Genomic DNA, 72,089 nt, shown 5'->3' with positions numbered 1-72,089 from the left:
CCCTCCTTAGCCTTCTCTTTGCCTCTTTCGCCCTCAGCCCTGTGTCGGACGAATCCTTTTTGGAGGGATAAATAGCACTGCTGCGCTTTGATAGCCCCAGTCCCAAACAGCAGCTACCGATAAATAAAAGGAACTTTCTCCATTTATCTCTGTGAGAAAGAAGTTCCTATTAGGGTCCCCATAGCCACGGGGCCTTTCCCTCCTTCACTGCACAGCTTTGTAGATTGCCTGCTTGGTTTAAGGTGCTATTGAGTGCTCACCAGGACAATTACATGCCAGGACCCCCCTCCGGAAATGTCCCTCCCCTCCACTTCCCTCAACCCGTCCTGTACCTCTGTGCCATTGCTGCATGAGATGCTAACCACGATAGGGCCTAGATGGGAATAGTGTGTGTGCGGCGCGTCGTGTAATTGCGTGTGCGTGTGTGTGTGTGTGTGTGTGTGTGTGTGTGTGTGTGTGTGTGATCTCCCTGCTGGAAGAGGGGACAGTGGGGGGAGAGTGATAATGGCCCTCTGAATGGTATGGAATAAAGTATCATTGCCTTAGTGCCTGGAGTCAGACAGTGATGCTAATGCAAATGGTTCCCCCCCCCCACCTTTCTGTCTGGTATAATGATAGCCCCACAAACAGTATGTATGAAGAAACAGAGCGAAGGAGGTGTATAAATAAAAATAGCGCACACCTCGGTGAAAATGACTTTTTGTTGCCTACAGGGGAACTTAAGACACACCTTTACACTTTCCCTTCCGGGCGTCCTCTATTCCCTACTTCTCTTGATATTTTTTTGTATCATTTGATAACATATAAAGTAGAGATTTCAGTGAGGAGCAATATATCGGTGAAAAAAAAGAGAATTGTGCTGGATTTTTTGAAAGACTTGGCCCTTGAAACCGAGCATGTCAATCTCATTTCTAACAGCCTCACAAAATCAAGGTGTTTTCGGCACATCAAGTGAAATGTGTGTGTGTGTCGGCTATGGGGTTCAAGGCTCTCACCTTGAGAAGATACTGATATTTTCTAGTATACTGTCAAACTGTATAAACAGCCAGAACGATGACACTGGTGTGATTTTCAAACACACAGTGCAGAAGAAAACAGGAAGAGTCTGAAGCTATTGTTTGTGTCTCAGCCAGAGTCTCTGAGGAAGGTATCGCCGCAATCACTAGTGTAGGCAGTGTGAGCCAGAGCATATGCAGAAGAAGAGAGAGAGATGGGGGGATGATGCCATAAATCTTCCACCACAGAGAATAGAGCAGGAAGGCTGATCCAGGATCGAGCTGAGGATCTTAGATTCTAGAGTGCCACAAAAGGCGTCTATCAGAGCAAGGACAGTGTCTGCGCTGAACTCTACAGATGCATAGTTGGGATGCGAAAAGCACCGGCATGTCGGCCATTGCAAAGCTTCCTAGCCCCCAGAACCACCAATGGAGGAGTCCGCGGCGGACACAGAGGGGGTGCGGGAGGGGGGGACCTGCTGCTGCTGCCGAGAGCTTTCTGAAGACAGGCAGTCTGTGAACTGATAGAGAGGGCAGTGCTAATCAAGGAGCCTGCAGGCCCCTCGTGTTCACGCTCAGGCCCTCGTTCTTATATCCCCCACTTCCTCTATCTCCTCCGTTTACTCAGTTTCATTCTCGGAGCCTAAGCTCCTTTTATTTCATGGTGTCAGTTTTTCAAAGGCTTGTCTTTTGTCTTGTGAAAAGCTGAGCGACTTAGCCGTCCATTTGTGGAGTGGACTTATTGTTGAATTGTTGAAATTGTCTCTTGTACAGAAACACTGGCTGAATCTTAAATTAAACAAAACACTATAATGATATAATTCATTGTTAGAATTTTCTGTGCGTATATTCATTATTAGCACAATGAAAAAAAAAACATTACAGTATGTGTTAAGTTAGGCTAAAGGATAAAAAGTGCCCACCTTTTGAATTCTGTTAAAGGCCAAAATAGTAACTCTTCTGACGGCTGGGGTAGCCCTATATAAATACTATAAATGGTCACCCCCGTTTACACAATGCCTTTGTAATATATAATTTGGCTTCACAGTGCCCTAATATCTGGGTAAAGTTTCATAAGGGTGCCTTTTGGCGGCCTGAGCTAAGTGGTCTTAGCTGCCTGTGATAGGCCTGTGTGCTGTGCAGGTTCTGGAGATAGCGGCTCTCTGGTGGCATGGCTTCTCTCCTAGGTCCCTCTCTGGCAGAAAGCAAAAGAAAGGGAATAAAGAGGGGCTGGGAGAGAAAAGGAAGGAGGCAGGAGGGAATTGACACAGAGCTTGGCGAGGAGCCAGAGCCGGCCTCCTCGCCGTCTAATGTACGAACGGGGATTTATTTAAACAGTGAGAAGAGAGGACAGCTTCACAGTGCCAGATTAATTCCGCTTTTTATTCAGAAAATAAAAGAGACTTTGAATTATTAAGAGATAGCAGGATTAGAGGCCTCTCTTTCCAACCCCAATCTACGCTCCCTTTAATTTCCACTTTATTAGAATTCTTTTTGAAGTATTTTCATGTGGACAAAGGGGAGAAGAAGAGAGAGAAAGCAGAAAATATTAAATATCAGTTTAACTGCATTAAACATAAGCCCAAGCCTCAGTTTTTTCTCTTTTTCACAGTCATATTGATCCCACTCTTTCACTTCTCAATTATCAACTTTTATTGTAGGTTCAGCCAAGTGCATAGGGCCGATTTTGAAATGAAACGGCTTCTATCTTCTATTCATCCTCGGGCCGTGGGGCTGCGGTGGGGTTTCTAGCTCCCTCACACTCTCTCTTCACTTCACTTCCTTAAACCCCACTCAAAATGTGTCAGCCAGGGCCATTGTGTAGTGCTCAGAGGAGGAGGTTGCTGGTTCACACGTCTCCTCGGCTCGGGTCAGCACAGAGGGATCAACAGGAGAGGACAGGCACAGGTCCTGGTGAAGTGCACTCCTGTGGACGGCAACAGCCCTCTGCCTTTGACCAAAAAATATATAGAAAAGTCAAAAAGCCCTTCCCTTGCTGCCATTCTCAGCTACAATGCAATTTTTTTTTAGCATAGGCGTATATTGTTTTGTTATGGTGGGGAATAAGTCCTCCTAAATATTTAGAAGAGGTTCATTTATCCCCCCCAAAAAATATGAAAGACAACCCTCTTCTCCCCAAAAGAGGTAAAAATAACAGACACATTTATATGATGTATTTGTATTTCCATTTTACCTGTAACTATATATTTCCCAACAATTTCAAACAATCCTAAAGTGGGCCATACCATCTTAACCTTGCCGACCTCTCACCATGGTCTCATTCTCTAATAGATTTTTTTGGGTTGTACATGATTCCATTGTATTTTCCTTTACAGAAATTAAGACATTTCAACCATTAAATTCATGAAAAAAATTAGTGCATACAAATTCACTAGATCCCTTGGATCCCCCACTTAATGCCCCCCCCCCCCATTTTGAAACTAAACTTACGCCGTGTTTTTTGAGCCACCCCCTGTGAACACGCACTTCATACTTTATTTGCTTCTTAGCTTTCCATCTGGGTAAGAGCTTGCCCTCACATTATTGGCGAGCCGAGCACTACATTATTGTGCCCTGTACAAATCTCAGAAGCCATAGGAATTTGATTGTGCCGGAGGATTCTCTCTGTCAGACAACCGGTCCATAATCTCTGGCAATTCTTTGTGCAGGAGGATTACCACTGAAAGTGTTACCACATATTTACAACTACTCCACTAACTCTCAACAGGCTCTCCTGCATCCAGCCCCAGCCAAAGCTATAAGCCACGGTTAACATAGGAAATCAAGCTGAGATTTAGGACATCTCCCTGTAAATCTTAGTGTGTGCTCTATCTGTACAAATAAAGCAGCGCGGTGGTCTTTTTTTTCCGCTGTGGAGTTTAGCAAAGATTTAACCTTGAGGATTACCTGTGTTAAAAAAAAGTAAAATAAAAGACACACATCTGTCTATGTGTAAAGCACTTGACATGGTCTTCCCCAGGGATAGATCAGTCGCCCCACGGTAAACACAGAGCCATTCATGTGAAAATCATGGCTTTGTAATTAACAATGCAGGTTTACACAAGAGTAAATTGGTAGAGAGGGTGCTGCCATCTTCTCCCTTCCATGATATTAAAACTAATATCCTAAATAGATCAATATGTAACAAAATAAATTACACCAAAAAATACCTCAAAAATAACAAATGCAAAATAAGTCCAGTTCAAACCCTAAAACTGTATGCTACATGACCAGTTTGATTTGCTCTACTCGATAATGAGGCAAAGCGTGGGTCAAGGGCCGTTCTGGCAGTCCTCCTTTTTAGCATCTGTGTCTTATCGCTCCATCAGAGCCCAAGTGTTTCATTCAAAGTCTGACTAGATAGGCCTTGTGTCTGGCTGTTGTTATTGAAATAAACTGGGCCTGTGCTGCCACCCCGGCCTACCCCCCTCTTGCCCCCGTCTATTCTGAACAAGTGTATCTTCAGAAACACGCCAGCTTGTTATGGTAATGACCTGAATGCCCCCTCCCATTCCTTGTGTGTGTGTGTGTGTGTGTGTGTGTGTGTGTGTGTGTGTGTGTGTGAGGTGGGAGTGAAGCTTTGCTTTTTGGGGGTTTAAAGGGGGCAAACCCAACAGCACGTACCAGGGCTTTTCGTGAAAACAAAACAAGGCTTAAATTATCCAAAGAACCATATCCAATCAATATAATGTACAGGCAATTATATATTTTTAGATATTGTTTGGAGATACTGGACATTAAATACAATGGTAAAAGTAGTAGAGTTAACAACATAAATAATACAACTGACTCCTAATACCTTTTTGTTGTAGTTGAAACCACCACCATCTCTGTGAAACACACACACACAACACACACACGCGCGCTTGCGTGCACACAAACCAAACTATTATGTCAGCCAGACTCATGGCATATGTAAGATCTTATTTCCATCATTACAAAAATGCTGGTCCCAGACTGACAAGCATAACCTGAGCACTAAATGGAAATCATGCAATATCTGATGCTAACAACAGCCAACAGTAGCGGGAATATAGTGTCGCCTCTTTGACAAGAGAAATCCCTGGCACATAATCCGCTGGCATGTTGACTTGATGGGGTTTAGGAGGAAGAACTACAGTTGCGGCCGGTGCAGGAAAAAAATATTTGTTACGCAGTCGCTCTTGCTGTACTGAGCGGCTATAATTAAAATAGCTACGAATTCAACCTCCGGACAGGAGCCTCTCTAAAAGCCAATTGTGGGGCTAGATAGCATGAAGAAAAAAAAGAATTGTGTGCGAGGAAAAATAAACAGAGAACAATGTCAAAACTCTGTGTTGAAAGAATAGCGGATAAGGATCATCTATTTAAACAAACCTAATGCTTGACTGCTTGTTGGGAGCTACATTTCATACATAAAATATGTTCTGTCACTGATATTGGCCCTTATCTAAAGGGAGAGAGGCAGACGAAAATTTGCAGCCTGTGTGCAAGCAATGGGGCTGTTTGTGGAGAGTGATAGAGGCCCCAGAGCTGGAGATGCACGGCAGATAGCATCTGTCTGTCTGTCAGGCGTGCAGGCGGGCTGGAGCGCTGGGAAAACACGGGGAGACAGAGACAGAGGAGGGGGAGGGGGGGCAGTGTGGACCAAAACACCAAAAGGCCCTGCCTCCTGAGGAAAATAGGTGACTCCCAACACACAGCACCGAACCCCCCCCCCCCCCTCCCTCCTCCTCCCACATCATCATACAAGCCCTGTCAAATGCCAGTTCACTTGTAGGATATTCCCCTGTGGACCATGACAACAAAGAGAGCAGAGTAAACAATGCACAAGCTGCCAGTGCTCCAGTGGGCGGTACATTGGACGTGTTGGGGGTAACATAACCATGGGTCATGTTAAGTGCAGTCGCAGAGGTTGCAGAGGTAAATGTGAAACTGTAAGGGTGGTCATCTTTAGGACCTTTGCCTTGATCCAATCAGAGCTTTTGCCTTTATCACGCTGACCCCCGTCATTATGAAAGCGACCTTGGTGTTTGAGGAGCGCTCGTGATGAATTAGCCCCGGTGAACTGAGAATAGACCAGAGCAGCAAAGTCAAGGCTGCAGCAGCCCAGAGGCAGTTGTTGTTAGTCGAGAACGGCATTTCACATAAAGGAAGCGATGGTCAGGTGACCGCTGATGAAAAAAACTAAAACACATTCCTTGCTGTTTATCCTGCTGTGGCCTGGGAAATAGTCACAAGCCACAAGTATGTTCTTTTGTTTGATGTATGGCTTTTGCTATATACGTATGTATGTGACAGGGAGAGGATGCATAAGTATGCATCGACGGTATAGTAGAAGCATTTGCAGCCATTTCTGATCTTTCCCCCACCTGGGCTGGTTAAACCGGGCCGGATATTTATACAGGATTATCTGTTGGAATAAGGTCTGATGCAAGATGCTACCGTGCTGAAAAATTCCATTTGTCAGATCACTGGCTTTCATGAATACTTAAGAATGGTGTGGGGTAAAAATCAACTGCAGAGTATTCCAGACTAATTACACTTGTAAAACACAGTGAGGCATATGAAAAATAAATATATGCACTTAATTTAAAGAAAGAGAAGCCCCTTAAAGTCAAATATGGCAGACATTGGGAGGACCATAGCTTACTCTTGCTAACCACAGAGGTGAATGGCAGAGCAGGAGGGATTACCAGGAGATGTCCCGTTTCAGATGATTGACCTAGAGATGAACACTGCTCCACTTCCTTCTACCTATTTGCACATAACTATTAGCAGCTGAGGAATGAGCCTGATAGCGTATCACAATTTGATTTATGAAAACATGGAGTGGAAAAACTTACTGGTTATCAATATGCAAACTATTGTGTGATATCTTTTCTGGCTACTATTGCATCAGTGTTGTCCAGTTCAATTGAAGCGGCTGGGGAAAAATGCACTATTGTTTATCCAGCACATTGGCTGAACTGATCAATATTCACTTGCTCTCTTGTATAAACTCATTTTTTCCCAACCTAGATTGTCCTTAGTCCAACCATGGAAACACAGCCATGCACATGAAAGTCACTTATTCTGGTGCCCCAATACATCAGTACACATTGATTAGACCTTGCAATGACATTCATACATTTTACACAACGTGGCTGAGGACCTTAAAACTTCAAGAAAAAAAAAATCCCCTTTAAGATTATTAAGATCAGATATGACAGTAATGCAAACAACTGCCTTAAAAATCAATGGCATACCTAAGCTCCAGTGCGTAATTATTTCTGTGATTAGTATTGATCAGCGCCGCAGCTCTGTCAAGTTTCCATTTTATGGGTAGAACAGTGGCGAGACACCTGACACAGAGACGTGTGTGCGCGTGTGTCTCTACACGTGAAGTTCAATCACGTGTGAAGCATTTGTGTAGAAGCTATTTCCTATGATTGTTTTCTCGTTTTGTATGTTTTACAAAAATGTTTCCTTGTTACGTTGATAAAAAATTTTTAATTCAGGTGGCATCATGTTTTCTATTGAAACAAATTTGCTCTTGTAAATTAGTTATATACAAGTTTTTTTTGGCAAACCAGAAATGTATATAAAAATTCTGTCTTTCTGAATTGTTATGTTCTATTACTATACTTTTCCACTCTTAGCGTATACTTTTATACTATTAGTCACACAATCACACATTTTCCTCTGTGGTATACGCTGCAGGGAGTAGAGGCCGAGATCAGTAAGACAAGTGGGTGATCTATAGTTTTTCCTGAGACAGATTGTCTGGAAGGTTGCAGAGATTAGTCACATCTGGGGCTTTTAAGAATGCTGCAAATTGTGCCCTTTCTTTAACGCGGCCGATAAGGCATTAAATGAAGGGAGCTGCCTTATCAGCCCGCTGCTACCCATAAATCACAATTGCCTGCTCCCCTCCTGTACCCCTGGTGGTTTCTATCTGCATCCATGGGGCTGGCAAGATCCCACCATCACCGCCACTACCACCCCACAATAATCACACTATTTGCTTCCTAATTCACCCTCTGCAGACATTCTTCCATTATGCTTCCCACTCATCTGTTCTCCCTCAGTCTTTCTCTTCTTCTCTGCCTTGCACTGTCTGTCTTTCCTTGTGTGTATTCACAAGTCTTCAAACGGGGGGAATCATTCTTCCTGCGAGTGCTATCAGACTTTAATCCACAGAAAAACACTGACACTTCACTACCAATTCCAATGAATAGACTGTGGAAGCAGCCTTTAATATGATATTGTTCTCCCTTTGTCTCATTCAAACCAAAAGGAAAATAGAGAGGATAGCACAAGCTTTAATGAGCTTGTGTAAGTGACTCACATTTAATTATTTCTTTCTTTCTTCCTCAATAATTACATGGCACTGACGGTGATTTTGTTTTGCTTGCCTGACAGTTCAAATTGCCTGAGCCCAGGACTGAGTGAAATAGAAATGCTGACAATTTTAAACCAATACATTCTTTGACATATTTGGTTCATAATGAGGGGCAGGAACCAAATTAAGGAACCAAAAAAGACTAACATACAATAAGTAGGCAGCTTTTAAACACGTTTAAAAAAATGACAACTAACCTTCTGGCACAAGTTTATAGGAATAATTCAACATTTGGGACAATTTGATTATTTGCTTTCTTGCCAAGAGGGAGATATATAGGAAATAGCATAGCTTAGCATATAGACTTAAAACAGGAGAAATAGGCTAGCTCGGCTCCGTCAAATGTTAAAAATAAATCTAAATCTCACTAATTAACATGTTGTATCTTGTTGGTTTAATCTTTACAAAACAGTGTGTCGTTTTAGGGGTAGTAAGTAACACACCAGAAAAGTTTCTTGTTAATTTGTCAAATGGCAAAGTGAACTTTTCTACTGTCAGAAGTTGGGAAGGGTACCAAAATAGGCGACCCGGCCATACCAATTTTTGTCACTCATTGTTGGGGTACCAAGCCCTCCAAAAGGATTCAAAAAGGGTGGAGCTATACACTGCAGTCTGTTGATTGGACTACATAATCATCATTTCCGTATGAGAGATAAACCACCATGTGTAATCACCTAAGCAAGAGTGAAGAGTTCTGTGTTTAGAGCAAAATGTCAGCACGCAGCTATTTCTTCATTGTTTGACGTTTTTCCTCTTCATTGAATTAATGAGCGGGCTACACTGTCCAGCTGCTATGATTTCACCATTGTTATGTAGCTGCCAAGGCTAGTGCCATTCAGGTTCAACTGCTCTGACCCATAGACTGTATATACTCTGACCCAGTGACGTGCAGTCAGGGGAGGCAGGTCATCATGAAAAGAAAAAACAAATGATGATAAAAAATAATTTAAAAAAATATATATATTGATATGTATCTACTGATCTGTGCTCCAAATGTAATTTATGTACGATTCCAATCATTTAAAGGTCCCATATTATGCAAAATGCACTTTTTCAATGTTTTTGAACATAAATATAGGTCCACGGTGTGCCTAGAGACTGCCAAAGTATATAAAAAAAGAAAACTCTCTCCTTTTCTCACTCTCCCCCTTTCTGAAAACCTCCACCCCTCCCCCCCAATGTACTCCGTTCAGAATTCTTCTCGCTATGTCGTCATAGCGAGTGAAGCCACCTCCCCCCACATTAGTAACCAGAAACTTCCACCGTGCAATAGTCTATGATAACCCCACCCCCCTATTTCTTATTGGTCCACGGCCCCGAGATCCTCTGGAAAAATATTCCTTCACAGCCATGTTGTTTTCCCCGCTAAGCGACAAGATGCCTGTAGCATGGGCGTAAAATTGCGTATGGAGGGTGTGGACGTGTCCATACCAATATTCAAATGTGCTGAGATTGTCCACACCAATATGAGAAGGATATGACAACGACGAGAAAGGGTTAATGCGTTGCCTCTTTATAGTCCCGCCTTATGTATTTTGTGATTGGCTTTGCCTCCTGTTGGTTGTCGTGGGTTGTGTTTTGGTTAGCGGTGATTGGTTGCTTAATTTGAGAGCGGTAAAACAGCTTCTGCTGTCATTTCGGAATCTATCAGCTCAGCTGCTGCGCTATGAATGCGGCTGAAGTTTGACGTCAACTGAGGAAGAATGTCGGGGGAAAAAAGGAAAGGAGAAGGGCAATAGGTGGCGGTAATGTGTCACGTCACGTCAAACGCCATAGAAGAAGAGTGATCAAAACTAAAGAGGAAATGGCAAAATAAAAAACCAAAGCAGATGTATACGTTTGCGCTGTGCAAATTGCGCACCATATATGGCTATTGATTCTGCTCTGCTATGTGCTGTAGTAAAGATAGGTTGCCTTGGAAACAATTAAGCCCCTGTAGACCACGAGCATCTCGTCTTTTTTACTCGCGCGAATCACCATTCTCTGCAGCCGTCACCGGCTCTGTGTTGTTTCTCTCTCAACGGCTTGCCGAGGCTCGGGCACGCTCGCGCTTCAGCTGCCCTCCAACTCCCCGGTTCACTCGTAAACTGAAATTCCGAGTCGGGGACAGCCCTACTATGAAACATAAGCAGCCAAGGATGTATGAATATAATAAGTTTTTTAGTGCAAAACGATTGATAGCCGCTCAACTCTTGACTAAACTGTATAGATACATGATAAAACTGGTTTGGTTAATAAACTAGTGAGCGGTTGGATGCTGGGTCTGGGGCGAGGGCGTTTCGCCAAATTGTGTGACGTTTCGCCAAAATGTGTCCCCACCAATATGAACATCAAAGTTACGCCACTGGCCTGTAGTACAGCAAAGCATGCTGAATGTTGCATAAACCAACACAGAAGCCAATTGCTCATAACCCACTAATTTATCTTAACCACAGCAATCAAATGCCTTTTTTTTTAATAACACAACGGATAGGAAGCTACTAGTGAATTTTTTCAAATGGTGATGCTAGAATAAATGTTTTTATTGGTATTTTTGCCTGACTGGTGTACAGCTATTAGCTTCGGGACAAGCAGGCAGATTTTGCTCATAATAACCTATTTATATTCCCCACAGCAGTCTTGCAATGCCTTGTTTTTAGCAAGACAAAGGATTAGAAGCCAATAGTGTAGAAGTCAAACTTTGAAACTAATGTTTTCTGTTATGTTAAACAGTACTGGACCCAAGAGCAGGCAGAGACAGTTATTGGATTTGATGAAAAAAGGTTTAATTAAATGAGAAGGGGAAGCATATAGTGAGTGGGGAAGCCGGGGATGTAGTGAGGCAGGTAGGCAGGCTGGAGGTAGTGGTCCGGGTAACTGCAGGCAGAGGAAAACAACGTTAGGATGGATCACAAAAAACTACACGAGAAACGAGAAAGAGAGCGAGGTACTAGTATAAACTGGAGCCAGGCGTGTATAGTTACCACTGTAGTGCATGGTACGATCTGGCAATCGCTGCAGGGGAACCAGGAGTAGAAGTAGGTGGGTTGATTGGTGATGCAGACCAGGTGTGAGACAGACAGGGGGAGTGGGAGTGGCAGTTTTTAGCAAGACAAAGGATTGGAAGCTAATAGTGTAGAAGTCAAACTTTGAAACCAATGTTTTCACTGATTTAAGTGTTATTTTTAGCCGTTTGCCCCGAGTAGCTTTGCAGTAGCCTCCATCTTTTGCTGCATTTTGATTCTGAACATGCCGTTTCCATTAGCTTGTGGCTGTCAGTGCATCTGTACGAACATAGTCTTTCATGTAGATAAGGATCGGTCATGTCAAACTGTTCAAAGTGCGGCTGAGCTCCTGCGTTACTAGACATGGTTCTTCTCACGGGTAAAACTAACCGTGGTAACAGGCACGGCAAAGACGGTGGGAAGGGCTATGGATGCTATGGACCCATTGACAGAGGGCGAGGCCAATGGCTTCGCTTCCGGACAGGGGTGAGGGGAGCTCATAGATGGTATATAAAACGAGGGGAGCTGCAGCTCGTTTTCAAAATAGGCCATGCTGAGATTAGCTGAAAATCAGGGTATAGAGGCATACTACAATAAATGATCTGAACGTTTTTTTCAGCAAACAACTAAAGAAAAATGTATTAGGGAATATAATATTGACAGAAAAGTGTATAATATGAGACATTTAAATAATTTTTATTATCAAAATCGCTGAATTTGCATTTTTCCTGTTCCCAGGGGAGAGATACGTGAATAGAGGCAGCGAGCAGTGGTGCCTCACTTAAGATTGTGCAATCCCTCACAAACTGGGTTGAGAGCATGCGCTCAAGCAGGTTTGCATGCCTTTTCCTTTTTACCGTTTGTCACCAATGTAACGTTTGTTGACACTTTTATTATATGTCCGCACTTTACTTAAAATAGTTAATGTATTTCTTGTATGTTTATAACATATTTAGTCTTGCAGCATGACTTAATATGCGGATCTGACATAAATATGCGCTGAAAAAGCATGTAATGAGACAGCCAGTACCTCTGCCTAACTGAAGGGGGCGTATGCGTGAGCCAACAGGGTTTACAGGATACTTCCGTTACCTTCACAACCTGTACTTCATTTGAGCTGGCTTTATTTATCCATTCTTCCGTTTGGCTATTTTTCGTATTTATTTGTGTAGGGTAATGAAAGGCAGATTTTTCAACTGAAATGTGGATTAGCCTACAGGAATAAAATACGATCAGCTGGTTTTCAGTAGATAACTGTCAGTCCGGCCGCGGCGCAATGAATGAATAAAGAGCGTCAACATTTAGGAAGAATAAAAACATTTATTTTGACAGATGTGCCCGAAGTTACTACTTTACAACCTCGTTGATGACCAACATTTAGAAAAACATGTACTTTTAATTCAGCCTTGGCCGAATGGGGTGAAATCGAAGAGTGTATACTTCCGCCTGCATTGGATGCATGCACGCTCCTGTGGACGGGGGATATAATTCTTATTATGTACTATATAACAATTGTGTATATTTGTAAATCTGACTCTGAAAAAGTCAGTGCCTCACCAGCCACAAACCTCACCGCACGTCTCTGCTCTGACCGCGGCTATCGCCATCTGGAATAAACCCTGACTACCAAGTAAGGGTACTGTCTGCAGTGAAAACACAAGCCAGATCTAGGGTACCATGCCCTACCGAACCGAACCGAATGGTGCTGCTCAGTGGAAACTATTTGTAAAGAGAGGCAAACAATATGTTTTGATGGATAACTCAACCATAGAACATTGTATGGGATAGTGTGAGGTTTAGAATTGATAAAAAATTGATAGCTGGGAAAACTACTGCCATCTATTTGTGTGCAAATCATATTTTTACATGAGGAAGGCGGTATCTTATAATCAATTCCTTTATCAATTAATCTAATGGTTACCTTTTTTCAGTAATTGATCATTAATTGGTCTATAAAATGTAAAAAAAAGAGTCCGACATGCTCATCCCTATTTCCTAAAGCCCAGAGTAAATATATTATTTTCTCAATTGAGATTTTATCAATTTTCAAGCAGTCAAAATAAAATTAAAAGATATTCACAATGAACCAATAGACAAAATCTTTACTACTGAGAAGTCAACTAATATGAATGCCACTCATTGAACAATGTATAACAGTGGTCAACATTTCCAACGATAAAAGCTATTTCGGAATAGTAATATCACTCCAAAATGTCTGTCCAGCACTAATGAAATAATGGACATGCACAAAAGCTGTACAATTTCATCTTAATTATGAGGAGACCTTTCCATGGCGGCATGTGCTTATCACTGCACCTGTGTGGCAGGTGATAGAGGTGAGAGCAGAGGCAGCAGCAGGGCTGATGGAGCAGCTAAGCCTGAGGAGGAGTTAAAGGCGTGGGCCTGGCCTGTGCTGTGTTGCTGGAGACCTAACTGGAGACAGATTAAGGACTGTGCATTTATCTTTGCTTGTAAATGAGTGACTGGCCAGTGTTGTTACTGCCAGGCCAGGGTATTGGAACAAGAGGCTTAAGATGTTATCAGAGAATGCTGTGCCTGCAGGCACTCTGAAGATTATAAGGCATGGAAAAAGACAGTGGGAAAAGTGTTGACAAACAACCAGGGGTTATTTAACATTAATTATATGCTAAGCTAACTCTCTCCCTGACCCATCAACACAAAGCTTATGAGACCGTAGGGGTTCAGCGTCCCTTTATCAAGGTCAAAAGTCATCAGTTAATTTTGATTGGGTCTGAGCTTGGTGAGTTAAATAGACAATGAGTATCATGATGGAGTTAAACAACAGAGATATAAGACAGTTTGATTCTGCTGTCTACCAGGTTTTAAACAAAGTAGAAAAGGGACTGCTCTGGGTCTCACTCCTGATTGGCTGATTAGTTTGTCAAAACAACATCTAAAACATATACGCTGCACCTAGAAGTAGAAATTTCCCGTAGATAACTGTAAATTCTGATTTGGGGGAAAATGGCGACATATTCTGTAATATTAGTTTAGTTTGTTGAGAAAGATTATAAAGCAGTTCATTTTCCAATGAATTTCCTTCAAGAATAGTTGCTGACCTAAATAAACGGTCTAAATGTTATATGAGGCAAGTTATATTAGAGAAATATATTGATGACATTATTGGTAAGTTATTATGTTTTGAGGGGCTAGACATAATTTTTACTCAAAATGTTACATTTAATCAGATTTGTAACTTAAACTTTGACTCATGACTCCCTTTAGCTCTACAACAGCTGTGACTTCTGACAATCTCCCTTTGCCTGTCGGATAAATAAAATTCAGTTTTTCTTGGATTTCACATCCACTCTAAACCAAAACCACCACCAGCCATTGAGCGTGTGAAATCTCCCGTATCCCTTCTAGACACAACCCAGCTGTAAATGCACTTACAAATTGTTATTTGGAAGACATGCTCCTGCAGATAATTAGCTTTACTTTCAAGGATTACACTGAGTAAAAAAACAAGAACTGCAATTTGGGGGTTGCAGATTGGAGAGAGAAATGCTACAAGTTCAAACCTTGTGCCATTTGAGATTCTACAAAGAAAGGATAGACTGAAGGGCTGGTTAGGGAAGCTGTGTTACTTAAAGTAACTGTTTTTAGCTGAACTTGGACAAGACATACTACAAAATGAATGGGCAGTGCACACAGCATACCTCATAGTTGAGCTATATAAAATGTTTAATTTAATTGTAACAATTATATGCAAACACTGTACAACATAGACACAAATACATATGCACTCATACAATTCACACACTGGTTTAATGAATAAAAACAACACAAACGCGCTTTTTTGAACATTTGGTTACTCTTTTGTTATGTGACCTTGAAATACAAGATGTAGATGTTACCATTTAGGCCATGTTAACGTTTCCCACGATAAAAGGAGTATCATTTGAGGTTCATTCATTCTCATTTGAGTCAATGACTCCACTGAGAATGACTTATTAGGAAAGAATTCAAGTGCTCGTGACCCACACTGTCAATTTGCACTCAACGGTTGCAAATGGAACTATAATGTTGGCTTTTACCTCTGTACATCAGTAGTTATGATGTTCGTTTATTAGCCCGCTATAAAATAAACAGCAGATAACTCCCCAGGAGTGACTGAGTCTGCATAATAGTGTAAACGGAATTAAAGTATTTTTCTGATCACGTGACGTGATGGAAACAACGAAAACATTGATTGAAACTCTCTTTGGGTCTGGACTTTTTCAAATTCTTTGCTCTTTTTATCTTAAAATACAAAATGAGGTCTAAAATGATGAATGTTCATCTCATGTTTATATAAAAAGTCTACAAAGAGAATTAACCTGTTTTAACTCATATCTCCACTAAAGAAAGAACACTTTTTGAGACATGTTGAATAGTGGTAACAGGGAACGCTGTGTGTAGACTTTGTTTGTGTTTTGGCACTATGCTTCTGTCATGACACCATTTGAACTCATGCAGTAGGAAAATGCTCAGAGAATACAAGGGATGAAAGAAGCAACAGATGTAAAACCCAGGCTTTTGGGCCTTCCAAACAAGATTGTGTCTGCCCTTCTACCTGTGCTCTCTTTACTGCACTGTACATCAAATAATGATGTGGATCTTGTGCTACTTGTTAACTTTACTTCCACTGCTGCTTAAAAAAGGGTCACAGCTGGTTGTGAATAACCTGTCAGATTTTGAAATCTTAATTACAGGTCATAGGAAAGCAGGAGGACATCAGTGTTAAATGTTTTGGTGTGGGCTCATCAGAGCAAAATAGCAAGGACTTCTTCATACAGTGAGGAATCTAATGTAGAAGTATGCCACGTTGATTCCTGCAACGTACCTTCAATAGACCATTCTGAAATGCAGCTGGTGTAGACATTTTGCACATACTGTATATCCATGGTGCCCAGAGGTGGAACAACCTCTGGGCACCATCAAAAGACCTTGATGATCCTCTGACTTTTTACCTTGACATCCACTGGATAGATTTGCCTCAGATGATCTCCTAAATATTTCTCTAGCCCTACCATTAGGTTAGCCTGGAAATCCAGTCCCACATCTAGAACGATGTAGGTTCTAGCCACGAGCAATAGACCTTCCCAACTCAAGGGGCGGCACCAACGCATGTAACATCTCGGCTTCTAAACCAGCTAGAAAATGGATTTTAACTGCCAATTCTGTACTTCTAGGGTCAATTTATCCAATGGTTTTAAAGGGGACATATTATGCTAAATCTCGGTTTTAAAGGTGTATTTCCAAGGTCTACTAGAAAAGGTTTTCATGGTTTATTGTTCAAAAAACCCATTAGTTTTCTACCATTGCCCATTTCTTCACCGCCTTTTCTGCTCTCTATCTCAAAAGGTTGGTTTTGACATCTACCCCCCTTCGCTAAAATCCTAGTCTGCTCTGACTGGTCAGATCTACATGGGCGTGCATGCACCGCCCTGCTCATTTACTCTATACCTACCTACATGGGCATGGCACACGCCCAGCTGTCAGTTTTGTTTACTTTTGGCCAATGCAGCATGGAGACCAATGCAAACATGTTTAGCTTCATTTCTACCACAAATATCGGCACACTAACCAGTTCTAAACTAAAATATGTACAACTGAACCTGTTCAGACAGGAGTCCGAGCTGAAAACTGTGAAAATGGCATCAAGATTTCTGATTTCCCTGACATTATCCTCAGGCAAATACAGTTTAATTATGTCACAGTCAATAACAGAATTTGAGCTAAGTATTTATGCATAAATTCTCTAAACTGGTAACATACACCCTGTTTTACGTGTGTCTTTACAGGTCTGTGGAATGATCTACAGCCCAGTGGAGTGAAAAAGCTTTAGTTGTGAACCGATTCTGAGTTGACATGTAAAAATGTACAGTAACCATAATGGAAAAGAATGTATCCTGAGTCATGTCAAGATTCAATGGAAAGGCATTATCTTTTGTAAAATGTATGGTTGAGATAATTATGCTTTAGGTTTGTCAGAGCTGCAAATTATCTGACAACATTTCAATATCTAGTAGATAATGTATCATTTGTATTGTGATCACTCATTCATAATAAAGTTTAACTGTTAAAAAATGTATTGTGTCGCTTACTGTCATTGTTTGCTACCTGTAGTAAAGGATTACTTGAAACTCACATTTTCATCTCACTGAAGATTTTCTCTGATAAAACAGTATCATTACATTTTAAAAAGACCAAACACATCCTTAAAAATAAAGCAGTTAATTCATAGCCAGTGGAATGAAAATATGAAGTGTACATATCAAACAGAAGCAAAGCCATAACTTTTATGTAACTGTCCAGTTGTTGTTGGGCCCCGAAGAAGACCACCTGTCCCACCCAGTGAACACATCCTCCTCTGAAGGAACGGATAGTGTGACGGTCTTGGTGGCTCCGTCCGGCTCCATCGGGTCACTCAGACACCTGTCACATGGCACATTCAATGTTACATCATGTATCCTAGCTGACATGTATAGGCCTACATCATACATCTGTTATGGCAAAGCTACAAACTGATGAAAGTATATTTTTTCTTCCATTATAAAATAAGATAGGCTACTAATAAATTCAGTATAGCCCTTGCTCAAGAAGCAACAAGTTCTGAGTGATACGGTGTGCTGTTTGAAATATATCGGACAGGAAACAAACACCAGCAGAGGCAACTTACAGTATTCCTGTCTATGTGTACATTACACTGGAGATCATGTAATAGGCCTACTGCTGCTTGTACCGCACCTGCTTATAACTACACACTGTCCGTAGACTTATTGCGGTGTGTACTTGAGCTATACAATCAGACAGGTAGCAGGATGAAGCTATTAAAAAAATACTCTTCAGTTTCCAACACACCATACAGTTTCACCGTCTGTGAGCTCACAAAAGAGCAAAATAACAGTCACTGCGAAAGACTCACAGCTCTAACTGTTAGCATAAAGCTAACGGTAAAGCTAGCGGACGCTAATGCTAACGACTAAACCCCGCGGCATTCTCTCATTTCAGTCGGTGTTGGTTATTATAGGAGGGATAAAATAAAGCACATTACAGACATTGAACTAACAAACGGCCAAGAATAATTTTCAAAATAGGACTACTTACATTTCAGACGGATGGTGTCTCAGTCTTCCTGGAACAGTCTCCTCCACCGTCCAGTAAAAAGGCTTTGATCACACTAACAGATTGCAAACCTTTGCTGGAGATAGCCTAACAAAAAATTAAGTAAATCCATTCAGCCCTAGTGTGCTTCGAGGCTGGGGTGTGATGGTAGCTTGAGGTTGAGCTCACACTGCAGCTTGCTTCTACTCTGTTGTTGCATGAGCGAGTGGAGGCTCAGCCAGGTGTGTGTGGTTACCAACGGGGGCGTCTTGATTTGCCAATCAACTGCCGAGTTTCTGGTGAGCTTTCCCGTGGGAGTATAATATGATAATGAAAACCGACCAATTTCGTCATCAATCGGTGTATTTTGGAACAGACCATCAAATCCCCCCTTTTTCGACATAAGTGTCCCAGAAGAAACTGACATATTTGTCTTTTTGAAGCTTGTGTGTGCTGGTAGGGACCCCAATAACCTAAAAAGTGTGCCCAAACACCGGAAATGTTTGGTTTTTCATAATATGTCCCCTTTAAAGCTAAACAATTTTAAACCATTAACCCTTAAATGCTTGAGTGGGACCAAATGCTTGAGGTTGTTTTCTTGCAATATCTTGGTAATGATAGGATATTATTTTACATCCCAGAAATATGTTTTACTGTATATCATTCCATTATCTTTTTTAAATCGTCCCACCATAAATTACATCATTGTGTTTAAAATACATAATCCAACATATGGGTAAAAAAACTACACACGACCACTCTTGACCGTAAGGATGGAAGACAAAGGGTGCGGCGATTAAGTCATTTGAATCTCTGTAATGACTGCATCTAGGAAATCACTCAAGCAGGTGGCTGCTCACTGATGGATGGAAACGTCAACGCCGTTGTGTACAGGAAAATCCTGGAGAACTATTGCTTCCCACAAGCAAGAAGGGTCTGTGAACAACTTAAGGCTGCAAGACGACAACCCAAGACCACATAGGGCAGCTGCAGTGAGATAATTTCTTGATGCAAAAGGTGTAAAAGATGCCATGGCCTGCTTGCCCCATTTGTGTTTAAACCTGAATACACAGTTTGCAAAGGTTAATTGTAGTTTAAGAATAAATCACATTATCACAATCATTTCATGAGAAATACTTGTACTTTCATAACTTTATTGAAATGGGAAGGTTGTGCTTCATCTCAGGTACACAAAGAAAAGCTTGTAGTCTTTGACAGAATGTGATAAATAAGCTGCATTTTCTCAACATTACCTTAATTACTGTAATTTGTCACACAAATATGGATATAAGCAGAAATTCTAAATATGAGTAATCTGGCAAAGCCATAGCCCACAGCTTGTTTATTTGACATGTTACTGGCTGAGGTCGATCTGTGGTTAAGAAAAAGAAAAGTGAAGGATTAAGGCCAACTGGTTTAGTCGAAGTTCTTTCCTTCTTTATCCAAATGTCAACAACTGACATGATCATACTGGACGTTGGTCTAGCCTCCTTAGCTTTTCATAATCACAATTTATCAATACATCCTCAAATCTAGACCAAATACCAAGCGTTACACTTTGCATTTCTATTTCACAAGAACACTTGTAAAGGTTAGAGGATGTTCTCAAGTTCTTTGCTCTCCTCGGCCGCAATCCAAAATTCATTTCACTTTTTTGCAACCTTCAGCAACGCTCAGTCGCATTTCCCTCACCCCTTTCTTCTCAAGGCAACATGAAACAAACCAGAGAGCAAGCAATTTTATTGTTCAGTGGTATCTTTAATTGTGATGAAAAAGGATTATGTAGATTTCTATAAGCCTCCCTGACAAGACATATTTTAAAGTGAATAGGCCATAGAACAGGAATATGTGTCAGTGGTGGAGGCTTAGTGGAACGTCTTCTCAGTAATAGGGTAATCCTGGAGTCTAGGGATCCCTCATTTACCCTCTCAGCCGAGAGACGATGTGCACTGGTCTCCAATTAAAGCCCATGGTCTCTTTACAGACAAAGGAAAGGAGTCAGACTGTGTGACTAAGTGTCATAAAGATATTGCCTTTATCTTTATTACTTCTTTCAATATAAAACAGTATAGAGAAGAATTGTCAGAATTTAAAAAAAAATCTTATTCCAGAAAAAACAAAGAAACAAACAACAATGCAGCCCTTCACTGCAGTTAAGATTATATTTTGCCTCAGCAGGAAGAAGAGCAAACCCCACCATAACTATTGGCATTTATAACTTATTAAATACGGAAAGTATTCACAGTATGGGAGAGTGGCCTAAGTTGTGCCACTTTTTACTCAAAGTGACTTTAAAGTGAGGCCTTGACAGTAAAGTCTCCAACTCAAATATGTACATATATTTCAGGGTGTTGTGCATCCCCGGCAATAAAAACTTTGGATCTGGAATAAACTGTTGAAGAAATATAGCTTTCGGAAAAAAAGTTGTCTTGTGGCACAACTTGCCCCCGGTGTGGTGTAAGTTGTGCCGTTGGAAAGAATACCATGGGGTGAATTGTGCCATTCATATATATCTCATAAACTGTAATGCAAGACAAATCCATAAGACAATTACTTATTTAAGGTTTATTTAAAGTAAATAAAGTAACTATTTTACAAAGATTGAAGGACAATTTTCTTAAACAAGGCCTAGCAGATCTAATGGTTTTACATGCAAAGCTCACAATGACAAAGTCACCATCATCATCTTTCTGGCCATCTGAACTCTCATCAGTGGTGTCGTTAAGTGGAATTGAGATGTCAGTCTCTTCTGAGCTACTGTAGACAATAACTTTCTTTTGGTGACCAGCGTAAACAGCCATGCCAATGGCACAACTCTCAGAAATGTACTTTGGGCGGCAGTGGCAAAGTCGGTAGGGCGATCGCCTCTGGAGTGCAGGGTCGGAGGTTCGATCCCCCGTCTCCCCGCCACATGTCGAAGTGTCCCTGAGCAAGACACTGAACCCCAAATTGCTCCCGATGGTTCAGAGAGCGCCTTGCATGGCAGCTTCTACCATCGGTGTATGAGTGTGTGTATGAATGGGTGAATGTGGTAAGATATGTAAAGCGCTTTGGGGCTGAGAAAATCGGCTAGAAAGCGCTATATAAGTCAAGTCCATTTACCATTTACTTTGCACTAGCTGCTCTGCCCTTGTAGAACCAACTGCCACCTGGCATATGCGATTCCCCCTACATTTCTGCGTTCAAATCAAGGCTCAAAACCCATCTGTACACCCTGGTTTTTCCTCCCCATTAACTATCTTACCTCTGCACTACTATCTTTGTTTATATGTGGATGTATGGGCTTTATGTCTTTTATTTTTGTTATTGTTATTTCATTGTTTACCTACTGAATGCACTATGTACAGCACTTTGGACAGTGCAAACTGTCATAAATGTGCTTTTATAAATACAGTGTACTACTTACTTACTTATAACTCACCTAGGCCCTCTGGCACAAATCACCCCAAACCCAGAATTTTGGATAATAAGCATGATGCAGCAGTTTAGGGCTGACATCGTGTTAACTATATAGACACAAAGTGTAGCATACTGAAGCACTAAAACATGTGTCAAATGTTTTCAAACGTGTCTATAATTGTTCAGACACAATAATCAAAAAACCTTGATCATGGAAATGTTTTTCTGAGCTTAAATGTGCTTATATCTTATTCCATGTTTCTCCCTTCTTTACAGGATAAGTTAAATGGATGGCTCTTCTTAAATATGTGGTCACATTTCCAATTTCTTCTATTGTTTTCTAGAAACAAGGGGTGGCACAACTTCCCCACCGGCACAACTTAGGCCACTCTCCCCTATGTTACAGCCTGGAATAACGCTGTATTGCTTTTTTTTCCTCTCAAAATTCTACACACAATACCCCATAATGACAACTTGTTTTGCAAAGTTATTAAAAAATAAAAAAACTAAGAAATCAGTTGTGTTCACAGCCTTTGCGATCAAGCTCAAAATTGAGCTCAGGCCCATTCTGTTTCCACTGATCATCTTTGAGCTGTTTCTACAGCTTAATTGGAGTCACCCTGTGAAAAATTCAGTTGTTTGTACATGATTTGAAAAGGCACAGACCTGTCTATATAAGGTCCCACAGTTTTTACATTACGCGTACAGGTGTGAAAAAAACGTCCCCGTCATGATGACTTACAGTATGTTTATTAGAAGTAAAGCAACTTTCTACAAACATTTTCAAATTAGTGTTAAAAGGTGCATTTGTTTGTAGCACTTACGAAACCTTCTTACTTTACAGAAAACATTTGATATATGCCTGTTTTGTCTCGCCGGCCAATATGTCATGTACAATGTCAGTGAGATATGGTAGTTGGTAGCAATGATAATGCTAACTCCATTTACAGAGAGTGAGCTGTAGTGACAAATTACTCTTGTGTCGCAGACAACGAACAGACAGCACAGGTTAGCATAAAAAAGGCAATGTTAGAATAGCTTTAAAACAATAGATTTGAAATTCCTGCTGTTTGCAGAGAGGCCCACCCTCATTCTGTATATTTTATTGTGTCTTTCTGTGAAAATGTCACGGTTAACCACAGGTGATAAAACAACAATTATCTCATTATAATTTAACACAATAAAACTTTTTTATTGTGTTAAATTATGTTTGGAGTGTGTGCTCTAGTGCATCATAACTTGTTGCTACCCGCCATTAAACAGAAGAAGACAAAAAGTAAATCATATTGCAGGAATGGAGGTAGGCGTGGCTCAAGGGCTTGCAGTTGAAGCAGAATAAATAAAGCCTAGTGAGACTAGTTTGATCTCACGGCTTCACATTTCTCTCCCGCAGATCAGTCTGGACTTTTTCAAATCTTTTTGGGGAGGATCCAGGTAAAAAATGCCCAGGCTAATCAGAGCCCGCGTTCAGACCTAGCAATTATCCCTCAGTGGAGGGCAGCCCCCGATTGGTTCATGTATTCGTCAACCTGGTCATTTTTTTTACCGAACTCCTCCCCACGGAGATTGGAGAAAGGCCAGTCGATCTGTGGGAGAGAAACGCATGTGAAGCTTGCAAGATCATGTTGGTCTCCCCAGGCTAGAACAAAACCGCAACAGCAAAGAAAATTAACATCTGTTGGCAGGAGGAAGCATCGTGCAGGAGACGAAAGGTCACTCAAATTCAGTAATTTGGAGATATTATTGCTTTTTACCATCTGACAAAAAACATAGCAGCTTGCGTGCATTGCAAACAATGCTGAAGACGCATTCAGCTCAGTAACACCACACACCGGTTTAATCCTCAACATGCTCCAGGCCAGTTATTAGAAAAGTTAAGTAACAGTCTGATTTCTTCAACATTCACTTAGTAGCATCTGGCCTCATCAACAACGCCCCAGATCCCCCACTGACACCACCTAAATCCCCTCCCATGGACACAACACGTTACATAAACGAATCAACTACTTAAAAAAGGTCACACAAACTAATTTCCAGGTTAAAAATTGTAATTTGGGTTTCTACTAGAAACTGTATTCATGGTGTAGTGTCTAAAAACGATCTATATTTTTCACAGTGCCATTGCTGAATCTCCTTTTTTCAGCCTCTGTCTAAAATGCTTAAATTTCCCTTAAAGCTCTGCCTTACAAAAGGCCCAATGTGTTCTGATTGGTCCTGAGGTGTATCTGGGAATGTGCTTATCAGGAAGATGTAGTGCTAAGTTAGGTCAGTAATGGGGTGTGTGGCTTCTCCCCTATGTTGTCATAAGGGGAGAGAAATCTGAATGGGCTTGTTAAAGCTCCCATATTGTGCAAATGCACTTTTCCGATGTTTTTGAACATAATTATGGGTCTACGGTGTGCCTACAGACTGCCAAAGTATATAAAAAAAGAAAGTTCTCTCCTTTTCTCACTCTCCCCTTTTCTGAAACCCTCCACCTCTCCACCCAATATACTCCAGTCAGAATTCTCCCCGCTTCTCACGTCAAAAACTGGAAAGCCAGAAGCTTCCACTGTGCAGTCCACCCCCCTATTTCTTATTGGTCCACGGCCCCGAGATCCTCTCGAAAAATATTCCTTCACCCTCATGTTGTTTGCTTGTTGCTAAGCGACAAGATGCCTGTAGTACGGCAAAACATGATGAATGTTGCATAATCCACAAATGTATCTTAACCACAGCAGCCTCGTTTTTAATAACACAACGGATAGGAAGCTACTTGTGCTTTTTTTCAAACGGTAAAACTGAAAGAAATGTTTTTATTGGCATTTTTGCCTGACTGGTGTATAGCTATTAGCTTTGGGACAAGCATTCAGCTTTTGCTCATAAAAACATATTTCTATTCCCCACACCAGTCTGGAAATGCCTCGTTTTTAATAGGACAAAGGATTGGAATGTATACTGAAGAAGTCTGACTTTGAAGATAATTTTTTCACTGATTTTAGTGATATTGTTAGCAGCTAGCTCCCGAGCTAGCTTCGCAGTAGCCACCATCTTTTGCAACATTTTTATTGTGAACATGCCGTTTCCATTAGCGTGTGGCTGTCAGTGCATCTGTATGAACATATCTTTCATGTAGACAAGGATAGGTCATGTCAAACTGTTCAAAGTGCGTTACTAGCACTAGACTTGGTTCTTCTCATGAGTAGGCTAAACCTAACTGTGCTAACAGGCTATACGTCATCATTGTTTACAAACAGACAGAGGGCGAGGCGTATCTGGCTTCGCTTCCGGACAGGGGGCGGGGGGAGCTCAAAGATTGTATATTTACGAGGGGAGCTGCAGCTCTTTTTACAAAATAGGCCATTGTGAGATTAGCTGAACATCAGCATAGTACAATAAATTATCTGAAAGTTTTTTTCAGCAAACAATTGAAGAAAAACGTATTAGGGACCACTAAGACCATATAATACGGTGTATAATAGAACTGAAAAGTGTATAATATGGGAGCTTTAAACCAAGCCCCAACCTCAGCGATTTTTACCAGCATCCAATAAGGAAGTGACACACATTGTAGTACCTTACGGTGGCCACTGGGGGTGGTACCAAGACTGAGCAATTTTTCTTTGACTCACTTGTGTGAGCAATTTTTCTTTGACTCACTTGTTAAACAGGCCGTTTTCACAGTCTTATTAAACCTATTTAGTGCCTGGTCCACAAAAACATTCTAGTCTGTATGTTTCGGTCATATTTGAGGGGGGTGATTTTTTTTCTAGCAGGCTAGTTTTTATTCTTTTTGGAGCTTAAAATGTATTGGCGCGATCTCTTGAGTGACAGCTCTCCGCCCGTTGTCCCTCACTTTGCCTCGGAGGTATACGTCAGCTCGATGGGCGTATCTCCCTCCCCCCGACGTGACGTCGATTCCCTTTTTCGGCAAGAGGAGTGAGGTGGAGTAAAAATCTCACAAGATGGCGACTCGCATAAGCCAGGATTATTGGATGCCGTGTGAATAACTGAGGTCAGCCCGGATGCTACATCCATTTTAATATACTATCTATGTGTTAAACACAGGTTTTCTGAAAGGGAGAGGGGCAGAGAAAGAGGGAAAAAGTGATTTTGCATAAAAGGTGATCGTAAACACAAATTTTTACAGACTGCATGCTGTTTATTTGCCCATTTTTTTATCATTCTGCTCACTTACAGTTGGCCTCTTGTTAACTTTTTTTTAACTTTTTAATAATGCTTTTTATTGTACATTTTTTAGGTTTATCAAAACTCTAGTTTTGTGCCTAACTTTGACCAGATATCAACCAATTCAATGACACTATTTTTTATTAATATTGACAGCTCTTCTTACTAAAATATACAACACAATATACAGTACATGCTGTTTAACCAGTATTGCTTGACAATGTATTACAAAAAGTAAGAAATTAAGAATTAAAAGAGGTGTCTGACTTGTGTAAAGGATAAACACATGTGCAGACTAATTGCTGCTAGAGGTCAGTATTCCAAATGCATATTCAAAGCACAAGGTGTGTCTGTAAATTTACACCAGTCACAGTTATTTAAGAAACTGAATGGGCAATTTCGCAGTGAATCTGCAGAGAAAGGGGACATGAAAAGTTGCGAAGAATTGATGATGGACTCTTTGAGAGAGAGAGCGAGATAAAATTGACCATGAAATCTGGAGCTTAGAATTAAATTGGTTGGAAGAAGATGACAGTGTGCAGGGGGGAAAGGTGAAAGACACAAATGTCTTTTTGAAAATGCCAAGGTTAATTTGCCCATCAGTTAAATGCATAATTAAATATTAGAAGATCTGAAACACTATTTAACAGAAATGTAGCAAATAGCTGAGATAAAGTGATTTGTGTGCAGCTTGGCTTTCTCTGACAGTCAGTGCGTTTACATGCAGACTCATAATCGGGTAAATAAATGAATAAGACTTCAACAGGACTTGTAAAATGCATGTAAACACCTTTATCCGATCTACTTCGCACACAAATCGGCACATTAACAGACAAGCGAAGTTGGATAAGAACATCTAGATAACTCGTTCATAGTCGGCATTCTCTCTGCATGTATACAGGGATCGGATATCGCATATCGGAGTTCTCGTTCTGCGCTTGCTCGAGAATCCCTGCGGAGGATTTCACAAGGAAGTGGTAGGAGACGACGTAAAAAAGTAGGGTTATTGCCGGAAGGGAACCGGACGTGGCTCTATAAACACTTGTTGAAAGGGCTACAGCGCCACCTAGCATAGTGGAGACAGCCATGCATCGGACATTTATCCGATTCCTGAAAGGCCATGTATACTCAGACAAGTGACACGGTCCGTTCGAGTGTCTAGTTCGGTATATGTCTTAATCCAATCTACACTCAACAAAAATATAAACGCAACACTTTTGTTTTTGCTCCCATTTTTCATGAGATGGACTTAAAGATCTAAAATGGTGGTCACACCAGATACTGACTGGTTCTGAGTCCCCAGACCCCCAATAAAGCAAAACAATGCACATTTCAGGGTGGCCTTTTATTGTGGACAGTCTAAGGCACACCTGTGCACTAATCATGATGTCAGATCAGCATCTTGATGTGGCACACCTGTGAGGTGGGATGGATTATCTCAGCAAAGCAGAAGTGCTCACTATCACACATTTAGACAGATGTGTGAACAATGTTTGAGAGAAATGGTACAATTGTGTATCTGGAATGAATTTTAGATCTTTAAGTCCATCTCATGAAAAATGGGAGCAAAAACAAAAGTGTTGCGTTTATATTTTTGTTGAGTGTAGTTGTGCCATGGAGTGACTGTGTGTACACAGCTCATCCTAACGTAGATTCATCCAGAGTTTGCAGTTTCAAGGGCCGTGTTTATTTTCTAGCCTATTTTGTATACATTTAACATATATTGAAAATATTTAGTTTTTTCTTATCGTTGATGACATCATTGATATTTCAGCTTTAGTATGAAATAATTTTGGAATGGACGTGAGGGCCAGGAGGGATAGGAAGGTTGTGTTTAATGACTTGGGAGAGGTTGGCCGGTTATTTAATATTGGAAAAAGTAAATTTCAAGTTAATTATGATATACATTTTGTTCAAGGGAAACATTATTGTCTACCAAGTGGAAATCTGTCTTCTTCTTCACCACAAACAACAACAAGGGCATACAAAGACAGAACAACAGTAAAAAAAATAACCAGAGCGCTTGGAGATACATGAATCAAACCCAGCAATGGTGTGCCATACTAGCTATAAATAATTAAGAATTTAGTTAGCAACCAGACATTCACAACAATTCATGTAATCAACTTAGTCAGCCTATTATTACCCTTTAATTTTTGTAATGAACAATTACAAAGGTTTTAGGCTTTTTGGGTTTTTTTTATGTTTGGTTGACTTTACTGGATAGTTAACAGTTTAGATAATGACAGATTACATGAGGAGAGATAAAGATGGTTATAACCAAATACTGCATTCCAAGGTAACGAGATGGTTTGCTAAATTTTTTTTTTTTTTTTTTTTTTTTTTAATAGAAAAAAAAGTAACGAAATTGTAGCACAATGAATACAAATTTTTTCCCCTTTTTTCCCGAACATACCCCACCCACATCCCACCCTCACACCCAACAACACGAAATATACACTACAAGAAACAGAAATAAACAATCAATATGAAAAAAATATATATATAAAGAAATAAAATTGAATCAAATAAAAGAGGGGGGGAGGTAGCTACTCTTCTATAGTTGTTGTTGGTTTTTTAAAATAATTTAGGAAGGGGCGCCAAATTCTGTCAAATGTATTCTCGGATCCCTGGGTAGTATAACGTATTTTCTCTAAATTCATACATGACATAATGTCTCTAATCCAATGTGAGTGGGAAGGAGGAGCAGGATCTTTCCACTTGAGTAAGATAGCCCTACGAGCAAGTAATGAGGTGAAGGCCAGTACCTTCAGCTTCACTTTAGGCAAGCCCGGATTTGGAGCAATGCCAAAAATTGCAGTGAAAGAGTTCGGCTCAATTTGATGCTGAAGTACTTCAGAAATTGTTTGAAAAACTGATGTCCAGAACTCAGTCAAGGTGGGACACAACCAGTACATGTGAAAGAGTGATGCCGGTGCGCTCTTACAGCTATCACAGGTCGGGTCTACATCGGGGAACATACGAGCTAATTTAGTTTTAGATATGTGGATACGATGTACTACTTTAAATTGCACAAGAGCATGTCGGGCGCACATGGAGGTAGAGTGTATCCGATCCAGGACTGAATCCCACATGATCTGTGAAGGCAGAACCTAGGTCCTGCTCCCACAGGGTTCTTATAGCTGCTAATGAGGGGCTATGCAACTTCGAAATAAGGTTGAAAAACACAGAAATTGAGCCTTTTAATGTGGGGTTTACAAAAAGAAACAAATCGACATGATTGGCTGGCGGTTTATAAGGGAATTGGGGAATTAACTTCTGCGTAAAATGCCTGATTTGCAGAAATCGGAAAAAAATAGTCTTTTCGATACCGAAGTGTTTTGTCAATTGAGAAAAACTAGCAAATAGATCATTAATAAATAAATCACCGATGCATTTTAAGCCTTTTTTATGCCAGATCTTGAATGCACCATCCACCGTCGAAGGAGTAAACAAATGATTAGCTGCAATTGGGCTGAAAAGTGAAAAATTCTGCATTCCAAAATTCTTCCTAAATTGGGCTAAACATTTTCAACAGCAAAGTAGTTAGCAAACTTATAAATATCTGCTTCTCCTAAACTTAAGCAGACGATCAAAATGTGCTAAGCTCTCAAAAAGGTATGACTTACAAGGTATGCTGCAATTGTACCCGTTTTCAAAACTTGATTTCCCATTTTCCCCCTAATGTAGTCAATGCAATCCTTCAGACGGACTGTGTTCTCAAAGTTCTCTGTTAGCTAGGAGACAATTAACCAACTTGGCAAACCCCTGTTTTCCCACAACCCCATGTGGCCCCCAAATGTTCCAGACTCCCTCTCAAACTGTTTTATTTAGAGATATTAAATCGAAACTTAATTTTTTTGCAGATGACGGGCCTTGTCCTCTCAAATAGGTGAGCTCAATAACAATCTTCTTCCATATTCAATTTAGTTTCAAATAAACAAGTTATCCCTTAATGTCAAAAAGTCAAATTTTGCTACCAAATGAAACTTTATATGAATGATGAAGAAATAGTTCAATCAACATGTGGGTGTTATGATTGATAATGAAATCTGCTGGAGAGAACAGGTTGGTCTTGTCTGCAATAAAGTTACTAAACTACTCTTGGGTTCCTTAGAAGAAATAAGAGGTGTTTACACAATATATGCTTGTTAAAAGAATGCTAGTTTGATTTATCCATATTTAACATGTTGCAACATAGTCACGGCGAGGACATTTTCCAACATATATAAAATCTTGGTATTGCAGAAAGTTTGATGGACTAGTGACCTTCTCTAAAACTGTTGTACCAATTGCACTGTTGTTTTATAAATGGGAGTCATTTATTCTTTATATTAATATTATCCAAATCTGCATTTGTTTTTATTGTCAGCTACTTTTTGGGTGTGGTTTTCATTCAAACCTCTACAGGTTTCTGTGCACCCACACATGTACCTTTTATGTTTCATCTCTATGTCTTTTATATGAGAAATAAAACTAAACTAAAGCTCACTTTAACCCCTTAAGTATTTCAGCTGTTAAGAAAATCATACATTTCCTTGTTATAATGCACATGAATATTATGAGCCATATACAAATGGGAGGGAGTGGGTGAATCCGAAAAGCTTATTTTGCCCTGGGGCCCGCATGCAGGTTACGCCTGCTTGAAAAGGGTGTAGACAACCATGTACAAACAGCTCAGCAGTCACTTGAAGTGTATGACATCAAGTTTTGCTCTATTAGCCCAGAACTTGGCCACCATATTTTATTTGTATGATTTCCTGCGGTCTTTACTGAGGCGCATAACTGATCTGATTGGTCAGTGACTGGCCATGCATTGTGTGTGCTAGCATCGGTGCCTTAGCAGCTTGTTTTGAGTTTGCCGCTAACAGTAACGATGCAAAATGTTCACCATGAATAAAAAAAAAAATTATACATTGGAAGTTAGCAGAATATTAGTGAATGAGTGGTTAAAAGTGAAGCTAAAACGACCCCATATATGACTTAAAGCTCTATACAAAGTTAAAAAAAAATCATCAAAAAAGAAACAGGATGAACAGAAGAAACGGATATCTGTTGTATAGAATCAAACAACCCAGTCATATTCATGCTATGCTGTAGCTGCTATATGACTACAGTAGTTTGGGAATTATTGAGACTCCAGTAGCAGCAGCAGTCCAGCCCACTCAGATGGGGTAGAGTTGGAGATGGGCAATATCACCCAACTTATCCAAGATTGCTGGATTCACAAATGTGGTATTTGATTGAGAATAAAATCAACTTTCTCATTAACATGCAACATCGTCTACATCAAAGTCACTGCCATGACTGTCACTTGAAAGAGTCTGGGTAGGGCCAGGGCGCAATCCATTGCCCGGGGAGGCCCTTTGTACATCATGGTTATAGAGAACAAAGAAGGCCAAAACCTTATGCTATAAAATAGATTCACCAAAACCAATTGTAGTATATTAGCCTGGAAATGACACAGAGGAACTGACGAGGGTTTTTTAGCGGCAGACGGAGTTTCCCCATACCATGAAATTTGTATACTTGGCTACTAAGAAAACAATTCTTGCTGGTACGTTGAGCAGCCTTCCTGTTTTCACTGAGCAAGTGACACTGGGGGTGAGTGAGAGAGTGTGAAGCCTCTTTAATTGCCTTCGGTCACCCACAACGTTGAACCGGAGCAGCACGCAGCTTAGTAAAGGAACCGGGCAGAGGGACTGATAGATATTTTATCGCCCAAGTTAACGGTTATTGAATTCCCAAAGTGAAATCTGTCACTTCAAAAATAAAGAGGAGGGCAAATTAAAGGGAGATAGAGAGAGACGGGGGAAGAAAGGGACTGGAGAGGGTGACACAGTTTTAAAATGCCCTATCTTTTGGCCATCCCCGGTTTTTCAATGGAATAAAGAAAACTCAGCGTCTTTCTTCTCCTCTTTTCTTCCCCCACTTCTTTCTTTCTCCCTCCCATCCTCCTATCTCTCACTCTGCTTTTCTGTGAAAAAATTTCTCATGAATGATTTATATGTGTCTTGTTATCAGCAGCGATTTCTATAGACCCCAACGCATTCACCAAGACATTTGTGCCGTAATTGTTAATTTTAATGCCATAATGGCTTCAGATGGGAGCCCTGATTAGACATTTATTACACAATTAAATGAAACATACTCAAGAATCACAAAAGGCTTCCGTAATTATTTCAGGCCATTAATAAAATGGGCATTAAATTATATTGGACACAAAAGAGAAGTGAAATAGATTTCCATTAGAGCAATAGAGGCAGAGAGGGGTAATAGATCCTGCCTGAATTCACTCTGAAATTAATTGTTGCCCAGCCTATTTCCACACACAGTGGAATAAATGAATGAGAAAAGAGAGGAAGAGAAGAACGAGTTGGTGGCCATGAGAGTGAGGGGAGGGGGTTACATTAAGAGCCTCTGATAAAAAAACCTTTTGTTTGACGTACTACAATGGACCCTCAATTCAAGAGTGAGAGAGGGAGAGTCAGACCAATTTCAATCTCAGTCCACCCCTCCTGAGGTTATATCCTCTTTTCAAGTTTGGTTTGCTTTTGAATAAACAGCTATCAAAGATCTACCTGCAAATGCATATATCTAAATGCGAAACTCATTGGAGAGCAACTTTTGGGTCATGAAGCCAGGCAAAGACAACGGCTATAAAATTAAATAAATCGAACAAATGCATATAACAGGAAATCAATCTTTCCTTTATTGATAAATGAGCTGCCACTTCCAAAGAAGATTCTTTGATCCTTTGCAAGTAACCTTCCAGGTATAACACAATGGAGGTCAAACTTGATGGACTAAATAATAGCTGTCAATCCAATCAAAATTTGTATCTTTCTAGAAAAAGGTCATTTTTATTTTATGAAATTATAAGATTAAGTAAGGTCATATAACAAACTATAAACCGTATTGAATATATAATGTAAAGTCAAGAAAAAAATCTTCAGATAGAAAATGAACAAATGCATTTTCCTCATCTCTGAACAGTAAGATTACCACAGTTAAAACACATCAAAGCCAAATGTATGCTAACGTCTTTCTGAATCCATTTCCAATGGGAACTCTAAATTGTCTTTTGAACTAGCAGCCTCTTGAGATCTTCTGTAAAAGTGTCAAAGAAATGAAAAGTGGTATCTCACAAGGCTAGAACAGATCCTTCAACAAAAATTAATTAATCATTCACTGATACAGATTTGTAGAATTGTATTTTCTTCTTCTTCCATCAATCTGTCGGGCTTCAAAAGCTTTTATACTCTTTACTCTCTTATTCACTGTATCACATTTCAGTTCGTTTTTGATTTTACAATACCTACAATACAGCTCAGATTTCACAATCCACAACCGTTTGTCCAATAAAGGTTGTTCCCAGTTCAAAATTTGGGATGCAAATCCTGTCAACAAAACAAGGAGAAAAGTACAACAGGGTGGTGAGTGGTATGTATAATTGAGACATTCAACAGTAGCACTGTGGAATATTTGATTGATTGAAGTTTTCAATTAATCACCTGACTCACGAATGCTTTGCACCATGTCTGGAGGTCCAGGTCTCAGGTAGCCCTAAAGTAACAGATTAAAAAAGAGAGGTTGTGAAAAAAAGGAGGAAAGAAAATGTATTCATAATGTTTAAATGAAGATGGATAGGCCTATGATGTTTGGGCATTTTTGTGACTGGCTTATTAACAGTTTTCAGTTTCGCAGGGCAGTTGACCACCAAGATATGCTTGCCAAGTAAAAGCCCCAAGTAATCAAAACATTATATTTCCCTATGTTATAATTCGTATTTATTGAAAAAAGTATTTTTTTTCCCAATAATTACACAGGACTGACAGTCTGAATGTCAATGCTGGGCACGCACTCCAACAGACAAATTATGTCCACTGATCAGATATGGCTTCAGGCTATGATGTGAGGTAATGAGTGAGTATAAATATGTCATTGGGGTTATCATTGATATTTAATTTTAAGTGCTAGACACTACACCACGAGCGCCCTCATTTAATCACAATTTTGGAAATTATTTTACTCAAGTTAGCAAGAACTCCATCTTTCTCCAAGAGCAAAGCCTTTTGTCAGCATGAAACGGTTGATCAATGTGCATTCTCTGGTGGAATAATATGCCTGCCACCACAAAACAAACTTTTTGCCAGAGCTCAGGAAGGACAGCTGAGGTCTCTAGTTTTGACTGTTTTTGGATCATCCTCTGTCCTAAAGACAAAAAGCACAGTCATGACAGGAACCCTTGTCTTAAAGCTCCCATATTATACACTTTTCTGTTCTATTATACACCATATTATATGGTCTTAGTGGTCCCTAATACGTTTTTCTTTAATTGTTTGCTGAAAAAAACTTTCAGATAATTTATTGTAGTATGCCTCTATTCAGCTAATCTCACGATGGCCTATTTTTAAAACCGACCTGCAGCTCCCCTCGTAAATATACAATTTACTCCCCCCGCCCCTCGCCCTCTGTCTGTTTGTAAACAATGATGACGTCTTTGCCGTGCCTGTGGCTACTGCAAAGCTAGCTCGGGAGCTAGCTGCTAAAAATATCACTAAAATCAGTGAAAAAATGAATTTTTAAAGTTTGACGACTACACTACTACCTTCCAATGCTTTGTCTTGCTAAAAACGAGGCATTGTCAGACTGCTGTGGGGAATCTAAATGGGTTATAATGAGCAAACGATCGATGCTTGTCCCAAAGCTAATAGCTATACACCAGTCAGGCAAAAATGCCAATAAAAACATTTCTTTCAGTTTGAAAAAAAGCACAAGTAGCTTCCTATCCGTTGTGTTATTAAAAACGAGGCTGCTGTGGTTAAGATAAATTATTGGATTATGCAACATTCATCATGCTTTGCCGTAGGCTACTACAGGCATCTTGTCGCTTAGCAACAAGCAAACAACAAGGGGGTGAAGGAATATTTTTCCAGAGGATCTCGGGGCCGTGGACCAATAAGAAATAGGGGGGTGGACTGCACAGTGGAAGCTTCTGGCTTTCCAGTTTTTGACGTCAGAAACGGGGAGAATTCTGACTGGAGTATATTGGGGGGAGAGGTGGAGGGTTTCAGAAAAGGGGAGAGTGAGAAAAGGAGAGAGATTTCTTTTTTTTGATACTTTGGCAGTCTGTAGGCACACCGTAGACCCATAATTATGTTCAAAAACATCGGAAAAGTGCATTTGCACAATATGGGAGCTTTAAGGATGATGTGTTTCTTTCAAACAGATAGATATACTGTATATGAGTTCCTTATGATGACTCCATTGGAAGTTGTTAATAGATTCCACATCTAAAATGGGAAAACAAAGATTGGGTTGTTCTTTCGGGCTACAAATCAGGCAGGTATACTGCAAATCCCTGCTGCAGATGTGCATTGCTAACAAACAATGGAACATTTAGTCGTTGAAGCATGGAAGACCTGATGCTTGGGAAGTGAGGTCAGACTGGTTTGAGCTGGTAAAGTCTGACAAGTACTGGGGGAGTATACTAGAGGGTAGCAGGAACATAAAGGGTTGACAATTTGGTAACCTGCTGAAATAATGATGTAGAGCTATGACTTCTGCTGTGGACCATGGTGTACTACAGTTCTGCTGATTCCATTAGGATTGATGTTGTTCTCTGGTATTGCAGCACCAATGACAGACTTACCAACTAACACTCTTAGCACTGTCCTTTATCCACTTATTTTTCTGAGGTAGTTTGTAAACCAGGGAAACTGTGACTGACAAACATAGAAGGCAAAAACAGGCACTTTCAGATCCTTGAGTTCAGAAAGTGAAAGTTCCCTCAGAGTCATTGTTGAAGTGTCTCATCTGGCTATTTGACAAGGGAAATAAGTCGTAGATAGATTACTGGTAGAGCGAAAGAGTTAGCAGAAAACCTTCCTGAACAAAGACATGAACTGCGGGTCTGTATTGCATACAATGTAGAAGATGGTGCAGTTAAGCCCTGTTTCGACTGACGGGTAAAGTTTGGTTTGGTACGACATGTAATTATTTGCGTTCCACTATCAAAAGTTGTAAAGGGTACCAAAATAAGAACAAGCATACCATGCTGTACCTATTTCGTCACCCTTTCGCTGGGATACCACGCAGTCCCATAAGGTCCAAAAAAGGGTGGAGCTACACATTGCGGTCCATTGATTGTTGTAGGGTATCATAATTTCCGTGCATGAGATAAACCGCTGTGTTTAATCAGCTCCGAAAGAGTGAATCATTTTGTGGAACACAGCTCTTTGTTGACTTTGTAATGTTCTTCCTATTCATTGAATTTATTTGTGGGCTATATTTAGTATGTTTATACGCACAGTTAGATCAACTAGGCCATTTAATTGGACTACTGTTGATGAACTAGCAAACAAGCACTGGAGGGTGCTTTATTGACCGAATCATGTCAATCTCCGCTACTCTTTTCTAATTGACCTATTACGTTATTCAGCGGTTAATGTTTAGAGTGCAGCAAACGGTTAGCGAGCGGTAACCCGGTACCATGTTGAGCAGTAATATGAATGACTTTCCAGCCCTGTACATTTCGGACATGCCGTTTGTGCATGGCTTTCTTCTTCCTTTGTTGTTGTTCTTCTTCTGTTAGCATTGAGTGCTATTTGGCTTCTGGGTCAAAGCCCCAGGCCGGAAACTGTGGGGCATGCCAGAGTGCCTAGGTGAGTTATGGTCCGATTGACCGTTTACATGCAGGAGTAGCTCGGCTTCCCAATCACATTATCTGGGTGTGTGAGCTGGAGTTTGAGAAATTCGAATTAGTATGATTTCAGCCGTACGAACATGTTAAATGTATTTTAAAATTCAGAATGCAGTTGGACTTGCACAAATACTTTTCTATAAAATGATGTGGAAGTTCTTATTTAGTCTGGCTGCTTCGATATGACAAAACAGTAGAGACATGGAAGTTATGTTGCCACTCCTTGAATCAAGTTTTTTCACATGAGGTACTGCAGGGTCTTCCATTTCTATCGTACCAGCTTATCTTTGGTGCTCCACTAATTGATCAAGATGGCTTCCACACACACACAACAACACATTTGTTGGCATTGAACTTGTTATTGCATTGAACTGTTCTGAAATTCATTCAGGTCAACACGTAATACATATTTTGTATGTATTATGAACATTGTTGTTTCATTCTGAGCATACATTCTGTTATTCTTTAGTGTAGTTTATATTCTCATTTATACTCCATAAATCTTATCTAGTAACTCACAGTCTCATGTGGAAGGCTCAAATCCCCCTGCAAGGAAGTCTAGCTCTAAATTAGTTTTTTTTTTTCTTAATGAAGGTCACGAGAGAGTCACATCTTTCCTTTTGTGATAATTTATCCCTATCTGCTGTTATCTCTTTTGCCCCTTTAATCCTAATTGTATTGTATAATTGTGTGATGTGGACCTTGTGGTCTTTGAAGTATTGCCCCTATCCTTTCATTATTACCTGATGCCTGGAACCTTTGTTCATTTTTTCCCCCTGCTCTTCTCTGTGCTATCAGGTGTTGCACAATAAAAGCGAGCACAGCTTAAGTTTAGTCATTTTATAAGATTTTATTGAAGTCTGATTTCAGGATCTCACTTAGAAATTGGAACCACAAAGATATGATATATATTTTTTGTCTGTAACACATGCCCCATGTTGGCAATACCGCTCACATATCGCTCATTGCTGTTTTGATGTGTCCTCTGTGTCAATGAATAATGCTTGTAAGTGGATAATGTAACAATATCTCCAGTATAATGTGCTGAATTACATTTCAGAATGATTTCCTTATCTGTGAAAGAAAGCTTATTTGTGTATAACACTTATTATTACCATCAATTCTAGCAGACATACAGTACATTCTCCCTTTCCACTATTTCCAGGGACAACATGACTGCAATATAAACTGTGGACAAATGCCCTGACCATAAACACACAGTATTCAACTGTGGAAATACAAATGGTAACAGAATACTTAACATGCATGTGTATAAAAAAACTTGTGTCCTGTATGTGAGGGAATTGGCTTATAGAGGAATTGGAGCAGTGCCATGTGATTGCTCTGTATCCTGATTGCAACGTTATGCCTATATGAGATTTATTTTATGCTGCTCCTTAAAAAAAATAAGGGTTTGGATAAGAAATAGAAATTGGAGATGATTACCACAAGGGAAAATCTTTTTGTGTGTTTGTGCATGCACATACATATCTTGACTGTTCCAAGTTTATTCACAGTTAGTTAAAAGTAAAGGTAATGCACAGTGAATTACAATGTCCTATGGGAACTCAGTGGAGACTGCAAGGCTTGGCATACGCTCAGTCTTTAGAGTCATTGAAGCAAATCTGTAAATAGCACTGGCTAATTGCTGGCCGATATATCTGTCCTCTAATGGTTCAAGCGGACATTTGTTAGTTTCAGATGTGGTTTAAGTTCATGTCTTCCACAGAGTGAAAGAGTAGGCTTAAAAACGTTCTGCTGGGGGAAAAAAGTTTGGAAAGTTGTGGACCATGTGAGTTGTCTCAGTTCCTAATATTTTATTTTTTTACAGAGAGAGAACCATCACTAAATAGGATGGAAATACAATAAAAGGCATTGAAATGTCAACCCCTAGATTTTAAGAGTTTTTGAGGGAAGACGCAAGTGTGCAGTAAAGAAAACCTCTTACCGCTTCAGCACCATGGACAGTTACGGTGGGGGAGCTTACCTCAATGCTCTCCGCGGGAGCCCAAGTTGGTTAATAGGCTCTCTGTGTGTCAGGCCGCTCCCCATTCACGTTTTAAGGCGAGATGGATGGACATGTGTCCTTAGATAATCCTAGTTTGTGTTTGTGTGTGTGTGTGTGTGTGTGTGTGTGTGTGTGTGTGTGTGTGTGTGTGTGTGTGTGTGTGTGTGTGTGTGTGTGTGTGTGTGTTGAGGGGTATCGTGCGCTCCATTGCATATGTCTGTTTTGTATTTCTTTTGAATTAAAATTGGTTAAAATAAAGTTTCACCTGTCGTTACTTTCACATTTACTCATGTTGACTCGCTGCTTTCATTTCAATGGTGTTTTTGAAAATCAAATCTATAGGCCATACAGAGACAGTATATAATAGTAATATTTATTTTATTTTCAAAACAAATAATTTAAACTGTCAGTATGTTGTGACAATCACATATCCGTTCACATTTCCAAATGCGTGAAGTTTGGAGATGGAGAGAAGTTTTGCCACGGTGACACGCACTTAGGTGTTAAAGTATTTTATTTATAAATTGTATTTTCACGTTTTTACCTCGGACGATGCGCTGTTAAATTCACTAACAATTTATTCGAGAAAAACTGCATAGCAGCTGCCGATAGAAAATAAATCATCTCAATCCTTGACAAATTAAAACCTATTGCATTTCTCATTATCCCCTTAAATTGTCGAGGGAACTTTCGGGCGCGCGTTTATTAGACAATCCATTTTTGAATAAGAAACATAGATGAGTTGTCCCTCGTGAGCAAGAAGGCTCAGCCTCTAAAATAATTTCCTGTTATCTAATTCATTGATCTCAAAATGAAGCCAAAGCTGCTGTAGATATATAGCAGCCTAAACGCTACGTGTCAAATTGCATGCGCTGTTCAGGGAAAGATAGCACAATACAATTTAAATCTTCAAAATGCGCTAAAATATACAGTCCGAACATGCGGCGGCATATATACCTCATGGCTGCTGATGAACATCATAGACTGTCGTTTTGGAGGGTTGGAGGAGCGCTTTCTTTTTGCAGCCATCCGCTCGTCGCTTGTATATTGAAGAAAGTCGGGGGCGTCCTCGGCTGTGGGCTACATTGTTCTGTGGGTCGGGGCGAGGAAGATTTTTCTCCCAAAAAGGGCCTTTTTAGGGATAATTTCAGGCTCGTGAAGAAAGATATGATTGAATCTTCTTGTTACAAGCTATACCGCTTGACGCATGCGTGTGTGGGGAGACAGGGAGAGAGAGCGTGAGAAAGAAACACAGATGGTGTTGGACTATGGGAATATCACAGGCAAACAAATTAACTAAATTTTTCCTATTTCGCTAGAAAATGTTCGGCCTTCATGAGATGGTATTTTTCTACAATTTATAGGCTACTGGATAATGTCTTATATGTTAGGCTACTATTTAAAATACATGTCCCTTAGTATACATTCACAGAAAATCTGGATTTTTGCCTGATCGCATTTATGAGCTATATAGTTTCACAAGTATTTTATTGTATTCTATAGTGTGTAGTTTTAATGCCAGCATATAAGATATACAAGTGAGTGTGATGTGGAGAAATGGAAACTACTAATGAATCCTATTCGAAGTGGCATTTGTAGCCTATTTGTGTGAAATACAAGAGCAAAAAAAAAACGAGTTGATAATTGCAATAGGATGTAGTCCGCAAGACGCGCGCGCACAGGGGCCAAATACAACCTTAAATAAATCCACCTACTTAGCAGTGTAACTAACTAGACACGACTCCCAGGATCGTGTCTCCAATCACAGCATTTTGACGGTGGTGTGAAAAAAATCAGCTGTCTGCCTTTGGTTTAATAATCACAGCAGAAGGAATCATATATCACGCACATTAGCCCGAGGGCTATTAGGAAATGGTCCTCGTTGAAATTTGCAATTTAAAACGATCACTCGGCGCCTCCTTAAAACCACCACTGTCAAAATTGATGTGTGCTAATGCAACAATTATAGACTCTCAATGACGGTTTACAGTTGATGTAATATTTACTTGCCGTTTGTAATTCTGTCACAAAACACTTGAGCTCTCCATATAGGTTCAATGGCGATGGGATGTGTTTCTTTGTATGTTTGTTTGGTGGGCCGTTTGACTGTAAAATAAACGCTGTTTTCTGACTGTCATTTTGGAGTAACATTTTTAGAAAGGGTTTGCCCCATGCTTGAGCTAAATCTGATACGTTTCCATCCACCTTTTCCCACTATGGTGCTTGGGACGCCCAGGTCCTGCTGAAGTGTCCTTGAGCAAGACACCGAAGCCCTGCCAGGAGCAAAGGGCTGCCATGTATGTTTTGTTTCTGATATAAAAGGAAGGGAATGAGATTTCCTTTACAAATCATTTTCTTGAAGGGACGATGAGCCTCTTTTTGTTACCATAATTCCTTTGAAACATTGTAACAAGTTCCTTTAAAAAAGGTGAAAGATCAAAAATAGACACAAATAATCACTCTATTAGGGCCCATCTATATGTATTCTGGCGGCAAAGCTTGAAAGGTGCTCCCTTATATGTGTGCGTAAAGCTGTACAGTAAATTGGTTGCACGGTATAGTCACCTTTCTGGATGGAATTCAGGTTTTAACTGGAAAAGAGGTGGAAGGTCCATGTTTGTTGCGATTCATTACATTAAAAGGAATCAGGGAGGGATCCTGAGTATAACCCCCACAGACACACACACACACGCGCATATTTCCTTATTTTTTTTAATTTTTCTACTACCAGCCGCTCTTTGTTTATGTGTAATGTACATATATTTTTTTTACGTGAAGGTATTATAATAGCCGGTCTTCGTGCTGATTGGGCGCTCAGGTTGCTGAGTGAACGCCCTACAGATTATGTCAGATTGCGTGCGGAAACCAAACCAGCCCAGCCTTTGAACTTCACCGCTTTTGGCTCGTATTCACGCTCTTCCGCTCATTTCCAAGCCAGGTGCTCGACGACAAACCTCCTACAGAGAGAGAGAGAGAGTGAGAGCGGAAGAGAGTGTATCGCAGAGAAAAAACAACACTTTTACGACTCCTGTTAAAGTGACTGCGGAACATTGCTTTCACCTTTGAGGATTTTTTTTTCTTCTACGTGTGTGCATCTTGCCTGTATTTTCTTCCTGTATTGCCTTGCCGCAGGTCTGAAAGAGAGTTCTAACTGGACTTGAACACACGCGCATCAGTGTTTTAACTCGTGGAAAAAGCAGATCGGGCGCTGGATTTTTTTTTCTTTTATCCTATTTTATTTTTTGCTGTTTCCCACGCTCACATCACCCCAGAAGTGGCATGAGTGTTTTCTGGCTTCTAGACAGGTGAACAGTCTCCCCTTCCTCCCTTCCTTCCCGATAAGAACTTTTTTCCTCGTCGTTAACCTTGGGGGATAGTAGCACACTTTTAATTCTTAAAAGATGTCAAAGCCTGCTGATCACATCAAGAGACCCATGAACGCGTTCATGGTGTGGTCCCGGGGCCAGCGGAGGAAAATGGCCCAGGAGAATCCCAAAATGCACAACTCTGAGATCAGCAAGAGACTGGGCGCCGAGTGGAAGCTGCTGTCCGAGTCTGAGAAGAGACCTTACATCGACGAGGCCAAGAGGCTGCGCGCTCAGCACATGAAGGAGCACCCCGACTACAAGTACAGACCCCGGCGCAAGCCCAAGAACCTGCTCAAGAAGGACCGGTACGTATTCCCGCTGCCTTACCTCGGGGACACCGACCACTTGAAGGGACTGTCCATGTCGGCCGCGGACTCTCTGCTGAGCCACTCGGAGAAAGCCCGTGCGTTCCTGCCGCCCACGTCCAGCCCGTACTCCTTCCTCGACCCGAGCCAGTTCAGCTCCAGCGCCCTCCAGAAGATGACGGAGATGCCGCACGGGTTGAGCGGCAGCTTGCCCTACGCGTCCTCCTTGGGATACCAGAACGGCGCGTTCGGGGCGCTCGGGTGCCCCAGTCAGCACACCCACACCCACCCGTCGCCCACGAACCCCGGCTACGTGGTGCCGTGTAACTGCACTGCCTGGTCCACGTCCAGTTTACAGCCCCCGGTGGCCTACATACTTTTTCCAGGTATGACCAAGACTGGGATAGACCCATATTCATCCGCACACGCCACTGCCATGTAACCCCTCGAGACTCCTTTTCTTTTTTTAAATTCACTTGAATACTGCAATGCATGTAAATATAATATGGACAGCGCGCCCCATTATGAAGGCATATGGACAGTATTAACTGCCTTGGACTTGTGGCGAGAGAAAAAATGAAAGAAAAAAACTTTTCCCAAAATCCAACTATAGTTCCTGGCCTGAGCAAAGGAGGAGCTGGGGGTTTGGTGTAAAAGGACGGTGCCCTGTGAACTGTAAGAAATGTAAATGTTATAACGTTTATGGCAACCAGAAAAAGGGAGGCCTTTAACTTTATTTATTGTGTACATTTCAATAATGATATGCTGATTTGTGTTTATTATTGATAGGGTACTCTCTTATTTTGGAAAAATTTGGCTTGCACAATTAGCATTCTTCTTTTCCTGTATAGGCCTAAAAGTAGTCTACATTTTGGCGCTCGTAATTTAATGATGTTCTGTGTCAAAATCAGGACATTTAAGGCTGGATTATATACGGGTCACATTGTTTATATTTATCAAAAACCGACACATAAAACTATACGGTCTATTTAAGATAAGGAAAAGAGAAAAAATTCATTTTACATCCAAATGTTTAATTTTGCATTCTTCCTGTGGTTCAGTGCTAATATAGTCACACGCGTCAATTCTTTTTTTTCGTTTTTATTTTATATTTTTTTTAGGATAACTTCTATTTGAATTCAAGGAGTTATAATATGTGTACTATCATCTAAGATGGTAATTTAAAAAGCTGTCATGTTATGGAAAGGATAATGTATTTCGAAGGTTGATACCTCCTGCTCTTTGTTCTATTGCTGAGCAAAGGCATTTCGAATAAAGACAATCTGTCTTCAATGCTATCAATTTCCTTGTATGTGTAGGTTATTGGGTGCTTGAGATATCAAAGATAGGGAACTGTTGTGTAGTTGCCGCGGGGGGAAGTTAAACCTGGCAGAATACAGGCCAGATGGAATACATTTGGAAAAGTTAAAATAGAGAAGAAAATAATTGTTTAATAAATGATCAATCGTAAAAGAAAATCGAATAGTTTAAAACATTTTTTTTCAAATTAAAAATAAAATATTGTGGAATATGTAACATTTATAAATAAAGACCCCCCATTGACCCTGAACTGAGCAATACTGTCGATTGGCTGTAGACTGACCCTGCACAAACTCGCCACGCGCTACAACAATAACATCAAAATCAATCCTCTTTTTCCAAATCAACCCTTTTTTCTCCAAAGCTGTCAAACTAGTCCTCTCTCAACACATCCTCTACATGCATGGCTTAATTGCCTTCACTTGGCTGCTGCTGCTTTCTTAATAATATTCTGAACAGGTTTCAGACATGTTCAGTGGTGGTTATTCTTTGCGGTGTAGTTTTTTTTTTTTTTTTGTTAGTGACACTGGGATGAACCGGTTGTGATCTTTTGATATTTGACAGTTCAGTAGAGGAGAGGCCTTTAGCTCCCCGCAGGGATTCCGCCCGTCCGACCTGTCTGACTGCTTAATCACTTCAAGGAGGGAGCCTTCTTCTTTAATTATAGGTTAAGAACTAATGGAACAAAGTCAACGAGGAGATTTTTTTTTCTTCTTTTTGTAAAGCTTGCTGACGGACTGGCTTGCTGGCTATGGGCTATACACTGTAGGCTAAAGTGTGGTATACATATCTCTTCGTGTGTGTTTACTTTAAAATATATAGAAAGAAATGTTGCAGCCAAAAACCCCACTAAAGCCTATTATGAATGATCAAGTCATTCACACGCGTTTAAACCTGTATAAACTTGTGAACGATAGCTCTGACTCTCATTAAGACAATACGAAATGAGAGCAAAACCACACCAAAAAAACAGGAGGATTAATACATAAATACACGCATCTGAAGATGTGAATTCAGTGCACAAACCATTCTGTTAATGGAGACCGTGATTTGCGCAGCGCGGTGTGTGTATAGCCTACACGTACCCCTCATACTGTAGTATTAATTAGAAAAAAAAATCATTCCATATTCCAAATTGTTTACTTATCTGCCAGGAACATATGCTGGAGAAGAAGTTAAGATTCACGATTCTGCACTGTTGCCCAAGGTGCAATTCTATCCTGCATGGGGAGGAAGGATGGCTAGATTTTTATGACAGACTTAATCCCTTATCTAGAGCTGTAAATTAGGGTGATACTTCATTGAACCGGATGTGGGGTTTTTACGTCAAACCCCTAAAGCATCCTTATTCAACTTTGAAATGAGACAATTATAATTACTTTCAGGAGTTAACAGCAGAAGTGGATATTATATTATTTAATGGTTTCCCATGATGAAAATGAAGCGAATCACTTTCCCATTATATATATAAATGAGTGTTGTTTGAATCCACTGTTTTTTTTCTTTAATAATTCCCACTTTTTCTTATTTATTAAAAGCTCTTTCAAGTTTCGCCGACTGCGATTCACTCACCTGTAATTATCCAACTTAGTCACGGAAATTGACTGCGGTTACAACAACGCCCTGGAATAAATAACCCCTAACGATAAAACGGCATCTGAGAGGTATAATGGGAGGGAAATTATGATTTGAAATTATAGGAGTGGGGGGGTCGGTGTGTGTGTTTAAATCTCTCTTTAACTCTTCCCCCCCCTTGACGTTTTTATTGGAGCACACAACAGAAGAGAATTCAATCTGCCCTTATCTCTCCGGGACTTCCTTTTTAGCGCGAGATCAGAGCAGGAGAAAAAGGAGAGGATAATTGTTCTTTATTTTTATTTAATTTAACGCGACAGCCCCGCGCTTTCAGGTCATTTATATGCTTCATTTAGTGCGAGAAGTCAACGAGAGAGGGTGGTGGGGGGGCACACGCACCGATGGAAGCAAGCGGGCGCTATGACTTTCTCTCCTTCCTCCACAACACTTGAAAGTCCCAAAATGTGAAACGGTTGAAACAGAAGGAGGAGGAGGAGGAGGACAAGCCATTTTTAATTAAAAGCCATGGGTCATTTACATTATTGTCTTCTAATGGCACCCTGAAATCATCTTCAGTAAATGGAGTTTGATAAGTGGCTGTTGAGAATGTGGTTTTTGTATTAAGGCGTGCTAATTTCCTAAATCAAAAGGCAAAAGTCCCCTCGAGGAGAGCTTGAAGAAAGAAAGAAGAAAAAAATACTATTGATGGTGATGGCTGTCATTGTTGTTGCTGCTCCTGATGAGGCTAGAAGGAAAAAGAGCAGAATACGAGCTCGCTTATCAAAGAGGCATTCATTTTTGACTTGTGTCAATGCGAGATTTGGCACAAATATAGATTGAGAAATTATTTTGGTGGGGGATAAAGAAAAAACTGATCTCATTTCAGCATATTAAATATTGTCTCCGAAAGACCAAAAAAAAAATCATCACTGGCTAAATCCTCGTCTATCTAAAATTGAATCTGGGATACCATTTTGACGGGAGGAAAAAAGTAAAACCGTACAGTTGTGTGTGTTGTTTGAAGACGCAGCGGGGGCTTGAATTTGGGGGTCCCTGAATTCTCATTTGAAAGAAATGAAATCGTGAACGAGCTGATAAAGAAGAAAGGGAACGGATGAGCTGAGAGAAAGGGAATCATGCCACGGTTTGTTTAATGTGCTGTGCCAGACGGGGAAGTGATTTACACCAAGACTTTATTCCCCCCGACACATAGAAAGACTGCGTTTTTTTTTTTTTTTTTTTTTTAATGGGGCGCACACTCTCACGCACGCAAACACGTGGGCCTATATGGTCAATTCGCTGGAGTTCATCGGATAGAGATATGGAAAGCATTGTCTGGATACTAAAACATACTTCTTAGACACAGGCTTTGCACACTCGCATGCATCCATCAGGTTCCTTAATCTTCTGCACCGGACATAGAACAGGATCAGCTCTACTCGTGTTTTATGGTTTTAACTAATTCAAGCAGTAAAAGAGCATGGCAAGCCATGAGAAAATATTGTGTGCACATTTTTTTAAAGGAGAAATGCTTTTGAGTTTACAGTCCAAACACTTGTAGTAGTCACTGCACAGACACCTAATAATCCTTCATTAACCTTAAAAGGAAAAACGTTGCTTCATATCTTGGCAAAGTCCCGTCAACTTTTAGATCCAGATAAATAAAAGAAAACAGAAATGCCTTCAAAAGAAAAATAGACAAGTGGACAGATAAATACACAAACATAGACAAACATCACTTTTCTTTTGCTTGTCTCAGATGGTAATAAGTGAGTAGCTACTATGAGTCAAACACTAAATTAATAAAAAGTATTGATATATCAAAAAGTGTCAATCATTTAATTTGGCCCAAGGTTTTTTTAAATTATTATCTTATATGAAATTCCACAACTTTTTATATTTAAACTCATTGGATTTTGCACGTGGAAAACCACCTTGAAGCTTCCCAGGCAGTAAAAACCTCAACCCCAGGATTTATGCTGATGCTGATATTTGCCCAGGCCATATTCATTTCCCCCAATATTTAAAGTTATATTCAAATGAAACGCCATCAAATGTGCTATTTTTATATTATTTACTTATTCAAGCAGAGGCCTATGATTTAACATAGACATGAGATGCCATATTCCATCCCCAAGCCCTATAGACCTTTGATGGACACAGAAGTGCTTGATTTGGATTTTACCTTGTCATATTGTTGGAAAAAGTATTTTTGGGGAATACTCCCTGTAACTCATTGAAGGCAATGGGTAACACATGACTGATGTCAGTTTCATGTCACTCGCTCTAAAGTGGTTGGTTCATTGAACAGCTACAGCAACACCTATTATACTGGTTCCAACATTTTTTTAATCTTAAGACCCCTTCAAATGACGCCATGTCAACTTTTTAATTTCATTCTATTTATTACAATTTACATTTTATCATTTATTACGGCTCGTGGCCATACATGGAGCACAAACATATAATAACAGCAACATAAATAGTGTATGCCATGGTCAAACTACAAACACATGTTTTTTAGACAATGGGAGGACATTTTTCAAGATTCTTTTGGCAATACCTTTTGGCATTTCTGACCTCTACTGTAAAGCTAAACTCATTTAAACATAGATGGGCAGTTCACATGATACTTTGGCAGGCAATTTTTCCTATAATGCATTACATTTACATTCTTATATTCAAACAGAACAAGCTATCCGTCTCCAAAACAATTGTCAATACAACGGTTAAAGATCATCTGGTTTCTATCCAGCCCTTTATATCTTCCAATGATATTAGGAATTCTGGTGTTATTCAGGTCCATCAAGCAATCATTTTAACTGTTTATTTGTGTATAGCATGGCAATTATGAGTTTAAATTAAATAAAAGCAAGATAAAGAGCACAATCATTTTAGCAGGACAAAGCCCTTTCTTCTTTTTTTAATCTAAAATATCTTGCCACCCGTCTTTTATATTGTGACCCCTTGGAAGGATCCTGACCCCCATGTTGGAAACCACATGTCCTTCATGTCTTATAGGGAGAGATTTTTTTTTTCAATGAAACCTAGCTGTGTCATTATGTAGACCTACTTTGTACTTTTTTAATTTAGAGGCAGTATTTCAGTCTGAGAAGCTGCTGATTCAGAGCTGCTGAGCTTGCGATCACTCTCCTCCAACACACACACACACACACACACACACACACACACACACACACACACACACACACACACACACACACACACACACACACACACACACACACACACACACACACACACACACACACACACACACACACACACACACACACACACACACACACACACACACACACACACAGAGACACACCACTTATCAGTATGCTTGATTTTCCCATGCATATTTATTAGAATGCATGTCCTGCTTGCTCAGACACCTCCCATGCATTAAAACGTGTGTCATAATTTACAGTATGTGTGGGCTGGCGAGACGTCACCACACGTGTGTTTGCGTGAAGGCGTGTGATACTTTTGAGTTATTGTGCTATGTCTTTGTTGCCCGTGCACTCTCTGAATTTTCATGCGGCATAAACTTTCCATACATCAAATCATGCGGCTGAAGGAGTTTTTTGTTGCTCTGTTTGCTCATTAATACTCCAGATGCTTCTTGGGTCATCACATTCTTTTTAACATGCACAAGACTTCTCCAGTATGTGTAGGTCATTGATGAAATAAATTGCGACATTTTCAGCCCAACACCATTGTAGGCATGGATTCTTTAAAATAACTGAGTCTAAAAGTGATGGAATTCTAATTAGCATCTTGTTGGTGTACTTGGTGTATTTGGAAGAAAAAAAAGGATGCTATATTATGCAAATGTTTTATGACAAAACAAAATTAATAGAAAACTTAAAGAAATCTTGGCATAAGCTGCAAACAAATGTGCACAGAAGGTCTTAAAAAACACTCTCGCATTGGAGAAGATTAAAGACTTAAATTAGCCTGGTTCTACCAGACCATCGTACTACATTTCATTTGTACAGAAGGTCTGGAATCGCTCAATTGACAAACGTTAACTCACTTGAAGGCGGGTGTCTGTTGAAGTTTAAAACTATTGGATCTGCCCAGTGCCACTCTGGATCTGCCAACGAACCATGTCATGCGCCGGCTTCTGAGCCACTCCTTCTGTTCGCTGATTGGACCGGCAGAAATCTGTCTGAGAAAACCTAAGAATATACCGCACACCCAGACTGAAATGAGATGGGAAATGAAAATTGAGCGGAAGTAGTAAGCGGGCGGTGCCAGGCTAGACTTAAATAAGTGTGATACGGAAATGCACATGACCAGCGACCATTATCCATTTATACATTCAAATAAAGTCGTTTTTTGGAGAAAATGAATAGCATTGATTTGCTGTTCTTATCGTAAGGGTATTTAAGAAAATATTTGGGTTGTACCTGTTCAGAGCTGGGTTTATTTCTTTAGTCATTTGAGCTTTGGAGAGTTCCTCACACAGTGGTAGCTTTATAATCATGATAAGCTCATTGAGCCTCTGTATGAGCTCATGTGCTCTAGGCGCTTTAATCACAGGTTACTTCTTCAATTAAACAATCTGCACAACGAATCATGACACAATAAAAAAAAACACACTAAATGATGTATTCTGCCAGAATACAACATGGTGTGTTGAAAGATTAATATAATCAGATCAAGAAAGATTCAAACTTGAGTAGATTCCTCCCTCTAAAGCCATAGTACTCGATCACAGTGCGAACTCTACCTTACTCTGACATACTTGAATTGGACCCATTATGCTGTGCCGTGGCTGCCACTGAGGACATCAAGGTCATGGCCCTGGGAATATTTCTGTGAATACAGGGGAGGGGGGCGGGGGGTTATTGACAGGAGTTTGGATTCTAGGACGGCACTCATTTTGCTCGTGTCGGAGTCTTTTAACGCAGTCTCTGGAAGTTTTTGTTTCGTTTCAATGCCTTAAAATGTTACTGAGGTAGAGGGGGCGCTCGTGGTGTAGTGGTTAGGCTCAGTCCTCATCGATGCAGACCTGGTTTGAATCCGTCCCGAGGTCGTTTTCTGCAGGTCCTCCCTCCTCTACCCCATTACAACTCTCTCTCTCTCCAAAACTGTCTAATGAAAGAAACGCCAAAAAAATTGGACTGAAGTAGAAAACACCACCAAAATTATATAAACTTGTTTTTACAAAGTTTGGTTGCTGGGGGGGAATTCATGACCAGAGTATTGCTAAAATCTCAGCTACGGCCCCTGACAATGCAGGAATTTAATTAAATAAAGTAGAACATGTTAAGTAAAAGCAAATTAGGAATATAGAAGTTGATAGACAAACAAAGTAAATAGAGGATACAACCCCTTCAAGTTGTGAATTACACACATACTTATGAAGGGCGGATGCAGGAGCACACACACACAAGCCACACACAGAACTACCTGGCTGATTTAGTGCCTACAGTGCCTCAGGTTGAGGGCAGCACTGGCAGTCCAAGCCAATGGAATCCCCTGGTAAAGAGGATGCTAATCGTAGCTTCTTGTGCCTGAGCATGTCTTGCTGGGCCAAATGAGATTAGAGGGAGTGGGATATGGCGAAGCGACGTGCGTGGGGTTCTGGAGGTGAAAGGTAAAGGCACTTATCAGAAGGGTTCCCCTCGGGGTCCTCCACGGCTGACTCAATCAAAACCCTGCACGCACTTCTCACTGGATTAGACTAATCAGGAAGGAGCAGGGGATGTATAGACCACTTATCTGAAAAAAAAACATTGGGCTCTCTTTCCCTTTGAAAAGACCCTACAGAAATGTTTGTTAATTTTATTTATTACAGGATGCTTGTCGATGTGGCAATCTTCCATGGAATCATTAAAAAGGGGGCTCTTCCACTCACTGAAGGCACGCACTGTTTACATGCGACAAAGATAGAGGAGCCTTTGATGTTCCAAATTTCCCCCTGTTCACTCATTGTCATTATTATTTATATATTTACTTAGATTTTTTTCCCCCCTCCATTTATTTTTCTCCGTTTGTGTTTGTCGTGCCACAACAGATCAGGCTGATGGAAGGTAGTCAACATAACAAAGACCCTGAAAGGTATATGAATATTTATTACGGGGACGACTTCAGAGCCAGACAGGCCGTTAGCAGTCAAAGGAATAGTGAAAAGATAACGGCAAATTTCACACTTATGATTACCTTCAAATTAATCTCCATTTCTTGAAGGGATGTGGGATCGTTGACTAGCATATCTTTCATTTCTCGATTAAAAAGTTATTTAATCCAAGTTTCCGCTATACTTGTTTGACAGAATAATCCAAAAACAATTGTACGTTTTAATGGGTACACATGCAGAAAGGGGTAAAATACTGGGAAAAAATGATCAGGGCAATGAAAATCTCTTTCTAAAAAGGATTTTACAACACCCAAACCTATAAGACCTTTTCATTCATAGCATTTGCCAGTCTGTGAGTGAAGCTGCAGCAGAATATTAAACATTATGCTCAACTAATAAATGGCACTGGCCGTGCTGCTGTACATGTTCTGATGGGGTATGTCATGTTTGTCCTTGCTCATTTATGCTCTAAGTCCCATTGAATCCAAGTTGTCAAAAGCGTGACACACCCTGAACTGAGCAGCTGCAGTAGCTGATGAAACCAAAAGGCCTTGAGTGCTTTTATGATTGCATTGATAGTTTTAAAATTCTTAAATATATTGTATTTGAATGCCATTTAGGTGATTTGCAGGAAACCTTGTATTTGAGCAAACCGGTAACCTTTTGTCCCACTCTACTGATTTACCTTGGCTAAGGGACAAGAGGCTGAACGAGAGGTGCCCCCTTCACTTTCCATTCAGTCTAAAGCCACACAAAATGATGTGCACTGTCTAACACTGTTATCAGCACAAAGCTGTACAGTGTTGATTATGCCAACTAATTACGCCAGCAAATACTTGAGGAAGCGCAGAGCAGCAGATGAATGAGATATCAGCCTTGTAGAGAGGCTTGATTCGCCGCATTGTTGAATCATGTACGATTCAGGTGCCTCCCAGTACCTGACATGATAGTGAGCTCCATACAAGATGCTTGGTTAATGTTACATTGTTCCAAGTGTTACATTGTCTTTAGAGGTCTTCACAACCTTCATAGCTCACGTGTCATGTTCACAAATTCAGATACCACAGAATATGCCTTTAATTTAGTCAGGTAAAATACTGTCTTCTTTCAGATTATACCTTTAGCTGAATAAATAATTGATTTACTTATTAAACAGTACTTATTTTAAATGTTTTATTTTATTCTTGAAAATGTTTCCGGAACATATTCCCTGTTTGAATAAATTAGAAGTAAAGATCACATTGCATTTTTTTATTTATCCTTTATTTAACCAGGTTAGTCTCATTGAGATTAAAATCAGAGACCTGGCCAAGATGGACAGCAGAACACAGTTACACATAAAACACAATACAAAATACAAGTTCGATATTAAGTGCATTGGCCAGATACACAATACAGAATGAGATCAACAGTGTCATAAAGGTTGTGTGTGACAACAAAAAAAACATGCAGGGCTGTGCCAGATCAGTGCAAGTATGAATATTTCAGAGTGGTGTGATGAGATGGAACATCAGTGTCTCCAACAGCTGCACCGTGCATGGTTCACTAGTCAACACACTGCATGAACAAACAAATGACTATTGAATCAATGTTAACACACTTGTGACCACATACAAAACCAACAAGCTAGCAAACACCACCAATAATGATATGAAGAGCTCTTAAATGGACATACTTGTTACCTGTGATGGCTGTTATAATACTTTCCAGAAACAGTATTCTGGATGGCAAGGAGCAGCTTCCCCAAAAAGTGACTTGCACCCTCACTCTCTACCTACATTTTAGAAGTGGATTTGGAGTGACCCTCAAAAAAAGGGTTTTAAAGGACAGAGGTAATATAACCACCAACAGCTCAATCAACAGTTTCAAGGCAGATCATATCCAGTTTAATGTTGAAGTTCTACTATGGAGGATGGTGCTGTACGAGCAAGGGCCAACATTATGAGATATTTTCATCTCAAAAGTCAATGACGGATAGAATTCTCCAGAGCCCTTTGCATACAACCAAGGGTTAATAACCAGCTTAGCAATGTGGACAACTTTTCTGCTGTCCTTATATACTGCATTGTAGCCTGGAAATCCAGACCCATATCTAGAACGATAGAGGGTCTGGTCACGATCAATAGTAATGCCCAACTCAAGGGGCGGCTCCTACTCGTGCATTTCAAATGCCACTGCACACAATTGGATTGCACTACAACCAATCAGAGCAACAATTAGTCTGAACTGCTCGAGCTAAACTTGTAGTGACTGTGTATTCAGGAGTCTGGGATGCGCAACTTGCAGGACAACTATGAGAATGTCATGAATGAAGAAAACACATTTTAGAATAGGTGGGTAAAGCTGAGGATCAAACTTTCTGTGAGAAATTGAGAAGGTCAAATAATCTAAATTCACAGCCAGGTTAGATGCAACATTTTAAGTTTATGGAAAAAATTCATACCGTCGTATTTCGATATTTCACACAAGTTTAGGTTTAGGTTAAAAGAGGATAAGGGTTAGAATATTAACTATTTTAAATTATTGCTTTGCACTGAGACATTTTTTATATACGGTAGTGATGTAAGTAGAACACCCAGCCCAAAGTGTTGGTGACTTTCAAAAAGTCTGCAGTGGCCACAGCACCACACCATTTTGGGGTATTAAACGGGCCTCTTTTGTCTCTCTGGAAAATGTCAAGGCGTAATTGATATATTTCTCACTGCGCCCTTTATCTTTGTGCCATGTTTCAGGTTCTATGATCTGGGTTCATGCTGACCTTTACCAGTGCACTCTTTTCTCTTGCTTTTTATTCCTTCCTTTTTTGAGGGGGTGCCTCACTGAAAATAGCTCAATAGGATTTCAATGGAGTGTCTTTCATCTGAAACAATCTTCTCGTCCCTCTCCTGCCTGCAGCCTCTTTGACGGTAGCTATTTATTTTGAGATCCAACTTTACAGCGTGTTGTTTGATCTGAGATTTACTCCGGATGTTTTGTCAATTGTGGTCTGGAAAAATCGCTCGATGGTGTTTTGTGCCCCCAACAGTTAGGGTTAGGGCCTCCCAGGCAGTGCTGCCTGGAAGGCTCCGTTGGGAATGGAAAAATCATCCAGTTCCAGAGATGGAATGTAACTCAGTACTTTTACTCAATTACTGTACTTAAGTACAAGATGGAGGCACTTGTACTTGCATATTTTCTTTTGATGCTACTTCGTACTTCTACTGCACTACATTTTGGTGGGAAATATTCTACTTTGTACTCCGACACATTTATCTGACTACTGAAGTTATTATTTACTTTACAAATTAAGATTTTTGCACACGAAACACATGAGAAGTTTTTGAAATTGACCTAACAGTATGTCAGCCTACAATCATATGTAAAACATTGGTCGATTCATAGATAAGTTTCTCAATAAAAATACCTTTCCTAATGACTATTTTGATATTAGTAATTTTTTATCAAAATATACCAAAAATTTCATGGTTCCAGCTTCTCAAATCTAAGGATTTTCAGCTTTTCCTTTGAAATTGCCTGCCCAATCTGACTGGGAATTGAACCCAGGTCTCCCACAAACTATCCAACCCATTAAGGAATTTTTTGGTAAAATACCTCGTTTCGTGGCTCCATTTCCCTTCTGTCCAAGTGTTTCCTTCCAGTAATCTTTTTTTTTGTGGTGGAACAAAGCATGTATTAATAATGATCTGGTTGTGTTAGCCAGTTAAGACACTGTAGACAGTGTATTGTACAAAGCTTTAACTGCTGAGAATGTGCAACATATTTATTTATTTTCCACCTTCTCCTTGACCCATCACTACTATCCTAATCCTCTTTACTAGCGTTGCAGTTTGTTAGGGTTTGGGTTCTTGTCTGGATGCTACAGTGATGCAGAATGCTCTCTTGCTCCTTGTCCTCTCCACTACCAGTTCTTATCTCTTGGCCATCCAAACACACGTTAGCTGTCCTAGATTCCCTCTACTGCAGCATTTATTCTGCACTGGTGACCTTTAGCTCAGGTCACCAGAAATTCCTTATTCAGGCAGCCATTGGGGAGCTCTTCTGTTTGTGGGGGGGGGGAGAAATATCCAGAGGTTGTGCCTGATATGCCAGTAAGTATATAACATCATTCAATAAGCATATTCTCAACTGACCAGTGTTAAGACATGTGTAGTTCAATCTGTGTAAAAGATAAGCCAATGTGCTGTGTAGGTAAAATATATATATACACACACAGTATATATATTAATGTATTTTATGGCTTTTTGAACCTTCTTGGAAGGCAAGACACTGCAGGTGAATAAGGGTTACATTTTTAACTTATAGATATCATCATGAAACTTTTGGCCAGTTTTTTGTGTTACAATGTTCTCAGAAGTGTTTGAATAAATATGAAATTTGTCAATATCTAAGTAATAACGTGTCAAATTACATCTCTTTAATAAACAGAAATCTAGATGTTGGATAAAATTTAAAATCTTTATTTATTTATTTATAATAGCCGAAAGTTTTAACAAAACAGATTTTGGATACAGCCTTTTTTCATTTGATAAATCAGAAAATACTATGAACAGGTCTTTAAAAAAGAAAATCATAAATCAGCCAATTAACAATAGATAAACAAATCATTCTGAAATATAACCTTCAGAATAGTGCCAAGAATGATTATGGAAAGTTTGAATTGAAGTAACTGCTCTAGAAGTGGAGATTTTTGGTTCAGACTATTGAAAGAAACTAAGCATTAGATACAGATGCAGATAAACAAGGTTAAGTAAATTAAACACCTAAATGTACATTTTCGACATTTTTATTTATATTAGTATGAAAGAAGACATGTTAAAGACGCAAATTAGCCAAGAATCTCAAATTGAACAGTGAACAGCTTGAAAAACAATGTGTTTTTGTCTGGAGTGTCTTGCCTTAAACAACAGTAGAATTGCTGCAAATAATTCAGTATAGTTGCAATGATGTTAGGTTAAAACAAATGTTAAGTATAATTTTGTGATAGTGTTCACTGAGATTATAATGCTAAGAGTCAGTTTGTTATAGTGTTTACTAAGATTATAATTCAAAAATATATCATTACCTCCACAAACAGATGTCTCACACACACCTGTTACAGGAGGGTCCAGTTATCAAAACCCTCAACATGACAGCCTCACATTTTGATTATTTTCTTTTTTGTGAATGAAGGACTGGGTGTGACTGGATGCAGGGTACATCATACAAATTACCTGTTGCCTGTACAGTATTTACAGCAACTTGTTTGTTTGCCACCACAATTCATTTCATCATTTATCAGTGATTTCCATGTACATACTAAATGTTGTGGACCTAGTGATTTATTTGTCACTGTTGTAAAATGTCCCAAATGATCCCAATTTTCAATGTGTTGTTCTCTGTGTGCCAGCTGCCTATATAGTTTAAGTATTGTGTTTATTGTGTGTAGGCCTATGTGTTTGCACATTGATATCCCACCAACAAGTCTATTAGCTTGATGAAATTACACTCTGTCAGGATAACTGAAAGGTTATTTGGAGGCAACTTTTTTGATTTCCACAATGATTAAGGCCCAAGTCAACAATATGAGTGGTTGCTAGGTGATTTACAGCATGTGGAATTTATTTAGCCACCAGTACAATTACTGCTAAGAGTTACCTGTGAAGCTAGCCAGCGCAAGCCTCATGCTAACGGTGCTCATATAGTTAGCAAGCTAGCTGTGACGCTAATGCTAACGATGTTATGCCCCCGGTGTGGTGTAAGTTGTGCCATTGGAGAAAATACCATGGGGTAAATTGTGCCATTGATATATATCTCATAAACTGTAATGCAAGACAAATCCATTAGACAATGGTTTATTTAAAGTAAATAAAGTAAATATTTTACAAAGATTGAAGGTCAATTTTCTTAAACAAGGCCTAGCAGATCTAGGTGGTTTTGCCTGCAAAGCTAACAATGACAAAGTCACCATCATCATCTTTCTGGCCATCTGAACTCTTATCAGTGGTGTCGTTAAGTGGAATTGAGATGTCAGTCTCTTCTGAGCTACTGTAGACAATCACTTTCTTTTGGTGACCAGCGTATACAGCCATGTCAATGGCACAACTCTCAGAAATGTACTTTGCACTAGCTGCTCCGCCCTTGTAGAACCAACTGCCACCTGGCATATGCGATTCCCTCTCCATTTCTGCCTTTAAATCATGGCTCAAAACCCATCTGTAAACCCTGGTTTTTCCTCCCAATTAACTATTTTACCTCTGCACTACTATCTTTGTTCATATGTGGATGTCTGGGCTTTATGTCTTTTATTTTGGTTATTGTTATTTTACCTTAATTTCTTAACTACTGAATGCACTATGTAAAGCACTTTGGACAGTGCAAACTGTTATAAATGTGCTTTTATAAATACATTTGACTTACTTACTTACTTACTTATAACTCACCTAGGCCTTCTGGTACAAATCACCCCATCCCCAGAATTTTGGATAATAAGCATGATGCAGCAGTTTAGGGCTGACATCGAGCTAACTATATAGACACAAAGTGTAGCATACTAAAGCACTAAAACATGTGTCAAATGTTTTCAAACGTGTCTATAATTGTTCAGACACAGTAATCAAAAAACCTTGATCATGGAAATTTTACTTTGAAAAGGCAAAAAAACGTTTTTTTTAGCTTAAATGTGCTTATATCTTATTCCATGTTTCTCCCTTCTTTACGGGATGAGTTTAATGGATGGCTCTTCTTAAATATGTGGTCACATTTCCAATTTCTTCTATGGTTTTCTAGAAACAAGGGGTGGCACAACTTGCCCACCGGCACAACTTAGGCCACTCTCCCCTATCATCTCACGAAAACCTTAGTTAACTCACCAATAATTTTGTTGGGCTAATGGCAGCATACATTTAACCACCACAGGTCTTTTGTGAGAATAATGGGTCGGTCAAGCTGGCAAGTAGCACATAGCTGCTGCAATTCTGTCCAGACACATGTCCGTCTTTCTTGCTGGCTGATCGCTGGGCGAGTTCAAGTGCTTGAAAAACGTGGGTAATCATAATGTCAATAAGGTTTGAAAAGAAATATTTCTCTAAAGTAAAGTCTCGAAACATATTTTCACATTCCCAAAGTTGAAAATACATTGCATACATGCATTCCCTCTACAGCCATTGTTGATTATCAATAGCCTTTTATTGATCATATTAATCACCTATAGATCTCGTTTTTTACTGGATCCTGGCCACTGGGAGGACATGTGTGCCTGGTCAGTAAAAGCAGCAGCTAAGTAACCAGCTTGATCGACCCATTATTCTCACACAAAAGACCTGTGATGGTTACAATTATGCTGCCATTAGCCAAACGAAATTATTGGTGAGTTAACTAAGGTGTTTGTGAAACGATATAGTTGTGTGTATGTAAGAATACTGTGAAATATATTAGCGACGCCGCCGCGGCCTCCCGCTAGCATATCAACGTTAGCATTAGCGTCGCAGCTAGCGCACAACTATATGAGCAGCGTTAGCATGAGGCTTGCACTGGTTAGCTTCACAGATAACTTTTAGCAGTAATTGTAGCGGTGGCTAAATAAAGTGTGTGCTTATAGACACCAAACCATATGTGAATACATGTTAGCATTTTCTATATTCAAAGTGCACGTTGCTATTCCAGGCTAAAATGGGTTTAAGCTGAGCATGTGTAGAATGGTCATAGAGATTAGGGCTACATGTTTTTTTTAAATGAATGAATAGTGTAAATTTGTTAAAAATTCAGTGAGAATTGTATTTGATTAAGGTACCAAAAATATTTCAGTTAAGCAATGCAAGGCATTATGTTATAATAATAACAATAATAATACAGAATGTGGAATTGAAATGCTATGCTATAATGATTTAGATAAAGGAAACAAATGCATTTGAACTGTTTACTGATTATTTTCTTTTTTTTCCCCATACATCAACTGGGTGATTAGACAAGATTCTTGGATTCCAGCTGCTTCATTTGGAGAGGAGCACCCAGGCCTGGAGTGGCCAGCAAACCCAAGAGCTGGATCGAAAGAGAGCAAGAGATTATAATTGAGGGTCACCCCTCAACTGATCTTTCCAAGTATAAATAAAGGTTAAATGAAATACATATGTGCTCATTCAAATAACAGTGATAGGGCCAGGTTAAACTAGTGTTTAGTCTCAATAGAGTGATAATTTTTTCCATAATTAAAAATGGAACTGTTGTGTTCTTAGTGTATTTTATTTTTGTTTATGTTGGAACAATGATATACACTTCAAGGAAGAGAGTAGAACATACATATATTTTACATTTACCTGTTAAACCTAACTGCTGAGTCAGTGTGTCTTGTTTCACCATTGATGTTAGTGATCCATTTCCTCCTGTTTGTTCCTTTCAGAGAAAATCATTAAACTGGATATAATTTGTTGAAGAAACTATTTTGGCGTTCTTTGACAGTATTCATGTCAAATGTGAGAGCCGTGTTTCCAAATAAAACTAAAGATTCTAAATAAAATAACATTTTCTTTCTTTTTTAAATTGTGACTGAATTGTGTTGATAACAAATTGTTGTCATGAATTGATTTCCAGTTGGGAATATTCTAGTATGTTTAATATTGTTATTATAGAGAATGTACACGGGTCACAAAAAGCATTGTTGATTGATGGATTGTATTTAGGTAATCCTTATTCAGCACTATTTTGCATTTATTAAGTGTAACACGTGATAAATGGTTCCCACTTTACAATAAGGGTCACAAATAACATTAAGAAATGGTTAATTTTGCTTAAGTGATGCTTAATCAGCACTAGTATGCCTTTATTAAGTGTTGATTCATGAGAAATGTTTCCCACTTTACAATAAGGGTCACAAAGTCCATTAATAAATGGTTAATTACACTTAAGTAATGCCTATTAAGGTTAATTATACTTCAGTTATGCCTATTCAGCACTGGAGTGCATTTATTAAGTGTCACTTAATGGATAAATTGTTCCCACTTTACAATAAGGGTCAGAAAGAGCATTAATAAATGGTTAATTGTGCTTAAGTAGTTTTACAAAAATGACATTTGTGAACAGTTAATTAATGCTTATTATTATATTAATAAACTTTTGGTTCATGTTTAATTAATGTATTAACTAAGGTTAATATAGGATAATTATAAACATTAAATAATATATTAATTAATACCTTAGTTAACATGAACACCATTAGTAAATGCTTACTAGACACATTAGTTAACAGTTAACTAATGGTTAGTTAACCCTTATTAAGCATTAACTAACCGTTAATTAATGTACCCTTATTGTAAAGTGTTACCGATTTGTTTAAGGGGTCACAGGACACAAAGTTGACTTTCTAAAACGTCCTTACAGTGTTACAGAATTTACAAATACATGCCAACTCGGCAAACAGTGTTTACTGATCGAAAGTTCTAGGACAGCAACCAAATGGACTTTGAGATAAGATTGTTTGACAATTGAACAGTGTAGAAAGTTATAAATAAAATAAAAAATCTGTGTTAATTTCTTGACTTCCTTCCTTCATTTTTAAACACTAACATAACACCCTGACTGGTTGTGGCTCAGTATATTCAATGCTAAACGTTTTGTTTAATGACACATTGAGTTTAATTTATTTGTTAATGTTGTTACTAGCACCTTTCACATTTATTTTGTTTGTGCCAGATGATTATGATTTGTCAGCCTCTAACATCCTGACTATATATTTTTAAGTTAATGCACATGTTGCTGGTTGATTAAGAATGTTGTAATTTGTTCAAATATTGATTTCCCAGCAGCAATGCCATTCAGAGGAGAAACACAGACAGATTCTTGTTCTGGGGCATGTGCAACTGTTGTCATTTCCACGAGGACTCATTGTGTAGTTGAATTTGTAATCCCTTTTGAAATGCAAAAATATGCTTTATATATGATATGGTTGAATGCATCCAATTATGGCCTTTAATTTTTAAATGATTTGCTCTTGAAACGTATTCCAGGCAAGTGTTCCTCACTAAAATTCTGGTTCTCTTTAATCTTTTCGCAGGGTATGGGATGAAGTGCGAAACTACACAGGACCAAAATGGGCTTTCAGAACTTAAGTGAAAATCAACCAACCTCACACAAGTGTTGGGCTGATGGCCTCGCAGTAGTGTGTCATTAGCATTCATTATAGTCCTATAAGCCAGAGTAATTACAGGCACAAGTGCAGGGAGGAATAGCAGTTTACACTGCTAGTAATTTGATTTGCATCTACGCTAATAACTTCTTTTGTGCGTGTTTATGTGCCGTGTCAGAACACAAGTGCCATTTGGCTGCAGGCTGTATGAGGAGAAAAAAAGCCTTTTAAATTCTAAGATTGAGTTGCCTTTGCTTTCAGCACTCGAAGCTCTCAATCTGCTAAAGCGTTCAGATTAGCGTGATCACAGAACAAGTGATACTGCATTTTTCTGAGTCGTTCTGAAGGAAATGTGAGGCAGAAGTGAAGGAAAAGGAGACTCGCTGCTGAAGGTTTTTTCTCAGTGCAGCGATTCCGTTCAACCTTCAAAATGTGTCTCCATTCTAATAGAATACTAAACTGAAATGGTATCCGGGTATCATATTGACGCATGGCTTATTGTTGTTAGGAACAACATGCATTATATTATCTCCATATAAAAGCATAACACTGACTGCACATGCATTTTCTTCTCTAGGGGAAGGCTTTTTTTTTAAATATCATAATTTCTGTTCGTAAAGGCCATTAAGGCGAATATTGCCACAAGTTGCAGTGCTTGTATCCTGTTCTGCAAGTGCACCAGCAGGCCCCGAGGGAACTAATACCTGTGTCGTGAAAAGAGCCAGGCTCCCTCTTCTGATGACTGCCTGAGAAGCATTCCCCAAAGCTGATGAGGTCACAGGGTTAAGACTATGCTTTTGTTGCGTGACAATAACATCCTATTTACCTGGCGGGGTCCTGCTTTCTTCTCCATGCAACTGTGACCTCGGTGTGAAAACCAGACCTTTGTCTCCTTGACAAATAGAGGCTCAACGTTCAGATTCGCTTGGTTCCACCTCACTGGCCCCTGGCTGCGTGGCCTGCGGGCGCCTTATGTGGCAACAATGTAAGCTTCTGCTGAAGATATACCTGGATTTTGGATCACATTTACAGGTTCTAGCACTAAACCTTAAAACCTATGTATACATTTATTATTTTAAAATTGCTCCAATGGTTCTGGGAAGCCAAATACTACAGTGTTCGACCCAATTCTTGAATCTGGGGAATATATTTTTTTTACTGATGTTAAAGGTGTAGTCAGTGATTCTGGAGAATGCGTGTTTTCAAAATCACTTTGTCATAATCAGTGAATATCTCCTCACAATCTGCTACCTTTCTGTACTGTGTGTGGGCTGAAAAAAATACAGTGTTAATATACAGCCTCAGCTCTGTAAACAGGCATGTTGCTAGCTACAGTCGGGGCCCTTTCTTTACATATCAGTTTACTAGGCTGTGTATTTACACCAGGTTGTTTTTAGCGCACACACATTACAGGCATGTAATGGATTGTCAGAAGATATTCACAGATTCTGACAGCAATTGTTCTCAAGAATAGCTGAATCCACCTTTAAAGCTGCTATAATCAATATTTTTAATGTATCAGTTGATCATGTCTTACGTACAAGTGTCGCTCATGCTGATTTGTTTGTTTTTACCAAGCCCCAATCACAGTGAGTTCTACCAGCATCCAATGCAGAAGTGACAAAATGCAGTTCACCGAGTGGCCACTAAGAACAGGTACCAAAACAGAGCAATTTCTCATTGACTCCCATGTTAAATAAGCCATTTTCACAGCATTATTCCAAAAAAACATTCTAGTCTGTATGCTTAGTATGTTAAATGTAGGTTTTAACAGACAAACTCATATTATATACTCATCCAGCTATCTCCTATACACATATGAAACCACACTGACTGTTAGCTTGTGTGTCGCAGTAGCTAGCAGAGTAATGTCATTAGTCATGCGTGGGTGTTTGGATATCAGTTGCCAGAAAGCTTTGTTTACATCACTAAAGAATGTGGTTGATATCTGATATTCATTTCTCCCTTGTCTTCCTCCTTTAGATCTAACAATGCGGTTTTTATGTTGAAATATATCACATTACAGAAGCTAAACCTGCTCTCACTGTCATTTCACTGGGACTTCCAGACTGTCATTGCGCCACTTCATTGTGTTTACTTTTTTTTGGCAGCTCCTCAAATAATATTAAGACTGCCTTTATCATAATTCCCTATCCCAAATGAGTTTGTTCATAAAGCTTTCAATTAATCTCCTCTGATTAAACATCTGAGAAATATAGTTGAGTAATGTTGGCTTGTTTACCATCTGGTAGTGATAGAATCTCATGGCACTGACCCAGATGCTTTTTTATTAAGAGGAAGCCGGCCCTGTTAGGTGCCAAAGCAACTGTCAGTAAGCCAGTGAAGAGTCCTAACTTGTTAAATGGGGCGATGCCATGACCATAAATTCAGCCACCCACTTTGCCTTTACGCTCTGCTAATGTATCAGCACTGTCAATGCGAGGATGGGATTTAATGCAGTGGGGCAAGACAGCTGTTCACTTGACTTGAAGGCAGAGGTGAAATGTAACTAGCATATTTACTCAAGCACTGTACTTAAGTACAAGTTTGAGGCACTTGTTCTATACTTGAATATTTTCTTTTTCATGCTACTTTACTGTAGGCCCCGACTCCACTAAAATGATCTGATAAATTAAGTTACTAGTTACTTCACAATTTAAGATTTTTAGACACTAATGAATACTTTATAGCAGGGGTTCTCAAACTTTTGATAGCTGAGGGCCAATTTAGGAACCCAACATTGGACCGAGGGCCAAAAAACTGAAATCATTTCAATGGCCAGCGTCTTTGCGTCTTTACAGTTTACATGTAGGGGAGAACGGGGTAATTTGTCACACGGGTTGGTTGTCACAATCGTTATATCTCGGAACCAGAAGGCGCTGTGTGTGAAATTTTGGTATGTAAATATCCAGAATTGGGATCAGAGGTCACCTACATAGTCTTCCTTGGAGTTAGACTGCTGAATTTGAGGTGAGACGACTGTTTGTGTTTTTCATGTCAAATTGAAAATATTTAGCTCCTCAGTATTTTTCTTCTAGGCTTATACACAATGGGTTTATAACAAAACACTTATTACCCATACAAAGTGTGAAGGGTAAACTATAGTTTAGATTGTTGTTAGCAAGCTAATTAGTTGTCAGATGGTTGTTGGCCTTGATGCTAGCAAGAAATTCAAGTTGGGGTTGGTCGTCACATTTTTTGGGGGGTTGGTTGTCACATGTTATCTCAAGGCTGCAGGCAGAAAAGGAACCCAATAACGAAATAAATTGTCAAGCTGTATCCTCACTGACACCCCAGAGAAGGAAAGAATAGAGCAGGAAAAGGCAGCTATCATGCAAAAGAAAAAAGGGCAACAAAATCAAAACAACCCAGTGCATCCCAAACTAGACCAGCTGCCAAGGCTACAGTAAGTTATGTAGGCCTATTTGTCAACTTGACAATGCAATTAAACTTTCAAATTTAGTTCTACTTTCTTGCCTTCTTTTTAAGATTATTCCCATTAAGATAACATTGTGACAAACAACCCCATAGTGTTTGACAACCGACCCCTTGATGGGGTTGGTTGTCACAATGTGTAAGGGTGTCTTTGATGATTAATTCATTCTTTATTACAATAAGATAGAAAAAGTGAGGGGTACACATTTCAAGCCAACACCTTAAGCTTCAATTTAATGTAGGAATGACTATTGAAAGATGTTTAGGTGATAAGCAATTCTCACTAGAGTAAAAAGTGTGCCTACTTACCCCGTTCTCCCCTATTGGTCTGCATCCAATAATGTGTAATTAACACATTTTAATTAATAGGTTTCATTTCAACATTGGGGGGGACACATTAAAAGCGGGGGTCTGGGGGTTGTTCCCCAGAAAAATGTGAGGTTTCGAACACTTCATTTTGTGCATTCTGGTTAATTTTTATGCAGTAATTTGTGTCTTCTGTATTTATTTATGGTGGACATGTTAAGGAAAAGACAACTAGCTCCCATTGACACAAAGGCACTGAGGCATTCTTTATTGCATTCGAATATTTATTCTACTTTATTGTTCAAAACTTTCTGCACATTGAAAACGTATCACCTTTTGGAGTGTTTTTTTGTAGTTAACTATTATGACACTATACATTGGAAATAAACAGGGTGGGATATCAGCAGTCAACTAGGCAGATAGTTCCATGGCTATCAGTAGCTAGCTAACGTTAGCTTGTTAGCTAAACTTTAGGCAAAAGAGTTAGAAACCAGATAATGTTAGCATCCATCCTTAGACACTTGACCTAATCTAATTCACCTTGAAGGTGAGAAAGTGCATCGTATTGGGCTTGACAAGCTCACTATCTAACAACTTACATTGGGACCACTACACTGCCTGCTGCACTGCGGGAGGCTGACCAGCCGTCTGCAACGAGAGGCAGAGGCCAGCCGAACTTCGCAAGTTTAAGATGGTACTGTCCATTGTAGGGGTGTTATTATTAATAATTGGGGAATTAATATAAACAATTAGGAGGGAAATGTATGTGTTTCGACCCCTGTACTGTTTTTACTGTTACGGGGGACGCATACCCTCCGTGCGTTTCAATTAAAAAAATTGTAATACATAATTCAATATGGGCCGCCAGATATGCTTCCGCGGACCGCCATTGGCCCGCGGGCCGCACTTTGAGAACCACTGCTTTATAGTATACATAATGTACACTACCCAACAGTACAGTTCTACAAAGCGCATATTAAATACTAGTCGATTAATCAATAAGTTGACTGACCAAAATTAATTGGCTAGTGACTATTTTATTAATAGTCTTCTTAAAGCAAAATGTCATGGTTCCAGTTTCTTAGATTTGTGGATCTGCTTCTTTTCCTTTTAAATAATGATCAAAAAAACAATCAATACATGAATAAAATAATAAAGAAAATGCTCACTTTTACTCAAGTGATTTGGCAAATAGATAACTTGTAACCTTTTTCTAGTAATGTATCTCTACTGTTACTGTTTACACCACTGCTTGGAGTCTTGAACAACTTTTTTAATGAAAATAAGAATGATGACCAACTCCTACGTTCTGTTATTTGGTCAACTGGTCTTTTAGCCTACATTTTGAGTGTATACATCATAATGCTCTTTGACAAGCAAGGTTAAACTGAACTAAAAAAAAAGGCTGATCTGGTGCCTAACCATGGATGGTTATTTGAGGATGTCAGTTATGAAAGCCACCTGATATCTGCCCCCCCAGGAGCCCTTTCCTCTTCCGTTTACCAGCCTCCTAATCCGCTGCTAATGGTTAGCAATGGAGGCCCAGAGGAAGATCCAACCGTTGGTGTGTGGAAATCCCTGCTGGAGTGGGAGTGTCGCGCTTGACGAAGTGCTCAGCCAAGCGCGCCAGAGACAGCGGCGGGACCCTCATGCCATGTGCACCCAAACGCTCAAGGTGACCCGGCAAGAGAAATTTACCACACACACACACACACACACACACACACACACACACACACACACACACACACACACACACACACACACACACACACACACACACACACACACACACACACACACACACACACACACACACACACACACACACACACACACACACACACACACACACACACACACACACACACACACACACACACACACACACACACACACACACACACACACACACACACACACACACACACACACACACACACACTTTGAACCCCACAAGAGACACACTTTGATTGTGATCACTGGCAAAAGATGTGCTGTAATGAAACTATCTTCCTTCTCTGAATATGTTCCAAATCTGTCACATTGTTGAGGGAGAATTGAACTTGTAGGGCCCTCTCAGGTGTTGTAGCACTTATGACTTCTTATGTATTTTCGGAAATGAGGATATCTGAGACTTGAATCAACTTTTCAAGTGAGACTTGACAATGAGACAAAGGCAGAACTCTGACGCCAACCAGAAAGCCCTGAAAGAAGTGTTCAGTATCAAAACTACTGCAAACTGCTCCAGGCATTTAGGGCAATTGTAGAGAAGTGGTGGCAGAGATGTGATACAGCATGATAGTACATAAATTGCTAATTAAATGTGTCAGGGTTGCAGCCGTGTAATTTGCCTTCATCAGCCCGATAAGGGACTTAAAGGTTTGTTCTCACCGTCTACCTCACAGTGCTTTGGCCTCAGCTTTGTTAGCCTTTGATGGACGCTTTCATGACATTATTTCCAGAGGTGGAATGGAACTAAGTACATTTACTTAAGTACTGTACTTAAGGACAAGTTTGAGGCACTTGTACTTAACTTGAATATTTTCTTTTCATGCTACTTGATACTTATACATTTCTACAATTGAGTGGGAAATATTCAACTTTTTACTCCACTACATTTATCTGATAACCTACATCACTAGTAGTTACTTTACAAATTAAGGTTCTTGAAACACAAATCATATAAACAGTTTTTGAAATATTTGACATTATCCTACAGTATGTAAGCCAACAAGCACATGAAACATGACTTGATAAACAAAAAATTATTTTCTTTGGACAGATTTTGGGGATCTGCTTGTTTTCCTTTTAAATCATTACATTTTCTACCATGCAAATAATCAATCTATGAATTACAAAATACTCAAATCCACACAGAATAAAATGTATCTGCAGTCACGTACAGAACCTCATCCAGCTACAGACCTGCTTTTACATTAATGCATGAGTAATACAAATATAATATATAATAGTAAAACAGTCACTTTTACTTTTTAATACTTTAAGTTCATTTTCCTGAATATACTCACATAAGTTTACCTGGGTAAGGTTTTAATGCAGGACAGAGCATTTTTACACTTTGTTATTTGTACTTCTTGCATCTTTGAGCCTACATTCCATACAAGCCAAATACTCTTACTATTAAAATCATTCACTTTTGTACTTTGACTCAAGTGCTATTGTAGTATACGACTTGTTATATAATATATCACTGTTTTAGTAAGGTATCTCTTCTCTTACTCAAGTATGGTTTTCAGGTAGTCTTTACTCCACTGGTCATTTCACTGGGTAGCTTTTCAGACAGAATGATTGTCACTCTGTAAGTAACCTGGTAGGGGCCATGTTGTTTCACCTCATTGTATCGCCCCAAGGTCACGTTGGGACGCTATTTGTTAGCGTCCGCCTAAGTGTTGGAGGTCCGAACTTTGACCCCGCTTATGTCTGAGTGGGATTCTGGTGTCAGGGCTGAACAATGGCCGGCTGACAGGACAGACTGATACGGTGTTGTACAGGACGTTGCCACAGGCATTTTGGCTCAACGTTTGACCGGCAGTGCTGTCGACGCGGTATAAAACACAATCCTGGAGAGCTGTCTTTAAGTAAAGCCTTTAAAAACAGTAAACAGTTTGCGATGATATTTTCAAACAAAGCTATTGTTCAATCGTGCATTTTTTCCACCAACACTCACTTTCAGATTCAGCTGACAAAATTGAAAATGTTCCAGTTTAAAATGTGTGTGTGTGTGTGTGTGTGTGTGTGTGTGTGTGTGTGTGTGTGTGTGTGTGTGTATGAATGTGTGGGGAAGAGTTGAATCGCTTTGCATAAACTTGCGTGAGCTTTATTTAGACACGTCTGAGCTCACAAAAATACCAATTTGGGATTTTATTCTTCTAGGGTAAAGTATGTTTCACACTGTCCTCCTTAGACCAAACTGAATGTCAGAATGTGGGGGGAAAAGGGAGGTGCTAATCTCAATGAAGAGAAGGGTAAAAAAGAAGATTGATATTAATATCAAATCAGGGCATGTGTGGGAGAGGCAGCGTAGCGCGAAATGCTCAATCTAAACCGCAGGGACGTCCGTCGAGGAAGCACTAAATGTGTAGCTGACCTCCTTAACCCGTCCACCAGGATCCTTTTTGCTGTAATAAATAATAGAGGATTGGTTGGGTCAAGCAGAGCACCAGTGTGTGCCCTCTCCTCCCACGTGAAGGGACCAGTTTGCTGATCACCCCCACGAGACACAATGCACAATGTGTCCCGGAAGCCTCAATCAATTATTAAGGCTTGATGAGAGAGGTGTCAAGACAATCTCGTAACTTCTAACTTCTCTGCGATATGAAAGTGAGATTGAATGGTCCTAGAGTACACGGCACACCCTCCAGGTTAATTGTGGTTAAGCATCATTTGTGTGCACGCAGCGTGATTGCTGCCCAGCACAGCTGAGATGAGACTGACCCCAAAAACGGGCGCTTTGAAATTGGTTCTGAGCACCGATTTTTTTCTGGAGTCCTATTAAATTGTGAATTTATTCAAGCTCAATCTAGCAAGTGTGCATGCTCGCGCTAAAATGCTTTGGCTTGCTTGCAAGTTTCAGTTTTCCCCCTCCTACTCCTTCCTTTTTTTACCCTACTCTCCCCAGCCACTGTGTTCACTACTCCATCCCAGAGACCAGTCATTGCCTGATACAGATGCTGAACAAACATGTACAGATCAAAAAACAACTCCCATGTAGTCTCACATTTCAGCCTAAATGCATTTAGTGTCCTAAACAGAGATTATCGGGGCAGCTGATCTTGATTGTCTTCCCCTTTTGGCTCCCAGGTGGCAGAGCGAGGTCCACATGTTTGCACAGGCACAGCAGCAGTCCCTTGGGGGCAATGCTACCGCAGCTAAACTCTCTGATGCCTCTGATTGCACCTCACACTGTGTGTGTGTGTGTGTGTGTGTGTGTGTGTGTGTGTTTATCTATCTATGCATACAACACGTGGACAAATACACACACTGTTGATAGACTATATCACACCCTATTATGCCACAAAAAAGATTGAGATAGCACCTGGTTTGCACAATGCTAATCTCCTTCGCGGAAATACAGTTTTACCTGAAACTCGCGCCGTAATCAGACACAAGACTTCTTAATCGGGCTGTTAGATAATAATAGATATAATATTATGATAAAGTAATGAACAATAAAAATTGCATTAGTGGCTTTGTGCTGTGGAAAGCTGACTGATTTGCCATCACTAGGATCCATGACAGTTGTTTATTGATGCCTTGGGGCCAGACGACAAAATGATGAATAGAGAGGAAGTAATCAGAGGCCCTCTTGAGATGCACCACAGATACGCTCTCTCCACAGGGTCTGCTGCATGGTGCCATATAACAATTAGACTGCTGGATGCTTTTATTAATAGTATTATTCACATTAAGATGCATCCTGTCGAGGAAAAAAAGCGTAATTCATGTTGACCTGAATTTCACCGCTTTCGTTTTCCAATCAAATTTCAAATCCAGAAATTCAAGAAACTCCATGTGCACAGCCATGAAAACAAGTTTATTTCCACACAGCAAATTGCTATTTATGCCATTTCCTATTTCTCCTACATTTTTTTTTTATCCTGAGGTCTCTTGCAGTGGTGGTTTACGTGAGGGTATTGGTGCCCAAGGTTAAACGCATTACATCCGCCGCGTTCAGCAGTGGAGCAGTTTGCTTCACACAATTAAAGAGAATTAAAGTCTGTTTTCTACCCCAAACATAATTACAATGTATGAAATGAGTCATGGCAGTAGTGTTAGAGACTCAACAATGGCAGAGGGAAAAGTTGTTCATCCGATTGTGACTGCCAGAACATTGCCCTGTGGAGACGGTGTAGGGAAACAAAAACACACACACAGCCAGACAAAAAAAAAAATCCAAATTCATATCTGTATTCTTTCATTCTTGCATTCTTTTTATGTGAACACAGATGTATTCACTCCTGTCTCAGTCACTCTTTCAAAAAAAGCGTGTCTTGACTTTTTTTCTTTTACAGTAAAGCTGTATTTTCTGTTTAGGGGGAGCTGAATGCCAAAGATTTTGTCTCATTGTGACAAAGTGGCAGACTAACTCTCCCCACCCACCCACCCCCAAACACAAGGACACAAAGTGTAAGTGTGTGTGTGTGTGGGGGGGGGGGGAGACAGCGAGCGGCTGCTTGCCCTGTGGGAGGATTTGCCCGTGAAAATATTTTGCAATCAGGAATGAATCAAATAGATAATAAGTGTTTAAGAATCTGTGAACCCTATGGAGCGTGTTCCCTTTCCCTTTTATCTGATCCAACTATCAGTTGTCTTGTCTTTATCAGCTTACAGTATGGGATGCCACACAGCTTCAGTAGCACCTCTTGGAGGGCTAGGAAAATGCTTGGCTGTAGTGCCCTCTAGTGGCGGCTGGTTGCACTTGTAGCGTGGAAACTTGGTAGAAGTCCTCAAAGAGTCTAGAAACCCCCCCAAAAAAATACCCTAATCATGCCTGAGTTTGTGCTGAGCCAGAAGGCTAAATAAGAAGGGAATTTATCTATGTATGTTCTGGCAAGACACAGAAACATGTATTTAAAAGAGAACATCTTTGGACTATATTTTCAGAGATTCACCTTTGATGCTAATGTATGAGGAAGCAGCAGAACCAACGAAAGAGATGAGGCGTCTGGTCAAGTTTGAAGTGTGAAAGTCCCTCTCTCATAGCCAAAGCCTTGTGCCTGGTTTGGATCCCTTTGTCCACTGCCTGGCCCAAATGAGCCTCTCCCCCTGCCATGGAGGATGAGAAGACGGGAGATAGGATTATGCGATGACTTGTGTTCGCCGATGATGAACA

At 39.9% G+C, this 72,089-nt stretch overlaps 1 protein-coding gene across 1 annotated transcript; it reads left to right on the top strand.

The window, feature by feature from the left end:
* The first annotated feature begins 41,719 nt into the window (after positions 1 to 41,719).
* Positions 41,720 to 43,835, top strand: sox14 (SRY-box transcription factor 14). The gene has a single exon (XM_080033219.1). It carries the CDS (start codon positions 42,133 to 42,135, stop codon positions 42,844 to 42,846), a length of 714 nt encoding a protein of 237 aa, XP_079889345.1. The 5' UTR covers positions 41,720 to 42,132; the 3' UTR covers positions 42,847 to 43,835.
* Positions 43,836 to 72,089: the final 28,254 nt, after the last annotated feature.

This window comes from Ammodytes marinus, assembly GCF_949987685.1.
Source record: "Ammodytes marinus genome assembly, chromosome: 8".
In the NCBI taxonomy this organism is placed as follows: domain Eukaryota; kingdom Metazoa; phylum Chordata; class Actinopteri; order Uranoscopiformes; family Ammodytidae; genus Ammodytes; species Ammodytes marinus.
The sequence above is the reverse complement of the archived record's forward strand: the minus strand, read 5'-3'. Positions and strand labels throughout refer to the sequence as shown.

Excerpts from the sequence above, each read along its gene's own strand:
- sox14 (XM_080033219.1), top strand. The coding sequence starts at position 42,133 with ATGTCAAAGCCTGCTGATCACATCAAGAGACCCATGAACGCGTTCATG.